We start from the raw sequence: 72,089 nt of genomic DNA, 5'->3' as shown, positions 1-72,089 counted from the left end.
CCACCGCAGTTGGTTCCGGAATTGCTCTTTCCAGCAACAGGTTCGTGGAACGATATTCTTTTGTCCGAACGGTGTTCTTGCCAACTGATGCGGAGGCAATTCTGCGGATTCCGGTATGTACTAGCAATATTGAGGATTTTTGGGCATGGCATCCGGAGAAGAAGGGAATCTTTACGGTGAGCTCGGCCTACAAGTTTATGATCAACACAAAGATCTCCCAGGAAAACTGGCTTGAAGGAAGGAGTGGGTCATCAAGCAATGATAGAGAAGAGCGGGACTGGTCCTCTCTTTGGGCCATGACGGTGCCTTCGAAGGTTAGAATTTTTCTATGGCGACTAGCCCGGCATTCTCTTCCAACAATGGATGTTTTGAACAAGAGGAATATGGCAACACGTGATGCATGCCCGCTTTGTGGGTCTCCTGATTCATGGCGGCACGCCCTTGTGTCATGCACGTTAGCCCGCTACACCTGGGCTTTATCTGAACCGGGCATGGTGTCACACATGGCGGCGATCGAGGAGCCCAGTGCTAAGAACTGGCTGTTTAGGCTCCATGAGGTTCTTGATAAGCAATCTTTCACCAGAATGATTGTGACGTTGTGGGCGATTTGGTACGCCAGAAGGAAGGCAATCCATGAAGGCATTTTTCAATCTCCACTTCAAACTAGTTTGTTTGTCGCCTCGTACATCAATGAGCTGCAGCAGTTGGAGAAGCCAAAGGAGAGGCAAGTACATGCAGCAGTACCGCAAGGAAGAGCTAACTAGCGTCCATCACCGGTGGGTGTTATGAAGATCAATGTGGACGGGGCTGTTGGGCGCCATAGACGTGGCGGGGCTGTTTCAGCGGTGTGTCGAGACCACACGGGAGCATATTTGGGCTCCTCAGCGGCTGTTTATCATGGCATAACGGATCCGACAACCCTGGAGACACTTGCATGTAGGGAGGCTCTTGCACTAGCAGAGGATCTTCAGGTGACAAACATGATGATTGCCTCGGATTGCAAAGGAGTGGTACAGGATATAAATGAAGGATCCGGTGGGGCGCACTCGGCCATTGTACATGAAATATCACTTCGGAGAAGTTTTTTCAATTCGGTTGTTTATGTTTTCGAGCGTAGAAATCATAATTTCGAGGCTCATAATCTTGCCAAATTCGCTTGTAATTTAGGAGTTGGTAGGCATGTTTGGTTGGGAACTCCCCATGACCAACGCCGTGTACCCATGAACATTGTTATTATATAATAAAGTGATGAGATTTCTCAAAAAAAAACTAGGCAGGGTTTTGCGTTTTTTGTTTGATTTTTTGTATTTTTAAAATAGTTTTCCTTTTTCTCCTTTGTCTGTTTTTTCTTTCTTTTCTTCAAATTTGTGGAACTTTCCTAGTTCATGAACTTTTTGAAAATTTAAAATTTGTAAACTTTTTAGAATTCATGATTTATTTTAAAATTTGTTGAACTTATTTAATTTTTTTAACTTCAAATTTTATAAACTTTTTAATTTTTATTAAAAAATCCAAAAATTCATGAACCTTTTGAAGTCAACCAATTGGGTTGCCACTTGTTTTTAATTTATTTATTTATGGTTTGAGTCCTACTTAGGAACGCAAGACGATGACGGCTCTTTAAAGATGGAATAAAGCTCTCCCCGCCTATCCTCTTTGCGGCGGTGCGGCGGGGAAGACCCGACGCATTGATCGATCCATCAGCGGAGTTCTGCTCCTATTATCTCCTTCACCTATTGCAGAATCGGATATTCAAGATCCATCCATGGTTGGACGCTACTTCGTTGGCTATCACGTATGACATATGGAAAGCCAAAAAGAGAAAAGTTTATGCATGGATCGGGACGCAGAAATGGGGCATTTTTTCTAAAAAGGGGGAGCTTCCCGGTCTTTGCATCAGAATGATGCATACGGCCAACTAGATTAATAATCAAATAGGTTCAACACAAGTCTTGATGTCTGAAACAAAAGAACAAAAAATGCTCACAAAGAGCAGACGAAAAAAGTAAAGCCAGAACCGGCTGGCATAAAAAAGATAGGAAAACTAATTGTCTATCCTATTACATGACCGCCATCCAAACCGGTTGAAAATAGCCCGTGCTACCATCTCCCATCAGATAGATCCAGTAACCAAATGCTTCCTGACCTCCGTCGGAGTGAATAGCGACCATATACGGATCAACGCGGTGTCTCGGAAGATAACCTGCAAAAAATGAATATTTACTGTTCTGTTAAAGGCCAAATCATTTCTGCAGTTCCAGACTGCCAAAATAAAGCACATACTCCTATGCGAATGTGTCTCGCTGTTTCCAAATCTATCCCGTCAAGCCACATCCCAAATAACGTGCTGACAGTATTCGGAGGAGTAATGTTAAAGGCTATGTGATCCGTCCGCTATAATTTTTTTGCCAACGGGCAGTCAAGAAAGAGGTGTTTGATGAATTCAACCCGATCACAAAAACTACATCTTGTAGGTCCCGTCCAATTGCGTTTTACCAGGTTGTTCTTAGTTAAAAATGACTTATTTATGTACAAATCACATAAACACTTTAACTTTCAAAGATACTTTGACTTGCCAAACATGTTTCGAACTAGGAATGGAGTTAGAATTGATAACATCCAGATACATGGATTTAACCATCCTCCCCGGTCGTAGTAAGCTTCTAGCACAACTGATCGGGCCGTTGAGAAAGTTGAACATCCATCAGACTACCCACAAGATGGAGCCAAGCTTCCCAATGGTTTTCGGCTAGCGTCCTCCCGAAGTGAATATTGAGAGGGATGAAATGAAGTACTGTCGCAATGTAAGCGTCTCTTCATTGAACAATGCTATAAAGGGAAGGATATTGAAGCGCGAGTGGTGCTTCTCCTAGCCATGTATCCTCCCAGAACCTCGTAGTGGTACCATTTCCGACTATAAACTTTGTCCTATTGAAAAAACTGATTTAATTCTCATCAGTCCTTTCCAGAAAGACGAGTCTGTCGGCCTCACTGTCACCTGGGACAAAGTTTTAAAATGAAGGCAGTGGCAGAGCCAGGATTGGAGCAAGCCCCGGGCCCAAAAAAAATCGCCGCAAGGAAAAACTAAACGCCCATAAGTCACTTAGCTACCACAAAAGATACCCCATACAAAATATGGCTCAATTGCACGATAAATTTAGAATTGAAACCCAATGCCCAACAATACAATGAAAAAATTAAAAACATGTCAAAAACTACAAAAAACCGGTATGTGATAAAAAAAGAGTACCAAATCAAAAGAAGAGCCAACGCCTCCGGTTTGCTTCACCAGTACCTCACATAATCTCATCATCGGAGGAAGAAGAGCCAACACCTTCAAGACATCAAAAGAAAATTTTCATAAAAGAAGGCATAAACGACGTCAAGTGAAACAATTATCATTGATACAAGTATAAAAACTTACCACTTCGACGAGGTAAAAGCCCTTTGCGAGACCTAGATGATACAAATTGATATACAATATCATCATCATCAATACTTGCAAATACATCTCACTCAATATGAAATCTCTTCATCTTGTTTTTCTACAATATATGAAATGAAATTGACAATTACATCAAATTGAGTTCAACAATACCCTTGGTATATGACTGGATACACGCATATACACACATTATTACAAAGTTGGGACTAGTTTATACGCTGACATTGTGGAACACGATAGAAGTGGAAGCATCAGGGGAAATTGGGAAAGCATCAAAAACAATACCAAGGTGCGACAACAAGCAGCCAGGCGCGCCATGCGGAAGATTGGACAAACGACGCACAGGAGGGCGGTCCGGCAGTGGCCGGGACGGCGACGGACGGCGGCGCCGGTGGCCTGCGCTGGTGCTGGAGTCTGGACTCTGGAGATTGATCTTGAGTGCGTCGGTAGGAGTTAGGTCCGCGGCGGCCGCGCGAGCGCTGGCTTCTCCTGACAGAATCGTGTCGTGCGTGCGTCCGTCAGTTTCAGGTGAGACGGCCCATCAGGCTGGCGTCTCCTGTCGTGTGCGAGTTAGACTTTTTTCTTTAGGTTAGTTATTATATTAGATCGTGGCTCGTGGGGGCGAGGTCTCCTACTCTCCTGTTGTGTGCGTGCCCGAGTTGGAGGTTTCCTCATACGTGAGGCAGCCCATGACGCTCTGGGCCTCCTTCAATTTACTGGGCTGCACCCCGGGCCTATAGAAAAACATACATATATAATAGGCTAGTAAGAATTCCACGCCCCGGGCCTGGGCCTTGGGTCCAGCTCCGCCCCTGAATGAAGGTATTTACTATGCAGAATCTGTGCCCATGTGGCCTCCTTCTCAACAGATAATTTATACAATCACTTACTGAGAAGACATCTGTTCTTTACCTCAAGATTTTTAATACCCAAACCCCCTTGGTATTTCGATCTACAAACAATATCCCATTTGGCGAGTCTGTATTTTCGCTTCAGTTCACCACTCTGCCAGAAGAAGCGGGATCGATAGAAGTCCAGCCTTTTCTGAACTCCAACTGGTATCTCGAAAAAGGACAAGAGAAACATGGACATACTCGTGAGAACTGAATTAATAAGAATTAATCGGCCTCCGTATGACATCAGCTTGCCCTTCCAGCATCTCAGTTTCTTCTCAAATCGATCCTCAATGCACTTCCATTCTATATTTGTCAGCTTACGATGGTGAATTGGTATACCCAAATACGTAAAAGGTAAAGCCCCCAATTCGCACCCGAACAATTGCTTGTAAGCGTCTTGTTCCTCATTGGCTCTTCCAAAACAGAACAATTCGCTTTTATGAAAGTTAATCTTTAACCCGGTCAATTGTTCGAATAAGCATAACACCTGCTTCATGTTTCTCGTTTTTGCCAAGTCATGCTCTATAAAGATGATAGTATCATTGGCGTACTGTAGGATAGACACACCTCCATCAACTAGATGAGGAACCAGGCTACCTACCTGATCAACATCCTTAGCCCTTTTTATTAGAATCGCCAATATGTCAACTACTATGTTGAACAGAATAGATGATATCAGATCTCCTTGTCTCAGGCCCTTATGTGTCTGGAAATAGTGACCTATGTCATCATTCACTTTATTCCAACACTCTCTTTTTGCGTGAAAAATTCTACCTGATGTCGCCAGTTCTGATCAAAACTTTTCATACGCAAGGCCTGTTGAAGAAATGGTTATTTGACTTTATCGTACGCTCTCTCGAAATCCACTTTGAAAACAACTTCGTCTAGTTTTTTCGCGTGAATCTCATGGAGCATTTCATGAAGGACCACAATCTCTTTTAGAATGTTTCTGTCCGGTATTTAAGCAGTTTAGGATGGCTGCACCATAGAATGCGCAATCTGCGTGAGTCTATAAAGCCACCTTGTTTACAAACGTCTCCAGCACAGGACAGGATGATTCATATAAAGGACTCACAGGCAACTATAGCAAATGCAAAGCATTGGAGACGCCATAACAGACGAAGATCGCAATGAACTTGGCACTGGTAGGTCGTAATCACGGCAAGAAAAACATTGGTAGTCATGAAAGGTACTCAGCATCGGCACTCATCAGATGGCACGCGCGCAAGCATGGACAAGCGAGTCCTGATCTCCGGCGACTTCAAGAACAAAATCCATCCCCTCGTCGGCCGTTTCACATCTCCCGTTTCATGACGGGACGGAAAATTTCGGAGACCGGGATGGCCTTGGTGAAGATCTCCTTTACCACGATGATATCGCACCTGATAACGAAAGCGTCGTCCTTGAGGTAACCGCATCCTTCAAGCTCGCTCCTCTCGATGAGACCAACCCCCGGCGTCGAAGTGTCTCTGCCCGAAAAGGTATTCTGGCCCGCACGGACGTATTGCGGCCTTGGATTCCCATCATGGTCGAGCAGACTAATCGTGTATTTGGCTTCCACTTTATCGGCATCGACGTCAACAAGCTTCAGAAAGATGCATATCTCACCGGAGTCGTGGCGGTTCACGCTGTCGGGGTAGTAGTGCAAGCACCAGCGGTGCCCTGCGGCGGCGAACGTCTCGGACGCGATGTGTGTGCCGTTGCCGATCCCCTTTGTGCAGGAGTAGCCGTCGATGCGGAGGATGTGCGAGCCGGACCCGACGACCGGGGCAACGATGGCCGACGCGGTCACGCCGCCGCTGGCACCGATGGAGGACGCAAAAGCGTTGGACATGTCGCTAGATCAGTAGATGGTAGCAACTGGGGAGATCGAGAATGAATGGCAGATGAGCGTGAGACGGAGCCCTCGAGGTTGTTGGTAGGTGGCAGGAACTGGAGGTGGAGAATGGCAAACTAGCACGAGACGGAGCCCTCGAGGTACCTATATACGATGATGGTCGTATTTTCAATATAGTCTATCTATACCCATGGGCGTCGGGGGACAAAATTAATATTCTGACCTAAAAGGCTAACAAAATTCCGATTTGACCTTGTTTCAAAAAAATAAATTCAATTTTGACCTCTTTAGGTGACGCCAACATCCATTGCGAACCAGACGCTAGGAACCCTGGCATCTGGCCCCTAGCCCGCACTGCCCGCCTGCCCGTTGACCTGCTGACGTGGCAAAGGGGCCAGACGCCAAGGACCCTGGCGTCTGGCCCTGGTAAGTGGATAACCCCCGCGGGCCGAGCCCACCCACCCATCTCTTTTCCTCCTGGGCGGCGCACGAACAGAGGGCTTCTCTCCTTCGCCCCTCTTCTCCCTCACACCAAATCCTCACCCGATCTACTCCATCCTCCACTCTAGTTCGTGGATCTGGGCCCCCTAAGCATCCTTGAGGTATTCTCCCCCGTCTCCTCCAATTTATTTGGGTTGAGTCCTCTTCTTTTTGATGCATTATTCAACACTAGGTGATGTTAGATGAGTAGACGGTTTCTTTGTTTTAGGAAATTGTTTGTAGTTGATAGATGATTTGGTAGGCAGTAGATGATGTGTAGTTGAACATGTAGGCAAAATCAATTCCGTTTTGTGCATATGTTGTCCATAAGAATTGTTTTTGAACTAAGAGGGGTGATGAATACATGATTTTTGTATGTAAAAGACGTGTTTGATAATTTGGTTTGATAGATGATATGTGTATGTGGTATAACAATACAGTTGAATTTAAATATGATGTCTCTATGTGTAGATAATCCTATTGTTGGCATACTTTATTTGCAAAAGACATGGTAAAATTTGGTACTCTAGATGATATGTATTTGCATATGTGACACCATATTATTTGACAAATTTATTTGATTGAGATGATGTTGGTATGTTTGAGAAGAATTATGTGTGCATATGAAGCAAAAAAAATGATGTGGTTATGTTTGAGAAGAATGGTGTGTTCATATGGCATAACTTGGAGAAGAAAATTGTATTGTTTGATATTGTTCATGTATTCATAGATGTTTGTGATTTGTTTTGTAGGATGGCGGATGGTGATGGAACTTGGTATGACGGATTAATCGATGAGTGGGATAAGGAGCATCGTGCTCGTGCCATTGAGAACGGACATGTAAGAAGCAAGACTTATCAATTTTCGTTGTTTCTCATTTGTGTTCTTGTATTGATTAAAACATCACTTTATTTGCAGCTTGTAGTTGCTATGCGCATTAGGGGTCATTCTACTGATGACTTTACTTACGACCCGCGGTACGAGCCTTACATTCGGAGATTGGGTCTTCTCCCATTCGTGTTGCAGTTTAAGCGACGCGCTCCGCCGGTGAACCACGCGGCGCTGACCGCACTTGTGGATCGTTGGAGGCCGGAGACTCACTCGTTCCACCTTCCATTTGGGGAGATGACGATGACCCTTGAGGACATGGCTATGATAAGCGGCCTTTCTATCAACAGACAAGCTGTTACCGGTCATGTCAGTACCGTTAATTGGCGAGAACGGACTGGCATTTTAATTGGTGTTCAGCCCGACGCCCCTAAGGAAGGCAAGGCCGATACCGCGAGAGTGAGGCATTCTTGGCTAAAAGCGGTTAGAGGAAACACCAATCCGTGTCCTCAGGGTGCTAATGACGTGGTTGTGCAGCAGTACACGCGGGCCTATCTTTGATATGTACTAACCAAGGTAGTCTTCTCAGATGCAACCGGGAACTCGACCCTCTGGATGTTCCTGGAGCTACTCAATAACTGGGATACCTAGTATAGCTGGGGTTCGGCCGCACTAGCATATTTGTATCGTCAGGTAAGAGATATTTGCAAGCATTTAACTCGCATTTGTCATGCGCCTCCATATCTAACATGTTTGTTTGATTGCAGCTTGACTTGGCGTGTCGCAGGAAGGGAGATACATCCTCATTGGCTGGGTTTGTTTGGAGCCTATCCGTGTGGATGTGGGAGCGGATCCCGGTTGGACGGCCCGATATCAAGAACCCCAACATGGCAAACCCACGGGGTAATCCAGACGGGCTGCATGATGATGATCCATATCGGCGCCCTACGCTTGCTTACTATTGGGAACAAGTGACAGTGTACACAGGAAGCTCGCATGTGCGATACAAGTGCTATATGAACGAGCTGGACACCTTGACTGCTGAGCAGGTATAGAGAAGTTCGATGAGACCAAATTTAGTCAAGAATGAAACTTGTATCTAACAATGTATCTCTTTGTTTTGCAGGTACATTGGTTGCCTTATATGGAAAATCGTGACTATGATCTTAATGAGATGTGCACGCGTGATAGCCATCTTTGGCGGGCGAGGTGCCCAATGATATGCTTCTTCGCAGTCGAGTGGCACTTTGTAGACCGTGTGGCAAGACAATTTGGAAGAGGACAAGGTATTCCAATTGAGGAGAGCAACGAGGAAATGCTATCTCTGCATCGGTGAGCAAGCATGCCTTGAGTATGTAGTAGAGCATTGAATAAGTCTATGTTTGCTAATGCTTTGTCCCGTGCATCATTTGTAGGTTCGATCGAAGGAACAATCAGGATATATCGGATTGGGCAAACAAACACCGTGCGTGGATAGAAATTTGGAATCAAAGAGACACGTTAGTGCAATCAGAGAATAGACCTCACAATCAGTCAGCATATCAGAAGTATCAAGAGTGGTATGCGGATCGTTACCGGTTAAAGCTAAAGCCTGGTTGGACTCACGAGGAGTGGTCGGAGTTGGTGTCTGAAGACCTGGAGACTGCAGAAGGTTATCATACCTTCAACACGGCTGTGAGAGACACCAGAGGGGCTCACGTTGACTATGCACCGATGCATGACGAAATGGTAGTCTGTTTGACCTATTCTAACAAACTTGCATCATGTTGTCTTCTTTCAAATACATAAGTTTGGTGTGTTCATGAATTGCAGGGCATAGAGTTGGTTTTGTGCGTCAACGATGTCAATGTTGCATTGAGTCATCCACCTGGTGGTGTATTATCTGAGAGGACTCTTAGTAGCACGATGGAGGTGTGACCAATATATTATAAAAGTTTCTTTTTGCGGATTATTTATTTGCATCTTATATCGTAGCATATTTTGTGTTGTTGCAGAAGTTCAAGAAGCGGTTCCATAAGATGGCAGCAATGCTTTCTTGCCATGGTGCTCAGTCCAGTGACGTGTATGCACCTGGTACCCGCGCCGCCAAAGCTAATAGACGGCGTTATATCTAGAACGATGAGGACATGGAGGAGGAGGTCCATGAAGAGGAGCCAACACATCAAGAGGAGCCAACACATCATGAGGAGCATGAGTATGACGCAACACATCAAGAGGATCATGAGTATGATGTTGATGCTCCACAACCATCACAGGTTACACAACCGACACAAGGCAATGCTCACTCTAGGAAAGGCAAAGCCATAGCTAAGACACCAGGCAAGAAAGGTAGAAAGAAGACATGGAACACACAATTCCATAGTCCGGAGTATCCTCATCAGCTTATCCCAACATGAATGCAAAGATATAAGGCCAACATTGAGGCGGAGGAGGAGGCATACAACGAAGAGGAGGAGGAGGCTAGCGAAGAGGAGGAGCCTACACTTGCAGCACTCGTGAAGAGAGGAAGGAGGAAGTGAGCTTCTTGTTTGGAAGTGTATGAACTAGGTGGCGTTTGTATGCATGAACTTGGTGTTGTGGTAAAAACTTTTAAGGCTGTCTTGAATTTGGTGTCTTATGTATGCACTTGGTGTCTTATGTATGCATGCATTTGTCGTGATGAAAAATCTGTGAACTTGTTGTCGTTTGTATGCAAGAATTTGTCGTGGTGAAAGTTCTGTGAAATGTGCTATCTTCTGTGTTCTATGAACCTGTCATATTATTATATATGTGCTATCTTCTTGTGTGAAATAAGTCCAAAATAATGTACATGTGAAAGGATCGATATGGTTGACTATAGGGGGGGGGGTGAATTAGGCAACTAACAATTTTTAGCTTTTCTTTAACAATTTAAACTTTGCATCAAAGTAGGTTGTCTAGATATGCAACTAGGTGAGCAACCTATACGATGCAACAAGGATAGGAACACAAGCAAGCAAGTGATATGAAACAAATAAGCTTGCACAAGTAAAGGCACGAGATAACCAAGAGTGGAGACGGTGGAGACGAGGATGTGTTGCCGAAGTTCCTTCCCTTTGAGAGGAAGTACATCTCCGTTGGAGCGGTGTGGAGGCACAATGCTCCCCAAGAAGCCACTAGGGCCACCGTATTCTCCTCACGCCCTCACACAATGCGAGATGCCGTGATTCCACTATTGGTGCCCTTGGAGGCGGTGACCGAACCTTTACAAACAAGGTTGGGGCAATCTCCACAACTCAATTGGAGGCTCCCAACGACACCACGAAGCTTCACAACAATGGACTATGGCTTCGCGGTGACCTCAACCGTCTAGGATGCTCAAACACCCAAGAGTAACAAGATCCGCAAGGGATTAGTGGGGGGAATCAAATTTCTCTTGGTGGAAGTGTGGATCGAGGCCTTCTCAACCATTCCCAAACAAATCAACAAGTTTGATTGGCTAGGGAGTGAGATCGGGGCGAAAATGGAGCTTAGAGCAATAATGAAGCTTAGGGTTCGAAGAGATAGGTCAACGGGGAAGAAGGGGATCCCTTATATAGTGTAGGACAAAGATCCAACCGTTACCCACCAACCAGCCCGCGGCCAACGGTACTACCGCGCCAGGCCAGCGGTACTACCGTAGGGTTGCACGATACTACCGCTTGCTACCAAGCGGTACTACCGCACGACCATGCGGTACTACCGTACTGGCCTGCGGTACTGCCGCAACCCCAGCAACAGCAAAGTCAGATATGACGCGCAGGAGCTGAGGGCGGTACTTCCGCAAGCGCGGTACTACGACGCCTCCATGCGGTACTACCGCAAGGCAGAAATCCCCTAGCCAGGGGGAGGAAACATCCGTGCCTACTTCCGCAAAGAAGAGGAAGAAGCAAAAACCCGACACAGTAGTACTGGCGAGGGGCGGTACTACTGCCTGACAGCATAGCGCGGTACTACCGCGGAGCGAAAGCGGTACTACCGCAGTAGGTGCGGATGTAAAAAATTACATCCGCCCCTACTACCGCGAAGGAGCGGTACTAGCCTGGTGGGCAGCGGTAGTTCAGCTCCAGGGGAGCGGTACTACTGTGGGCACCTGCGGTACTACCGCGCCGCAGCATGGTACTACCGCTGGTGCCTATAGTACTACCGCTCTCCTGGAGCAGTAGTACCGCGACCCAACTCAGCAGCCAGAACCAGGGAGGCGAGAAAGCGGAGGAAGCTCCAAGGGAAAAGGAGGGGACAAGAAGGAGACGTGTACGTGATGATTCCACCCAAACCTTTCCAACGCGGACCCCCTCTTAATAGTACGGCTTTCCTACGACTCAAATCCACCAAAAAGAAACGTAGAAAAGACGCCGTCTTCAACAGTTTTCGAGAGGCACCCAACCGTCTTGTGCCTAGCGATGAAATGTCTGGGATACTCAAGGCACACGATTAGTCCGCAAACGCGTTGTCATCAATCACCAAAACACCTTAGGGATAAATATGCCCTTACAATCTCCCCCTTTTTGGTGGATTGATGACAATACTGGATTTGCACAAGGGAAATAATATTAAGTAACCGCAAACCCCTCCTCTCTAGAATATAGACGGGCTCCCCCTAGATGTGTGCCACCTAGATGAGTGCTTTGGACTAGACGACACACATACTAGGATCAAAGCTCCCACTATATTATAAAGACAAGGCATATCTATCACTAGACAAGATAGCACAAACATAAGTTAACTAAGATAGTTAGAGTGCATATGTCTTACACCATATGTAGGATAGGTCTCGAAGGCACAAACCAAACAAAAGCAAACAAGGCAAACGAGGTCCAAACGACAAAGCAAACAAACACACCAAGCATGACACAACGCAAATCCCTACTCTCTCTCCCCCTTTGGCATCGAGACGCCAAAAAGGCAGAGAGGACACCTACACACGGGGTGGCTCAGGCAGAGAAGTCGTCCCACTGCTCCTCATGCTCCTCGTCAGACTCAGCGGCGGGGACGGTCTCCTCGATGTCTTCCTCTAAACTGGTCCACTTGTATCCCTGCTTCGACATTCAGGCAGCCTCAGGTGTGATGACGTCCTCAGACCCGCCAGACACATCCTATCCAAAGAGCCTCATAACCTTATTGTCACGGCGGCGACTCTCCTTGTCTGTCACGTGAGCCCTGTACTGTCCCTTTGCCTGCATGCAGAAGAGAGTCTTCATTTTGTCCTTTAACTTCTTGGCCCATGAAGGCTCAGAGGAAGGTGTGGTGGACCTAGCAGCACGGTCCTCGGCAATATTCTCAGCAGCAGCCTCCTCCTCACCAGCAGCCCTCCTAGCAGAAGAGGCCTCAACACGGGTAGTGGTGTTGGCCCAGTTGGGCTTGATGCGGAGGCTGATGGACTCATGGCGAATCCAGTCTGGAGCAAGGAACTCATCACCAGGGTACATCTTCTCCCAAGTGGTGGAGAGCAGCAGAAACAGGTACGGTCCATAGATAGGTACCTTGCGAGTGAACACCGCAAACCGAAGCTCACACCACATGATGTGTGAGACATCAAGTGGCTGAGTTTGAGATGAACGTGCCTTCTGCACACAGGAGCAACATGTCCACTAGATAGGCATGGACCTTGTCCTTGTCGCCAATGCGCGGGAACAGAGTGTTGCAGAAGATGCGATGCATGATATCCAGAAAGGAGCTCAACACCCAAGTTGACTTGCCATTGGGGAGCACCTTCTCAACAAGGAAAGGCTGAAGCTGGTTCTTATTGGCAGACTCAGAGTTGGCGTGGGGGCGAACACCAACGGGGGTGTGAAGCCTGTCATCAGGAATGTGAAGCAGATCCATGAACTCTTTCCATGTAGCAGATAGTTGACGGCCGTTGGTCATCCAGGTCATCCTCCGCTCATCCCCGGGATGAAAGTACACTGAGGCAAAGAACTGACAGATAAGCTCAGGGTCATAGTCAATGTGAAAGGAGATCACCAGCTCAATAGCAAACTGCTCCACCAAGTCCAGAGCCTCTCTAAAATAGTCATGAAACTTGTCCTTCCGCATGTGATGCATGTCTATCCACTTGACATCCACGAAGGTATTCTGCTTGCTCTTGATCACATCCAGATAGATGAGAGCCTGTTGCTTGGTCCAGAACAACTCGGTGTCTCTGAGGATAGCCCGAGGATTCACATAGGGATTGATCCTCCAGCGTTCGACATACTCAGAGACTGAAATCTCGTCCATGCCCTTAGCAGGTTCCTTTTGCTTGCTGGCAGTGGTCTTGACATTGCGCTTGGGGGCATTGGAGCCCTCTAGGGCTTCATCTTGGGGGTTGCGCAGACGCTTGGAGCCAGTGTCACGACTGGGATTGGAACGGCGAGAGCCACCACCTGAGACACAAAACGCAAAACACCCACAACAAACAAGAGGGATCAATGCAAAGACCACAACAAAGCAAAAGAAACATGCAGAAAGCACACAAGATAATTGCCTAGAGAGATATTTGACCCCTACGGTAGTACTGCCATGTGCTGCGGAACTAAGATAGTAGTACCGCTCTTAGACGCGGTAGTACCGTGTAAGGTCATGGTAGTACCAGGTCTAGGAGCGGTAATACGAGCTTAGTGCCTCAGCTAGCGTGGTAGTACCGCGTCTGACGAGCGGTAGTACCACATGAGCTAGTGCGGTAGTACCGCACCTGACGAGCGGTAGTACCGCACGAGCGGTAGTACCGCACATGAGACACGGTAGTACCGCACCGCGTCAGATCTGAACAAGTTCAAATATGAGAAAATCCCGCGAAACAGCGGCGATACTATGGTTGGACAAATCTACCACAAGACAACATATCAAGTATGATTCCTATGCAACACGACTCTCCTACATCCTACTCTTGCATAGATTTGGCCTAAAATCTCAAGAACAACAAGCATCTCCCCAAAAACCTAGAAGCGAGAGAACAACCAAGAAAAAGAGGGATTTGGGGAAAAACCTTGGTCCATGGCAAGAGGAAGTGGTGGGGAACGATCCCACCGGTCGGAATCCGAGGAGAGTGGCCGGAGACGGAGATCCGGCGAGGGCCTCCGGCGCCGTTCTTGAGCAAGAGAGAGAGACGTGGGGAGAGAGACAAGTGAATGGGTATGGGGAGTTGGAACTCCCCTGCCTGAGTCATAACCCCCACGCTCCCTCGACGGCGCGGTAATACCGTGCCCCATCGCGGTAGTACCGCTCGGCGCGGTACTACCGAAGTACCGCACCTGAGCGGTAGTACCGCGCTATGGCGCGATAGTACCATGCCTCTCAAAGCGGTAGTACCATGGCAAGCCGCGGTAGTATCATGGGCTCTAGAAGATGCACGTTTCAAGCACACGAAAAACGGGGTCTTTGCACAAACACTCCGAGGCAGCACGACACCACAATACCACGCCACACACAAAGGCAGAAAGGCACACGACAAAACGAAACAACCACGAGACACCACCTCTCCAAAGAGAGGGCGGTGACCATAGCCACCTATGTTTGAGTCAATTGGTATGCCACCGCAAAGAATTATCCTTGGGTCCATGACAAAAACTCGTCTTTGAAGCACAAGTACCATCAAACATGGCTAATGTGAAAGACTTGATCAATTTATGCATAATGGGGGGAGAGAGAGTCCATTGAGAGAACAACACTCCCCCTATGTCCATGCCTACATCTAAACAAGACAACACGTTGAGTATGGTGGGGTGTGCAAGGGTTCAAGCAACATTGCTCGAATCAATAATATTTAGCTCATGCCTTAACTCGTGAAATCTTGCTTCATCCAAGGGCTTCGTGAAAATATCTGCAAGGTTATCATGAGTGTTGACATAGTTGAGCTCGATCTCTCCTCGCCTAATGTGATCCCGGATGAAGTGATACCGGATCTCGATATGCTTCGTCTTGAAGTGTTGCACCGGGTTGAGAGAGATCTTGATGGCACTTTCATTGTCACACCAAAGAGGCACTTTGTCACAAATGACACCGTAATCCTTTAAAGTTTGCCTCATCCATAAGAGTTGTGCACAACAACTACCGGCCGCCACATACTCCGCTTCGGTGGACGAGAGAGACACACAACTTTGCTTTTTGGAAGACCAACTTACCAAAGAGCAACCAAGGAATTGGCACCCTCCGGAAGTGGACTTCCTATCCACTTTGTCTCCCGCCCAATCGGAATCCGAATACCCTACAAGCTTGAAGTTTGCTCCTCTTGGGTACCATAAGCCAAAGTTTGGGGTATGAGCCAAATATCGAAAGATTCGTTTGACCGCCACATAGTGACTTTCCTTAGGTGCGGCTTGAAACCGTGCACAAATTCCCACACTCAACTTGATATCCGGTCTAGATGCACAAAGGTAAAGCAAGGAGCCTATCATGGAGCGATATACCTTTTGATCCACCGCTTTACCATTGGGATCTATGTCAAGTTGGCACTTGGTGGGCATTGGAGTGGAAGTCGGCTTGACATCACTTAGCTTGAATCTTTTGAGCATGTCTTGAGTATATTTGGCTTGATTGATGAAGGTTCCTTCTCTTCTTTGCTTCACTTCGAACCCTAGAAAGAACTTCAACTCTCCCATGGAAGACATCTCGAACTTTGAGGTCATGAGAGCGGCAAATTCCTCATTGAAAGCTTTGCCAGGGGAACCAAAGATGATATCATCAACATATAATTGGCACACAAACAACTCCCCTTTCACCTTCTTAGTAAAAAGAGTGGGGTCGATTAGCCCAACTTCAAAACCACAGTCTTGTAACAACTCGGTAAGGTGGTCATACCACGCACGTGGGGCTTGTTTAAGGCCATAGAGTGCCTTGTCGATTTGATACACATGATCGGGAAAGTAGGGATCCTCGAACCCGGGGGGTTGCTTGACATAAACTAATTCATTAATGGGACCATTAAGAAAAGCACTCTTCACATCCATTTGTTGTAACTTAAAGTTATGATGAGAAGCATAAGCAATCAACATGCGAATAGATTCAAGACGAGCAACGGGAGCAAAGGTTTCACCGTAGTCGATACCCTCGACTTGGGAGTAGCCTTGTGCTACCAAACGAGCCTTGTTGCGAATGATAATCCCATGGGCATCTTGCTTGTTCTTAAATATCCACTTGGTTCCAATGACATTGTGGTTCCCCGTCGGTCTTGGCACCAATCTCCACACTTTGTTGCGCTCTAAGTTGTTAAGTTCTTCATGCATGGCATTGAGCCAATCCGGATCTTCTAGCACCTCATAGACCTTGTGGGGTTCGACACAGGAGACAAACGCGTGATGCTCACAATAGTTTGCTAATTGTCTACGAGTGCTTACCCCCTTTCTTAAGCTTCCAAGCACATTCGTCATGAGATGATCCTTGGTGGAGAGCTTGGAAGCAACCTTGGCGGCACAACGCTCCAATTCCTCCTCGGGGGTGAGACGAGGAGTGGTCACTTGATCATCTTGAGCGTTGTCTTGAGCTTGTTCTTGTTCTTGAACTTGCTCGGAGGAGAGAACTTGACCTTGGGCATCACTTGATGTGTCAACACCGTCTTGAGCATGATCTTGCCCTTGGTCATGTTCTTGAGGATGAGGGTCTTCATGTTGTTCTTCGAAAGCATGTGGGCCTTGGGTTGGTGATGGCTCCACTTGAGTGGAGCGTTGTCCTTCTCCTTCGGCCACAAGGGGTTCCTCAATGGGTAGGATAAAGCCAACACCCATTCTTCTTATGGCTTGAGGAGGAATTTCATCACCTACATCACAAGTGCCACTTTGCTCCACTTGGGAGTCGTTATTCTCATCAAACTACAAGTTACATGTCTCCTCAATAAGTCCTGTGGATTTATTAAGGACACGGTAAGCATGAGAGTTTGTAGCATAACCAACAAATATGCCCTCATAAGCTCTAGCCTCAAATTTAGACAACCGAACACCTTTCTTGAGAATGAAACACTTACACCCGAACACCCGAAAGTACTTGAGGTTGGGCTTGTTACCGGTGAGTATCTCATATGGAGTCTTGTTCAAGCCCTTGCGGAGGTAGAGCCGATTGGATGCATGACACGCGGTGTTGATGGCTTCGGCCCAAAAGTTGTACGGAGACTTGAACTCCGCCATCATGGTCCTTGCCGCATCCATCAACGTCCGGTTCTTCCTCTCCGCAGCACCATTTTGTTGAGGGGTGTAAGGTGCAGAATATTGATGCTTGATCCCCGCATCACTAAGAAACTCATCCAAGGTGTAGTTCTTGAACTCGGTGCCATTGTCACTTCTTATTGTCAAGATCTTTGCATTGTGTTGATGTTGTGCTTCATTTGCAAAGTCAATGACGGTTTGTTGGGTCTCGCTCTTCCTCTTGAAGAAATACACCCAAGTGTATCTTGAGTAGTCATCCACAATCACCAAGCAATACTTCCTACCCCCAAGACTATCGAAGGATGGAGGTCCAAAGAGATCCATGTGAAGGAGCTCCAAAGGCCTCTTTGAGTAAATGATAGTCGTGGGAGGGTGAGCCTTCGGTACAAGTATTGCAAGCACGATCTTTAGCAAAACTAACATTCGTTAGTCCACGGACATGGTCCCCCTTGAGGAGACTTTGCAAAGATCTCATGTTGACATGAGCTAGACGGCGATGCCAAAGCCATCCCACATCAACTTTAGCCATTAGGCATGTCGCGGTCTTAGTGGGTCGCTCCGAAAAATTAATCACATATAGACCGTTCTCGACATGCCCAACAAAGGCTACTTTAAGAGTCTTGCTCCACAAGAGGGCCACGGTATCGATATCAAATAAAGTGGCAAAGCCCATGATTCACTAGTGCAGAACCGGGCAATAGCACCGGTTCGTAAGGCCCTTTAGTGCCGGTTCGGTAACCGGCACTAAATTGTAGGCACTAAAGGCCCCCCCTTTAGTACCGGTTCAGCACGAACGGTGCTAAAGGGCAACCACGTGGCACGAGCCAGCTCCATGGGCGCGTAGGACATTAGTACCGGTTGGTAACACCAACCGGTACTAAATGTTTGGGTGTGTTTTGGTTTTATTTTTTATTTTTACTTTAATTTTGTGTTTTCAATTTAATTTAGTGATTGTTTTACATTATAATGAGTTGTTAAATCATTAGGTGATTAGTTTGACTGGATGCGTGGATCCTAGCTAAGTCATCAAGTATATGTCATATCCATATTATATATACTTGATCACCTACTTAAGTGATCGAGGTAATATGGATATGGCATATACTTGATCACTTAGCTAGCTAGAATCCATCCAGTTGAAACTAATATGCAATTTCTTTCATAAATGATATAATAACTCATCATCATCATCATATTAATTAATATAAAAACTTTTGCATCATATATATCATCACCAACGGTTTTCATAGTAAAGATATCATCGAGTTCAACATGGTAATGATATTATAAGCGTTCATAACACCACAAAAGCAAATCACTCTTTGAGATTAAGTTCAGGACGAAGAACACGGACATGAGAGGACAAGTACTAAGAGCATGCACTAGCTAATTAATCACTCCTGCTGCTCTCTCTCAGGTAAAATAGCATAGAACATGTATAGCTTTGCTGATTCATCATACTGGAGCATGCAGATGAACTTGTCTCCTAATCGCGGTTGCGCTTCTGATTGCTGCCCCCTAGTACTTCTCTGTGATCGTTCACAATTTTGCTCCAGTCTTTTACTATTAAGCATTCCTCGCTATTAGAAATCCTGAATGCACTTAAGTGCATTGTAGGATATCTTGGCCGTAAGCTAACAATATTCATGGTACCTTTAGTCTCGATCCAATCAGGCACAACATTCATCGGGAGTCCCTGTTGAAGAACATCGTATAGTAACATAATTAGCAATGAAGTTTAGCTTAAAAAATAATGTATGCAAAAGATGCACTGAGAAGAAATAGTAGAAATCTTACCATCTTTCCTAAATATATGTGACCGTAGTTCAGTACGAACACTATTGGTCGCACGTTTTGAGTACTAACATTTCTAAGTGCAGGAAAGAAATTTGTCTTGACAGCATCAAGATCCTCAAGCCATGAAACATAATGACTTGTCTCCTCGCAGTTTAGTTCAGCCCCGGGACAGTGGACGGTCCTGTCTACCAAGCGCCGGACATGTTTGCTTGATTGGACGTAAGCTGTCAATATAAATTGAGATCTATTAATTATTCAACTGGTTCAAATAATCTCATATCGAAGACATAAATATGGTTGAGAAACTCACATAATGGTAGAACTGGAGGCGTCTGCACATCGACCCAGATGTCTCTATTACCTTCAATATCATCTTCCGGACGAATATCAAAGGTGATAACCATATCAGGCTCAAATGCATAAGCCTTGCATAGTGCTTGCCAAGTTTTGCATTCAAAGTAGGTGTATGTGTCTGCATTGTATAATTTGACGTTGAAGGTATAACCATGCTCGGTCTTCAAGTAAACTCTTTTTACCTCCATAGTTTCATTAGGACTGAAACCTATCTTATCCAAGACAAAAATTCTTGCATGGCAGGGGATACGCTAGTAGAATAGTGAAAAATTAAAATTAAAAGTTGAAGCAAATGAAGCATAAGTCATGCTTAATTACGAAAAAAGACTTGTCGTTGTGACTTACTGTATCCACTTCAAAGTTCTCATCCAGCTTGATGCTGAAGCGTCTATCATCAACTAGAAAATTTCTGCCGCACAGGCCGCGCTGGTCTTCGCAGTATTCGCACATAATGAAATCGTGTTCGTCGTCAGACGACATTTCTATGTTCATAGGTGAAACATTAAACACTTATTAGTTCTATTAATTCAACTAATTCTGTTAATTCAACTAGTTCAACTAATTAATTGAACTAATTCTACTAAACTAGTTCTATTAATTTTCTTACTAAAAATAAGGTAGCTAGTTCTATATAATAAAATGTTAATTAGATAATGAAATCTCATATAACTAAATTAAATATATATCTAACATATAATTTATATCTAATTCATCTAACATTTGACATTAATATCTAACATATGTTCATATATAGGTGAAACATTAAACACTTAATAGTTCTATTAATTCAACTAAATAAACTAGTTCTATTAATTCAACTAAACTAGTCCTATTAATTTCTTACCAAAATAAAGTAGGTAGTTCTATATAGTAATACTTTGATTAGATTATCAAATCTCATATACCTAAATTTTCTTACTAAAAATAAACTTGTTCTATTAATTTTCATACTAAAAATAAACTAGTTATATTAATTCAATTAGTTCAAATCTCATATATATACCTAATTAATATCTAGCTATACTAATTTAACTAGCTCAACTTGTTCTAATTCATGTAAAATATATTTGACATTAATATTTAACATCTTTTCCATATAATTCATCTAACATTAACATTCTAACATTATTATCTACGTAATTTATCTAACATCAATCTAAACACAACATAAAATAGAAAATAAGTAAAAACAATGTGTATGTGTGTGTGTGTGGTGTGTGTGTGTGTGTGTGTGTGTGTACGAGCGGGGGGCGGCGGCGAACGGGCGGCGGCGGGCGACGACGGGGACGGGCGCGGCGGGCGAGAGGCGGCGGCGACGGGGGCGCGGCGCGGGCGACGACGGTGACAGCGACGACGGGTGGCGGGGGCGACAGCGGTGACGACGACGACGGGCGGCGGGGGCGGCGAGGGCGGCGGGCGTGGCGAAGAAGTTGGATCAAGAAGAAGTACTGGTGGTCGATGAAACTGATTTTTTTGTAGGTGCCATATATATAGGAGGGGTCTTTAGTACCGGTTGGAGCCACCAACCGGTACTAAAGGCCAATTTTCGCCAGGCCAAGGGGTGGGAAACGGCCCCTTTAGTACCGGTTCGTGCCACGAACCGGTACTAAAGGCCAATTTTCGCCAGGCCAAGGGGTGGGAAACGGCCCCTTTAGTACCGGTTCGTGCCACGAACCGGTACTAAAGACCCCCCCTTTAGTACCGGTTGGAGCCACCAACCGGTACTAAAGGCTGTGCGCTGCCACCGGCGGGGCACAATGTTTAGTCCCACCTCGCCGAGCGAAGGGCAGCTGCACTGGTTTATAAACCCAGCCGCGGCTGCTCCTTCCAGCTTCTCTATATAGCAAGCTTCTGGGCCTAATTAACTAGGGCGCGCTGCCCTGTGAGTCTGCTGGCCCTTCTGGGCCTGCATTTGCACACCCTAGGTCTGGCAGGCCCACTGGGCAGCGCGCCAACAATTTTTTTATATAGTTTTTTCTTTTCTGCATTATTTATTTTCTTCTATTTATTTTTGAGTAGTTTTTTATATAGTTTTTTTTCTTTTCTGCATTATTTATTTTCTTCCATTTCCAGTTTGTACACGAAGTGCATCCAGTTTTTGCCGTGATCCTCTCTACTCTTTCGCACATGCTATGCGGGTGAAATGATGATACCATGCCAAGTTTCAACATTTTCAGGATTCATTTTGTAGTGATTTTCAATTTCACTGTCATTTAGCTCTCTAAACAATTAGGTAAATGACCGAAAAACAACAAATGATGTCAGAACATGTTGGAAATTGATGATGTCGCTTTGAATGCTGCATACTGAACACAAAAGAAGTCCGGATAAGTTTAAAAAACATTGAAGTGGCCGTGTAATAGATGAGTTCTCGTCCGAAACCCTGATACTCCGAAAGAGTTTGTCCAGTTTGTACACGAAGTGCGTCCAGTTTTTGCCGTGACCCTCTCTACTCTTTCGCACATTCTATGCGGGTGAAATGATGATACCATGCCAAGTTTCAACATTTTCAAGATTCATTTTGTAGTGATTTTCAATTTTATGGTCATTTAGCTCTCTAAACAATTAGGTAAATGACCGAAAAACAACAAATGATGTCAGAACATGTTGGAAATTGATGACGTCACTTTGAGTGCTGCATACTGAACACAAAAGAAGTCCGGAGTTCAAATAAGTTATTAAAAATAAAAAAGAGGTGCAATGCTGGTTAATTTGCTTCAAACCTTTCGGAATAGTGTAGACTGCACTGCACATAGCTCAGTGCAATCTATGCTATTCCGAAAGGCTTGAAGCTAATTAACATGCACGTGAGCATTGCGCCTCTTCGTCATTGTCTGTGCACTCACGGCTTATAAACCGCTCATACTGCCTCTCTCTTGGTGAGGTGGGACTAAAAATTAGCTTACTAAGAAACTCTAGTACTGGTTCATGGCATGAACCGGTACTAAAGGTCTTTGTGGGGGCCCCAGCCTGACCATAGCCTGACACAGCCTCATTAGTACCGGTTCATGGCATGAACCAGTACTAAAGGTTGCCCACGAACCGGTACTAATGATGCCCTCCCGCCTAGCCGTTGGAATCGGCACTAATGGTCACATTAGTGCCGGCTCAAATTCAAACCGGCACTAATGTGCTTCACATTTGACCCTTTTTCTACTAGTGATTGCAAGTTGACGAACGGAAAGTAAATTGTATGCAAGGGACTCAACAAGCATGACCTTCTCGATCTTGAGATCATGAGAGATGACCACCTTGCCAAGTCCCAATACCTTAGAGGATGATGCGTCACCCAACTCGACATTGGTGGGCATAGATGGAATCTTGTGCACATCCACCACCAAGTCCTTGCTTCCAGTCATATGATTTGTAGCTCCGCTATCGAGCAACCATGATCCCCCACCGGAAGCAAACACCTACAAGAGATTAATGCTTGGTTTTAGGTACCCATTTTGTAATGGGTCCTTTGATGTTAGTAATAAGGGTGTTTGGAACCCAAATAGACCATTCAATGTATTCATGAGGAGAACCAACCAATTTGGCATAGACATGCCCATCACTAGCACGACATAACACATAAGAAGGATTAAAGTCGTCGGCTTTGATGCGAGGAGTGACATTGCCCTTTTTGACAATGCCACCCTTTGCATTGTTCTTCTTCTTCTCCTCAGAGGCACTTTATCCCTCCTTCACAAAGGTTTGCATGAGAGGAGGAGGTCGTTTGATCTTGTCATTCTTCTTCTTGTTCTTGGAGTCGGGCACGTACCCAACCCCTTCCTTGGCCACAACTCCCTTTTGGTTGATCAAGAGGTCGTTGAGGTTCTTCTTGCCTTGTATGCAAGTTGCAATACCTCTCTCAAGCTGCCCCTTTAGCTTAGCATTCTCCTCAACGAGATGCACATGCTCACAACATGGGTTAGTAGCATTTGCATTATCAATTAACATCATACGAGGAAAAGTGACTTTTTCCTTGGTTAGCTTTACTTGAAGTTGATCATGAGACTCTTTGAGGCTAGCATGAACACCCTTCAAGACCTTGTGAGCCTTGTCAAGTAGATCAAACTCCTCTTTGAGTCTAGCAAGATCAACCTCAAGTTCGACCTTCTCGGAGTTTAGCACATGAGAAACAATGAGGACATGATCATAATCTTTATTTAACTTAGCATGATCAATGTTATGTGACTCCTCAAGAGCCAAACAAAGACCACGCTCTTCCTCAAGACCATTGGAAAGATCTGAAATCTCATCGGCATAGTCACGACTATGCCCTTCCATCTTAGTGATGGTGTCTTCGTGAGCCTCGATCATGTCATTGGCTTCACCAAGTTGTTCCAAGAGAGCAACAAAGTGCTTCTTGGATTTTTCCCTTAAGTTTGCCCATAAAGGCCTCAAACTCATTTGCCTCCACATTAGCTCCCTCAAGTTCATTAATGCTATCCATCGGAGAAGGATGATTAATGATGGTAGTTTTGATGTTGGGGGTTACCTTGTTGGTGGCTTTAGCCATGAGGCACTTGGCGGTGATGCTCTCATTGGGTGAGTCGAAGAGAGACACCCGTGGAGTTGTCGTAATGGCAACAGAGGCCATGGCAACCGACTCATCACCTTCATCATCGTCATCATCCTCATTGTACTCTTCTTGTACCACTAATGCCTTGGGAGGAGTCTTCTTGGTGAAGTTGCTATTGTTGGGGAACGACTTGGCCTTGTCCTTTCGGATGAGCTTGCCACCATTGTCTTCTCTCTTCTCATATGGGCACTCCGCAACAAAATGACTCATGTTGCCACAATTGTAGCAAGTCCTTACACGTTTCTTGCTCTTCGTGCCACTTTTGTTGTTTTTGCTAAAGTTTGGCCTCGAGTTTTTCTTGCTCCAAAATTACCTTGAAGTGAGTGCCATGTGTTCATGATACGCATACTTTGTATCTTCGGGGTTGCTCTCCTCCTCTTCCTCTTCTTCTTCTTCAACGGTGAGCTTGGCCTTCAATGCAAGGTTGGGCTTCTTTGCCCTTTGAGAACGAAGTATCGCATTGTCGGCGGTCTTGTCCAAAATGTTCATGGCCACAAACTCATCCAACACTTCGCTTGAGGTCAAAGTGTGGAAGTCCGGTCTTTAACGAATGACGGAGGACGTGGCCTTGTGGTAGGGCATCATTGCCTTGAGGAATTTGCGCTTGATCCAATTGTCATCCGTGTCCTTGCTCCCGTGATCTCGTAGTGAGATCGCAAGTTTGCTTACTCTCCGATAAAGCTCATGAGGTTCTTCATCTTCTTTCATTGCAAACTCATCGGCCTCATCTTGCACCACTTCATAGTTGGAGCGTTGAATGCTTGCCCTTCCCCGGTAGAGAGAGACAACACAATGCCATGCGTCTTTGGCCAAGGCGAAGGGCCGAAGATGAGGTAGGTCTTCGGGTGGAATTGCATCTTGAATGATGAAGAGAGCATTCTCATTGAATTGATTATCCGCGGCTTCTCGAGGAGTGAAGTTGCTTGGATCATGCGGATAGAAACCTTCTTCAATGATTCTCCAAAGGTTAGTGTTCACATGATTTAAATGACGTTTAAAGCGGTAAACCCAAGAATCAAAGTCCTCATTTTTCACAATCTTAGGGGGAGGACCGACATGATTCAAATGAGTGGAAGGAACCGGTCCACCATAAACAAGGGGTGGTTCCACATGAGCAAAGATGCTGGTGCCATTTTTACCACTAGAAGAAGGAGCCTTTTCACTACTAGCTTCCCCCTTATCGGAGATAGCATCCGTCACCTTGTCGGTGGGATCACCCACTTTCAATGGTGCGGTGGATAGTTTAAGCCCCTCAAGGTATTTAGTAAGCATGCTTTCAACCTCGGTCGTCATGGAGGTTTACAATGTCTCCAAGGCCACATTGAACTCCTCACGAGAGACCAAGGTTCCCCCATCGCCCGTAGACGAGGTCGGATTCGCTCCGGACTGTTCCTCCACACCGTCTACGGTATCAACCATACTCTTCGGATGGTAAAGTCCTTAATAAAGAGACGAGACTCTGATACCAATTGAAAGGATCGATATGGTTGACTAGAGGGGGGGGGTGAATTGGCAACTAACAATTTTTAGCTTTTCTTTAACAATTTAAACTTTGCATCAAAGTAGGTTGTCTTGATATGCAACTAGGTGAGCAACCTATATGATGCAACAAGGATAGGAACACAAGCAAGCAAGTGATATGAAACAAATAAGCTTGCACAAGTAAAGGCACGAGATAACCAAGAGTGGAGACGATGGAGACGAGGATGTGTTGCCGAAGTTCCTTCCCTTTGAGAGGAAGTACGTCTCCGTTGGAGCGGTGTGGAGGCACAATGCTCCCCAAGAAGCCACTAGGGCCACCGTATTCTCCTCACGCCCTCACACAATGCAAGATGCCGTGATTCCACTATTGATGCCCTTGGAGGCGGCGACCGAACCTTTACAAACAAGGTTGGGGCAATCTCCACAACTCAATTGGAGGCTCCCAACGACACCACGAAGCTTCACCACAATGGACTATGGCTTTGCGGTGACCTCAACCGTCTAGGATGATCAAACACCCAAGAGTAACAAGATCCGCAAGGGATTAGTGGGGGGAATCAAATTTCTCTTGGTGGAAGTGTGGATCGAGGCCTTCTCAACCACTCCCAAACAAATCAACAAGTTTGATTAGCTAGGGAGTGAGATCGGGCAAAAATGGAGCTTAGAGCAATAATGGAGCTTAGGGTTCGAAGAGATAGGTCAACGGGGAAAAGGGGACCCCTTATATAGTGTAGGACAAAGATCCAACAGTTACCCACCAACCAGCCCGCGGCCAGCGGTACTAATGCGCCAGGCCAGCGGTACTACCGCAGGGTTGCGCGGTACTACTGCTTGATACCAAGCGGTACTACCGCACGACCATGCGATACTACCGTACTGGCCCACGGTACTGTCGCAACCCCAGCGACAGCAAGGTCAGATCTGACACGCAGGAGCTGAGGGCGGTACTTCCACAAGCGCGGCACTACCGCGCCTCCATGCGGTACTACCGCAAGGCAGAAATCCCCTAGCCAGGGGGGAGGAAACATCCGTGCCTACTTCCGCAAAAAAACAGAAGAAGCAAAAACCCGACACAGTAGTACTGTCGAGGGGCGGTACTACTGCCTGACAGCATAGCGCGGTACTACCGCGGAGCGAAAGCGGTACTACCGCGGTAGGTGCGGATGTAAAAAATTACATCCGCCCCTACTACCGCGAAGGAGCGGTACTAGCCTGGTGGGTAGTGGTAGTTCAGCTCCAAGGGAGCGGTACTACTATGGGCACCTGCGGTACTACCGCGCCGCAGCACGGTACTACCGCTGGTGCCTATAGTACTACCGCTCTCCTGGAGCAGTACTACCGCGACCCAACTCAGCAGCCAGAACCAGGGAGGCGAGAAAGCGGAGGAAGCTCCAAGGGAAAAGGAGGGGACAAGAAGGAGACGTGTACGTGATGATTCCACCCAAACCTTTACAACGCGGACCCCCTCTTAATAGTACGACTTTCCTACGACTCAAATCCACCAAAAAGAAACGTAGAAAAGACGTCGTCTTCAACAGTGTTCGAGGGGCACCCAACCGTCTTGTGCCTAGCGATGAAATGTCTGGGATACTCAAGGCACACGATTAGTCCGCAAACGCGTTGTCATCAATCACCAAAACACCTTACCACTACTAGGAAAAGGGCTACTAATGGCGCACCAGTTTTGCCTACTAATGGCGCATAACTGGTGCGCCATTAGTATCACGCCACTAGTATTTTTTACTAATGGCGCACCACTGGTGCGCCATTAGTATCTGGTATACTAATGGCGCACCAGTGGTATACTAATGGCGCACCACTGGTGCCTCATTAGTATAGGCCACGGTGCGCCATTAGTATAGGCCACTGGTGCGCCATTAGTATTTTTGAATTTTCAAGGCGGGAAAATAGTAGTGGCGCACCGTCTAACCCCCACCGTGCGCCATTGCTATTTTTGAATTTTGAATTTGGATCTGGATCGTGATTTTTTTGCCCATTTTTTGCTCATTTTTGCTCATTTTTTGGCACAATATTATTTCAAATTTTGTTCCTGTTTTTGGATCTTGAACGTTCTTTTGCCGTGTTCTTTTGCCGGAGAGGAGTTCGCTGGAGAGGAGTTCGCCGGAGAGGAGGAGGAGGTCACCGGAGAGGCGCTCGCCTACATCGCCGGAGAGGAGGAGGAGGAGGAGTTCGCCGGAGAGGAGGAGGAGGAGGTCGCCGGAGAGGAGTTCACCGGAGCATCGGAGAGGAGGAAGGAGAAACCATGAGGGGATGGGAGGAGAGGAGGGAGGAGGAGGTCGTCGGAGAGGAGGAGGAGGAGGTCGCCGGAGAGGAGGAGGGTAGTATGGTGGAGGAGAGAAGGGAAGATGGAGTGGAGGAGAGGAGGAGATGGAGTGGAGGAGAGGTGGAGTGGAGGAGAAGAATGAAGAGGTAAGGAGGAAAGGACCACGCCCAGCCATATATACGGCATAGTAATGGCGCACCGCGGGCAGGTGCGCCATTACTAATTTTTTTTTTTTATTTATTTTGAATTTTGAAGGCGGGAAGATACTAATGGCGCACCATGGGCAGGTGCGCCATTAGTAACTTTTTTTTTACTTTTTTGACTTATTTTGAATTTTGAAGGCGGGAAGATAGTAATGGCGCACCATGGGTAGGTGCGCCATTAGGAAGTTTGAATATTTTTGCCTCTCCAGATCTTAAAAGCCCCATATCTTTTTTTATCTTAGGTTTTTGAGGATTTTGAAAATGTTTAACGGGGTTCCCCCAGTTAAACTCGAATGTAACTTTTCGAGTAGATGATTTTTCATATAAAAAACTTTTTCATCCGAGTTCGTACGCAAAAGTTATGCCCATTTTACAAATTCTCGAGAGATTTTGCAAATAAAGTCGAAATTCATATTTGTAAATTTTCACAACAACTAGACCACATATCACATGGGAAACTTATTTTCTTTTATTTTTTGACATTTCCATCGTTTTTTATTTTTTATTTAAATGAAAAGACGGTCCACGGGGGGGGGGTGCATTCGGTGGAAGTGGTGGCCAAGTTACTAATGGCGCACCGTGGCATGGTGCGCCATCAACTAGTAATGGCGCACCACTCCCACGGTGCGCCATTAGTAGTTTTGAAAAAATTAATTTTTTTTACTAATGGCGCACCGTGGATGTGGTGCGCCATTAGTATTTGGACACTAATGGCGCACCAACACATGGTGCGCCATTAGTATATAGTAATGGCGCACAACATGTCTGGTGCGCCATTAGTGTCAATTCCATCTATAGCCCTTTTCCTAGTGGACCGATTCATGAGAGATTTGAGGGGGGGTTAGGGTACTGGATGAGAGTGAGTGGATGAGAGGGCTAGAGGTGAGAGTGAGTGGAGATGAAAGGAATGAGAGGGGTAGAAGTGGAGATGAATGGATGAGAGGGCTAGAGGTGGGCCCAAAGAATCTTATCCACTCGAAATTTGCTCTCTGGATAGGGAGCCAGACGCCAGGGACCTTGGCGTCTGGGTGTGTTGCAAACTAGCAAAATGCTCAGACAGATCAGACAGGTGTCTGGTCTCCTGCGTGACCAAAACGAGCCAGACGCCCGAGACTTTGGCGTCTGGGTCTGGAGACCCAGACGAAGACCCAAACGCCAGGGTGCCTGGTGTCTGGCTCTCTGGATCGGGCATCAGACAGATCAGACAAGTGTCTGGTCTCCTGCGCGACCAAAACGAGCCAGACGCCAGGGACCTTAGCGTCTGGTCTGGATATGGACCCAGACGCCAGGGTGCTTGGCGTCTGGCTCTCTGGATGATCAGACAGGTGTCCGGTCTCCTGCCTGACCAAAACGAACCAGACGCCAGGGACCTTGGCGTCTGGTCTTGTCTTGTCTGGTCTGGATATGGACCCAGACGCCAGGGTTCCTGGCGTCTGGCTCTCTGGATAGGTGCACATAATTTCCTCTCTGGATGGGAAAAATGCTCTCTGGATAGCTTGCACATAATTTCAAATAGGTTGCACACACTTTTAAACATTGGAAATCAAACAAAAATATGAACAAAGCATAGTTTGCACATAATTTCAAATATGTTGCACATAAGTAGTTCATGATCACAGAAGGTCTCGAATAACAAGTTCACACATGATGTCTCAAATGACATAAGTAGTTCATGACCACACACGATCTCGAATGACAAGTTCATACATTAAACAAAGTCTCGACATTCCATCATCGACGCCGGTGCCTTTCCATTTGTGTACTGAGTAGTACGGGGCCACTTTCCCTTCTTGTCACGTGCCTCGTCCTCCTCTCGTGCATCGTGAGCCCTTGCAAGTTTTCTTGCCCTCTCTTCTTGACGAGCCTCCTTCCCTTTGTGTGCCCTCTCTTGCTCACGCTTCTTGCGCTCGTTCTTCTCCTTCTCACGACGCTCATGCTCCAATCCCCGTGCAAAGGACTCCTCGAATAGGCGCTGCCTTTGTAAGTAATCTCGATGTTGGTCCTCTTGGACATCTTTTTGTACCTCATGATCTATCCAAGTGAAGTACTTGCAAAGTGGAAGAGGTGACTACATAAAAATCATGTTTTTGTTAGTAATATGAGTTCAAACTTGATGAGGTTTTTTGTATGTACACCCAACATACCGGTGGTATGTCATATGCGTTAGTTGGCCTTCGACGATCATGTGCATAGTTGGAACACACGAAAAACCTTCTACCTTCTGTCCATGACTTCTTACGGTCCGTGGACACCTTCAGCTTGCAAACATCACCACACCAACATGGTGGTGTGGGCACATCCTTCTCCTTCTCCTTGTCCAACGTGGCCTCCATCCACATCTTCGGCATGTCCTCTTGGTCCGCGCACGCCGGCCTCGTCCTGAAACCGGATGAAGCCATGCCTACAAAAAGAACAATTGTTAGCACAAGACACAAAGAGATACATGTGTAAATACAGTAAATCAATAAATGCTAGGAATTGTATGAACAAATAATATACCATTATTATTAGATCAACCATCTGGATTAAGCAAATAACCGAAGGCCGATCCATTATCAACCATTCCTCTCCGACCACCACCACCTCTAGCACTTGTGCTTCCTCTCCGACCACTTCCACCTCTAGCATTTGTGCTTCCTCTCCGACCACCACCACCTCTAGCACTTGTGCTTCCTCTCCGACCACCACCACCTCTAGCACTTGTGCTTGCTCGACCACCACCTCTAGCACTTGTGCTTGCTTGACCACCACCTCTAGCACTTGTGCCTGCTCGACCACCACCTCTAGCACTTGTGCTTCCTCGACCACCACCACCGTCACCTCTTCCACCTCATTCACCATCGGTGCCACCTCCACGACTTGTTTTTCTTTTTTTGGTTTTCCTATTCTTGCATGTCCGCTCATTGTGTCCCCCTTTACCGCACATCCCACAGTTGATAGTGTCAGGAGCCTCCATGAAATGACCGCTACCAAATTGTTTCATGCCAGTGTATCCAGCTAGGTCATCCATATCACCCCTGAACCTCTTAGTTCTCCTTCTACCCTTGGTCTCCACCTTCAGAAGAGGGTCTGGCCTAATATGAGGGCCATGGTACTCAGGCCACTGTGATTGGTCCAAAAAAAGGTGAAATCTTGGCGCCCATGTCAACCTAGTAGCTTCCACATGGAACTCTTGCATCCGCACGGTTTTTCCATCACAAACATGTATGTTTCTCGCCTTCGCCGCCGTTATCAAATGTGAGCATGGACAATGATACTTACTAGGCCTCTCGCACTGGCACCACCGAGTCTTAAGACGCACCTCAAATGCAGCACCACCATATTGTCTACCGTCTCGTGTTGTGCCACCTGGCTCATCAATTTGATAGATCATTTCAGTTCTGTCGAATATGATAACTTGTTGCCGTGAAGACTTGCTTGCTTGTAACTGCAACCATTCATCAACCTTTTTCGGATAATCCTTTTTTTCACCTATCCATTTTGCAGTCTCTTCAGAATGCCTCTGAAAGTACTCATTCAGCTTGAAGAATGTGTACTCCACTATTGCAGTCACTAGCAATGCACGGGCACCCTTCAGCACATTGTTGAAACATTCTACTAGATTGCTCGTCATGTCGCCATATCGCCTACCACCATCGTCATGAGCGCGTGCCCACTTGTGCTTCTCGCTTAAATTCCTAGTTAAGAACTCTTTTCCCCCTTCGTTCACCGCTGCAAAGAGTTTGTTGTACCGAGCATCGAAACCTTGGGTGGTGAGGGCCACACATACATGGGTAAGGTCTTTGCTGAGCTCCTTACTCTTACATGCCCGGTAAAAGTTGGCCACGAAATGCCTTGAGTGTGCCATGGTGCCGGTCCGATATGATGCATACCTCCCTAGCCCCAACCACGTTGTGCCTAACATGACCCATGAACCACTCCCAGTTGTCTTGGTGCTCGGAAGGCACCAAAGCAAATGCACACGGCAACACGTTGTCGTTTGATGAGTGCGCCATTGCTACCATTAGTGTGCCCTTGTATCTATCGGTCAAGAACGTGCCATCTATAGACAAGACCGGACGACAATGCTGAAACGCACCCACGCATTGTCCATAACTCCAGAAGGCACGGTGGAACACTCCCTCGTGATCCTCGACCACATGAAACATGCATGGGTTCTTATGTGCAATCGCGGCCAACAACCTTGGGAGCTGGTTGTATGCTTCTTCATAACCACCATACAACATCCTAATAGCATTTGCCTTTGCCTTCCATGACCAAATTGTTTTTTCACCATCCGCATTAGAAACCTCACTTTCATAGTGGGATCAAAGCCTATGTCTTTCATCCATTTGTATCTGAGATACTCAGATGTGAGTTGACGGTGTGTCGTTCGAAGTTGTTTAGATGGCGGTTTGCACCTATGAGTGGCAACACAACTTGTTAACACCCATTCTTCGGTTTCTTTAAGCTTTCTTGCACGAACCTTCCATGGGCATCCTTCATGCTCACACTTCACGGTGTAACGCAACTTCATGTCGGAGTGCTCAACATAAATTGGCCTATGGTTCCGAATGACATAGTCACCCAACCAAAACTTCAGCATAGGCAAGCTCAGAAATTTCACTCCTTTCTCCAAATAAGCATTCTCGTCCTCATTCTCCACCCTTCGTTCTCCTGGATCAGGGCATGGTGTTGGCTCAATCGCCGTCATTCTCATTCCACCGTCAACGACAGCTTTATGGGCAAGGCTGAGATCTTTAAACAAGTGAGTTCTTTTTTCTAAGCCCGTCAGCTCAAAGTGGATTTGGTTTTCCTCCTTTGTGAATCCATCCTCGTCCAACTGTTCAACTGGACCCTCGTCATCCGAGTCATACGCATATTGACGCCTAAAAGGCAAGTCACGATCCATGTCCTTTTGCGCTATGTACGCATCCAAGTCACCAACATCATTACCATGAAACCCTTCCTCTTGCTCTTCGTCGTCATCATAAGCATCTTCATCCTCTTGAATTACTTCATCACTAGCAATCATCACCTCAACTTCATTTGCTTGGCTAGTTGGTGGTTGGCTAGAAGCATTGGGGGCATACAACTCAATCTCATTTGCTTTAATAGATGGTACACGGGGACGTGGTTGGCGATAAGCATTGGGGCATCAACCACAACCCTATGCTCAACAAGTGGCACCATTGTCCTCTCGCTCATGTCATCCATTGGGGAAGAGACATGCTGGTTCAAATCAAAGGTAAACCGAGGAGATTCAACCTTGGTGGCAAACAATTCAAGTGACTTGTCTTCCGATTGGGAAACTTTTTTCTTGTATGCATCCCAATGCATATCCGAGGTGATAGGCATACTTTTCAAGCGAGATTTGGCTCCAACTCCAACATCATACCTTCCTATTAACTTAACATCAACATTGGTGTCCATCCACTTTAAGACTTGTCTCACTTTTGCAACAACATCCTCATAGCTAGGGCTTGTATCAAAAACTAATGGTTCCTCACCCGTGTCGGCATTGTTACTCAAGAATGCCTCCTTGTCCATGTAATGAACATTAACAAGTCTCTCCATCTAAAAATAACATGAATGCATTTAAGACTTCAATGAGAATTGGTGTTTATCCAAATACATCTCATTATATCCAAATCATATCAACACTAAATTATTGGTGATGTCCACAAAAGTATCACTAATTAACACACACTAAGCAAAGTTAACCCTAATCACTAACTAACCCTAACCCCCAATCTTTCTACTCAACAAGCATATATTCCTACTACACACCATGCATATCACTATATTATCAAAGTTAACCAAGCCATTCACACTAACATAAGGGAGAAAACAAAAACTAGGGTTCCACCAACATGTATAAAATGCAACCAAAATAACAAGATTTAACAAAAAATAATTGGATGATTTGGGGGAGATTACCAAGAGCAACAAAGTGATGGAAATATCCACCTAAGGGATGCACCTTTTGGAGAGGATTTGAGGGGGAGCTTGAGGGGTGGGAGAGAGTGTGGGAGCTCCAAGTGTTCTTCAAGCTCGGGTTGTCGATTGGGGAAAGTGTGTGGGGTGGGTCCCACACACTCTCCTGTGGGTTATCCACTTACCAGGGCCAGACGCCAGGGTCCTTGGCGTCTGGCCCCTTTGCCACGTCAGCAAGTCAACGGGCAGGCGGGCAGTGCGGGCCAGGGGCCAGACGCCCTGGCGTCTGGTTCGCAACCCAGACGCCAGGGATGTTGGCGTCACCCAAAGAGGTCAAAATCAATTTTTTTTGAAACGAGGTCAAATCGGGATTTTGTTAGCCTTTTAGGTTATAACAGTAATTTTTTCCGGCGTCGGGCGACTGGCGTTGGTCCGTCGGTCGAGACACCGCATGCACGCCTAGAGCAATTTTAATGGGGTGACTCATTTTGTCCGCCGCCGTCCGTTTAGGTCGGCACGGACAAAAGATGAGGCCCAATGCAGCGATCAAACTCAAATGTAGTCCGTGTCGTGTTCGCACCGATGCATTTGCGGTTCAAATTTACGCCCCAAATGCGTCGGCGCGGACACGGAATGGACGTCACACACGTCTTCTCGGTGTCCGCCGTGGCCCCATCTAGCAGTCGTCCAATCGCCCACCACCTATCTGGTCAACTTAATTTATGACCTGAGGCTCACACGTCAGCGACAGCGGTCGTCCATTTTTAAGACGATCGTGCGATGGGGCTGTCCTCATCCAGCCAGCCCCCGCTCCCATCTAGCCACACTCGCTCTCCTGTCGCCGGCAAATCCTAGCCAAGTTACGGTCATCATTACACTTTGTGGTGGATATGACTATCACTATGAAACTTCTATACATATGATAAGCAGATAACTTTCATAGTTACAGAGCGTGTCCATCATTAAGCGCATTGCTAACTGGTCTAGTCTTTTTCGAATCATTTTATTAAGCTCTGTCTGTTCATACTGCCTGTTTTGACAAATATTTTTTGAATTATTTCATTAATCTCCATCGGTACTGCCTATTTCGACAAACATGTTATATCTTTTAGTTTGCACTCACTACTTCATTCTTCGACCTGTCCATACCACCTGTTTTGAGAAATGTTTTTTAATCATTTCATTAAGCTTCGGTCCATACTGCCTATTTCGGGAAATATGTTATATATTTTAATTTGCACTCACTACTTCATTTTCCGAAGGATTCGACAACGGCTAGCTACTAGCTCGTAGCATTTCATCTAATTAAAGTACTCGTAAAACCACAATAGCTCCTCGTCCTCCTCCTTGGTCGCCGCCATCATGCTCCTCGTCCTCCGCCTCCTCGTTGTTGACATCCTCGTTAGCCGGTAGGGGCGGCGTCCCTTCCTGGAACCTCGTGTACTTGGAGTCCTCGAAAGTGTAGTGGTCAGAGGGTGTCCTCGGCCTGCCCTCGTAAGTAAAGACAAGCTCGTGCGGCCTCTTCTCGCTGGAAATATGATTTAAGTTAAAAAAAATCTCTCTCAATGTGATTACATTCATCAATCCGCACTTTGTGAAGGTGTTGAACTATCATGTTACACCAAAAAAGTGTTCATCTGCTTCACAAAGAGAGCATTGATGGTTCAGAAAGAAGCTTAGCGCTTTTGGAGTACGCGGCTATTTAAAACTCGGTGAACAGTTGTGCCACGTGGCACTTCCATTAATGGCGCATTCAGTCTGACGGTGTGATTTTCCGAGTTGTTTCAGACTAAAACTCAGCAAACATTGTTTATATATTCACTGAGTTCTCGATAGAATGAACTCGGCAGTATGAATGATTGACGAGCCCCGTCCAGCCGAATGCGCTGCGCCGAGTTTGACACTTGGTGAAAATTTCGCCGAGTTTAGTATGTGGAAACTCGGGAGAACAATGATTCTAGTAGTGCTCTCTCCGTTTTTATTTAATCCGTGTATTAGCTTTAGTCAAAGTCAAGTTTGCAAATTTATAAAAAATATTAATATATACAATAACAAATCAGTATCGTCAGATTTATTATTAAATGTACTTTCACATTATGTATATTTGTTATAGTAAATGTTTGTATTTTTTTATAAACTTAATCAAACTTTAAGTTTAATTTCAGTCAACTCTAATATGCAGAGTAAATAAAAACGGAGGGAGTATTCCATAAAGTAGTGCCTCGTAAGCAAAGCAGCCCATATACAGAGAGCGGCTCGTGGGTAAGTTTCAATATGAACGTATAAGCGCACACACACACATAAGAAGCGAGTTTAGAAATAATAAACTCTCTGTTTTAATTTGTGTGTGTGTCAAAAATATATTTAAGTGACACAACTTGTCTTATCTTGTATTTGTTGTTCTTCATTAAATTTTGGGTTGTTGAAAAGTAATTTTTAGCACGTCACTGAAGGCAGAGGTAGACCTACAGCAGTGATAGATGCAACCACGCGGGCGCTGCTCCCATTATCTCCTTAACCTATTGCGGAATAAGATCAATCCATGTTTGGTCGACGCTCCTTCGTGTGGCTACCACGCACTGACGCATGGACAGCTTTGATAAACATCTGACTGGGTATATGTATGTCAATGTTCAAATCAAGCCACCTTGTTTGCAAACATACGGAACGCAGGTTGATTCATACAAGGAAATAGTAGAAGGTAGGAGTATACTTAATAGATGAAGATCACAACTGGTAAAGGAGTACTAACTTTCACATACTATGGCATTACAATATACCGACTGCTTTTCTCCGCTGAAACACGAAAATATAATTATTTAAGATAAAAGGAGGACTGGCACTCAAAAGAACGGCACGAACGCAGGCATCTGAACAAGCGAGCAAATGGTCTTGATCTCCAGCGGGTGAGCGACTTCAACAGCGAAATCCATCCCCTCATTCAGTTCTCGTGCTTCACGACACCCGGAAGAGCTTCTGAAAACGGGATGGCCTTGCTGAAGATCTTCTCTTTAAACACGGTGACATCACACCTGACGCTGAAAGCATCGTCTTTCAGGTAGACCGATTTTCCAGGTCGCTCCTCTTGATGAGTTGAACGCCCGTCGAACCTTTGCCGCCACGAAAAATTTCTAAGGGGTCTTCGTTGAAGGTGTTCGGGTAGGTTTGGCTGTACGACGGCACCGGGTTCCCATCTTGGTCGAGCAAGCTGATACTGTATTTGGCTTCGACTTTCTCGAAAGCAATATGAACGAGATAGAGAAAGATCCAATCGTCCTTCTTGTCGTATGGACTGTCGGGGTAGTAATGCAGACGCCAATTGTGCCCTACGGCCGCAAACGTCTCGGAGGAGATGAAATTGCCGTTGTCGATCCCCTTGGTGCCGGAGTAGCCGTCGATGCGGAGGATGTGCGACGCGATCCCCTCACACGGGCGACGATGGCCGACGCGGACAGCGACGACCCGCCGTCGGTGGCACCGACGGAAGAGGCAGAAGCGTTGGACGTGGTGCTGGAGTAGTACTAGTAGGTTGCAGCAACAGGATGTTGGCAATAAGCCATGTCCGTGAGCTGGCGACCGGCGTCGGGTGTGCGCGTGTGCCACGATGGTGTGTGTGCACCCGAGTCCACCGTGTAAGGCTGTGGACATTGACGATCTATTGCGAGTCTAGGGACGCATGAGCGAGTCGTGCGAGCCGGCCATGGCGTGCTGATCGGGCGGGCAAGCAAGAGTGGAGGCGCGGCGTTGCGTGCATGTGGCTTAGTGGTTAGCGCATGCTAGGTTGATCAGTTAGTGCGTGCGTGCGTGGATAGTGGCCAGATGCATGTGACGGCTGGGCGTGCGTCTGTGTGTTGGGCTATATAAACCAATGTAATGGACTTGTTCGGTTTGAGCCGAGTATAAGCCATCTAGACATTGTAAAGAAGAAAAGATTGAGGCGTTTGAGCGCCCGTGGCGGCGTTCATCGCCGGCCAGAAAATCTTGTGTCCGCTGTTTTTCTTTTTCCACCTCCGTTCGAGTGAGAGGAGAGGTAGCTAGAGGGCTGTTTCAACAATTGGTATCATGAGCTGCTTCATCTTGGGTGTCTTTCTCCTTGCCGGAGGCGTGCTGGCGATGGCGGAGTTCGCCGACGGCTGCGCGATGCTTCGGGCCGTGTGTCGGTGTATGGAGGTGCGCGGCATGGCGAGGAGGCCGTGGTGGCTGTGGCGGCACGGTGAGGAGGCCGCGGAGGACCTGCGTGGTGGCGGCTTCAATGACACACAGCGGCATGGCGGCATGGAGGTGCTGCGCTGCGGTTGAGACCGCAGCGGTGCAGGGCAATAAGCCGTGGCGGTGAGCCGGGCGTGACCGGTGCGTGTTATGGGTGCGCACTGGACGCGTCGAGCACGTCGGGACCGCGGGCGCGCGTACGAGCGTGCGTTTGATGTTGGGAGGAGGCGTATGTTGCCGTTCTGCTCGAGTCCACGCTCGTGTTCGGCTACATCCTTCCAGGATTTGTCGCTGGCGGCTGCCATGGCAGACGCGGAGGCGGCGCGCGATGAGCGTCTGGTGCGGTTGGGCGCGTCGAGTACGTGCGGGATGTGCAGGACGCACTGATGCGGTCGGGCGCGTCGGGTGCACGCGGGACGTGCGGGGCGCAGAGAGATGCCAGACGTGTGTCGCCAGCGGAGAAGGAGCTCGACCTGTGTCGCCGAAGTCGTGACGGAGCACGATACGACCGGCGTCGGTGCGCCAGGTCGGGTCTGCGGGCTGGGTCACGGCCGTAACGACGACAACGACGCGAGCTACATCAACTCCGGCGATGACTAGCACACGGCACATCGCAGCGGGCGCGGAGGTGCGCGGTGTCATCGAGCGGACAACAAGTCGACGGCGGCGAGTCAGTGCTCCTGTCGGCAGGCCGCGTGGCGATGTCATGGCTTAGGGGATGAGTGTTGGTAATAAGCCATGTCCGTGCGCTGGCGACCGGCGTCAGGTGATGTCCGTTGAGGGCGTATGTGCGCTGTGCCACGATGGTGTGTGTGCACCTGAGTCCACCGTGTAAGGCTGTGGTCGTTGACGATCTGTTGCGAGTCTAGAGGCACATGAGCCGATGAGCGAGTCGTGCGAGCCGGCCATGGCGTGCTGATCGGGCGGGCTAGTAAGAGTGGAGGCGCGGTGTTGCGTGCATGTGGCTTAGAGCATCAACAACGCGGGGCGCTAAGGGTAGGCGCCAGGATTCCTATCCTCCCCGATTGAAAGTTGGGCTGACTAATCCTGGCGTCAAGCCTGGCATCGACGCAAACTCTGGCCGTGAGCGCTTAACCATTTTTTTCCCCTTCCGATGAGTTAAAACACGCGTCCAACGACCAGTTTTACAGCTGAGTCAGTGGTTAGCTAGCGCCTATAGTTAGCGGCCAACGTTGTGTTAGCGGGCGCCTCGATGATTTTTCAATTTTATAAAAGTTATTTTATTTTCCTAAGCGCCTATCTAAGTGCTTTGCATTGAAGATGCCCTTAGTAGTTAGTGCATGCTAGGTTTGATCAGTTAGTGCGTACGTGCGTGGATAGTGGCCAGATGCATGCGACGGTTGTGCGTGCGTGCATGGATAGTGGCCAGATGCATGCGACGGCTGGGCGTGCGTCTGTGTGCTGGGCTATATAAGCCAATGTAATGGACTTGTTCGGTTTGAGCCAAGTGTAAGCCATGTAACTATTGTAAAGAAGAAAAAATTGGGGCGTTTGAGCCCCTGTGGCGGCGGCGTTCGTCGCCGGCCAGAAAATTTTGTGTTCATTGTTCTTTTTCTTCCACCTCTGTTCGAGTGAGAGGAGAGGTAGTTAGAGGGCTGCGATTCCAACAATTGATATCATGAGCTGATTCATCTTGAACGTCGTTCTCCTTGCCACGATGCTCCGGGCCGTGTATCGGTCTATAGAGGTGCGCGGCGCGGCGAGGAGGCCGCGGTGGCTACGGCGGCACGGTGAGGAGGCCGCGGAGAACCTGCGTGGTGGCGGCTTCAACGACACACAACGGCATGGCGGCATGAAGGTGTTGCGCTGCGGTTGAGGTCGCAGCGGTGCAGAATAATAAGCCGTGACAGCGAGCCGGGCGCGCCCGGTGCGTGTTATGGGTGTGCACTGGACGCGTCGGGACCGCGGGCACGTGTACAAGCGTGCGGCTGATATTGGGAGGAGGCGTATTTCACCATTGTGCTCGAGTCCGTGCTCGAGTTCGGCTACATCCTTCCGGCGTTTGTTGCTGGCGGCTGTCATGGCGGACGTGAAGGCGGCGCGCGGTGAGCGTCTGGTGCGGTCGGGCTCGTCGGGCGTGTCGGGTGCGCGCGGGACGCACTGGTACGATCGAGCTCATCGGGCACGCCGGGTGCGCGCGGGACGTGCAGGATGCAGAGGGACGTCAGGCGTGTGTCGCCGGCGGAGAAGGAGCTCGGCATGTGTCGCTAGAGTCGTGACGGAGGATGGCACGACCGACGTCAGTGCGTCAGGTCGGGTCTGCGGGCAGGGTCATGGCCGTAACGACGACAACGACGCGAGCTGCATCAACTCCGGCGACGGCAATCACACGGCACGTCACAGTGGGCGCGGAGGTGTGCGGTGTCATCGAGTGGACGAGACAACGAGTCGACGACAGCGAGTCAAGGCTCCTGTCACCAGCCCGCGCGGCGATGTCATGGCTTAGGGGTGAGTGTTGGCCATCAATAAAAAAGATGATGTGGCAAGCAATAAAGAAAGAAAGAGAGACATATGATAACATAGCTAGTTACTACTAGTGTGAGTAACATCACACATATCAAGGCATTATGAGTCTATAGCTTAATAAATGAAGTGTTGCCTGCCCATGTTACTACTCTATGTTACTACCCATTGTGGCTAAGGCTGGTCATAGTGGGGAGTAACTTAGACTAGTAACATACATATGTTACTAGTCTATGTTACTACCTTCATAGTGGGTAGTGTCATAGGTGTGGTAACATAGTTGCCTTCATTTATTACTTTGTAGACTCATTATGCATTGGAAACCGCTATGTGATGGTAACATATTATGTTACTCTATTTGCCTCTCTCCTCATTAACTACTTGCCACATCACCATTTTTGCTTATGTGGCATCTATGTTACTACCTATGTTACTCCCACTATGACCAGCCTAATCTAACAATCAGGCGGCTCGAATGCGGCGATCGAGGAGACGCGAGGGCGCACGTAACTGCATATCAATTGTGTGTGCGTGGGCGTGGGCGGCGCGCATGCATGCGTAGCATACGAATAGCCGGTGTTTAGTTAATTACCTTGAACCCTCAAACAAGGAGTACGTGGATCGAAGAAAGCACTCACGACATCTCTACTAGCAGAATCGAACCAAGTTAGTACTAGCAATACTAGCAAAGGAAGACATTACAATTTGCAATTATACAAGGTCACAATCAAAATTACAATTTGCAATTATACAAAGCTACAAACGGTAATCGAGACAAAATTGACGGTATTTGCCTCGTACTAGCAAAGAAGGACATAATTATCCCTTGCATGCATGTGGGTGTGAGAAGCTTGGCTTGCGCCTCATTAATCAAACAAAAGGAGTGAGAGCATTGGCTTGTTGTTGGTCGGACAGAAAAATATGCATTAATTAACATGACAAACAAAGAGCCAAGGTAGCTTGCAATATTGGCTTAAGCACACATTATTTTTGCCTTGATACCTGTAATATGGGTTTGTGGCCTTATATACAAAAGTGGAGGGAGGACTACTAGCAGAGTGACTTGTGCTGCAGTGTGTTCTTATGCAGTTCTTGATTGACACTCGCAATGTAGTACGATCTTATACAAATTGCAATATACTCTCTTCGTCCGATGAAAAATGTATGTTTGACATTAAAATTTGTTCATAAAAAGTGTAATTCTATCTTCTTAATACACTTTAAAGTGAAAAAAAATACTTCTCTCTCATTACACGGTAATCAAGACCAGAGGCGGACCACAATTTTTTTTAAGGTGGGGCGAAGTCTCACTAGATTTTTTTATCCAAATCAAATGAGTCAATACACACTAACAATGCTCACTACAAACCAATAACCAAATACAATGAAAATGTAGACATATTTCAATAGGAAAACATCCTAAAACCTATCAATAATGAAGCTTTTAATGGCGTCTAGAAGACCCAGACAATGGCAGTTCCCTACCCTTCTTCTGAAAATCTTTCTTAATTTTATCAAGATCAATACTTTTGAAGACCTCTCGCTCAATGTAACACACCATCAAATCATTAAGCTAGCCATCAGACATCTTGCAGCACAACTCAATCTTGATGATTTTCATTGATGAGAAGACTCTTTCAACTGTTGTTATTGTTATCGGTAGTAGCAATGCCAACTCAATGAGACGATAAACAGCGGAAAACATAACATGCCTTTCAAGTTCAACCATCTTTTTAGCTAGGCTTGTAATATCATGACAAGCTCTAAAGTCTTCAATTCTTCTCATATGGATAATGAATAGCTCTAGGTTATTAACTATATGGTCACGTCCATAATATGAGAAATCCTCATGATAAATCGCTGTGAGTCTAGCAAGCTTATTCACATTGAATTTAAGGCTTCAAGCTGTTGTTAAATTTTGCCATAAATCTGCTTTAAGCTACTATTAAAATATCATCCATTCGGTCACTACAAATCTACAATCTGCTTCAAGCTATAACTACTGTTAAATTTGCTATAAAAATTCAGAAAAGTTCAGAAATAACCTCCTCCCCTTTCCTTTATTCCCTTTCCTCTTTTTTCCATCTTCTTGCAATCTGGCCGGAACTGCGCCAGAGTCAGAAGTGGCCAGACTACCGGACCGTTGCCGCCGCCGTCGCTAGGCGCCTAGGCCCCGGCTTGCGCCGCCGTCGCTTGCTACCGCAGTGCCACCGCCGCTCCTGCCTCCTGGGCTCCTGGCGACCGGGCCAGCCGCTGCTTCCGCTCGCTAGGGTTGCCGCATAGCGTCGTGTCGAGAGGTCGAGTAGTGGTCGAGACGAGAAAAAAGCCTACGCTCGAACCTGGCCAGGCCAGCCGTGACTCGTCATTTAGTGGGTGGCTGGCTGTCTCGGCCCATCAGGCCATTGGCCGCGTTGGCCCATAAGAACGAGTGAACGACGACGCAGCCTTTTCTATTAGCTATCGATGGACAGCGCAGCCTCTGTATCGATGCATACGTATAAATTTTTTTTTGCTCAAAATTAAGATATGGCAGGCGCCATACCCTGCCCACCGGGGAGGTCCACCAGTGATCAAGACCAATAACAATCTACACATGGTCTTCTTAATTTTTTACATGCACCTAGCTCATTAGGGGTTGGGTAATTAAAGAGGAGAGAGATGGTGGCTTGCATCTTTCCAATGCATTTTTTACTTCACTCCATATTTTGTCCTAAAATTCTTAGATGTACACTCTTCACCGGACGGAGGGAGTAGGTAGTCAAGGCCAAGGAAAATCAGAATCAGAGAAGAATTGATTTGGTTTTAGAAGGAAGGTGCACATGGCATATCGCGGGTTGAGGAAGATCATGTATTATCATTGCTTTAATTGGAGAAACAACATCCATGAAGATGTCATTATAGATTTTAGATGCATGCATGGAAAATCGACAAGCTGATTTCCATGTCTAGTATCTCAATTTTTTTGTTTTAGCTAACTTATTAATTAATAGTCTGATGGTTCATGGTTGACAGTGGAATACCTTGACAGGATGTGCACACTCCATCTTGTAACCTTGTTTGATATACAGTGCCTATGATTCAGAATATATAAAAAATGTGCTCAGAATTCAAAAAAAGAAGTGCTCTCCTCCAAGCTCCGGCACTGGTGTCCACCTCACCCCGTAATTTCTCTTTGAGAAAAATCCGTAGCTGTAGCATTTCTCGGAATTAACTTGGCAACTCAGTTAAAAGCAGAGATGATTTAAAACGTCGCGTGCTTTGAGAGGAGCCAAAGGTGTAAACACACTAACCTCGAGGCGGCAAGCAAGCAACGCCCAGAACACAGCGAAAATATGAAGAGAAACAAATGAAGAAGTCTAGGCGTCAGCAAGAGCACCTATATATACCCTCACTGCAACCTCGGCCAAGCTCGCATGACACACTGCGCCAAATTCAAAATACTCAGAACGTAAGCATGTGCTTCTCTCGGCTGACGCCTCCTCTACTTTCTCGAGCGCGCGCTGCTGTCCAACGCTCCCATGGGCTGCCCCGCGCCGTTGCCGCCCCTGCGTGGCTGCGTCAACGACAACGTGTTCGCCCGTCGCTGCCGGCTGCGTGCGCGTCTACTCTGTCACCAACTGGAGGAGGCCTAAGGTGGGGTGGCTGAAACTGAACTTTGATGGCTCATCCAAGCACGACGAGTCCAGGAGTGCCAGCATCGGGGGAGTCTACCGTGATCACAAGGGTAAGTTTGTCTTGGGCTACGCGGGGCGGATTGGCGAGGCGACGAGCTCTGTCGCCGTCTCGCTGAGCACGTCGCGCTCAAGCGCGGCCTCGAGCTGGTTCTGGAGAACCGTTGGCGTGATATCTCCATCGAGGGTGACTTCAAGACGGCCGTCGACGCCGTTGTCAGTCGGGCACGCGTCCGGGCAGAGAAGGACGCAGAGCAGTGCAAGGCGATCACCGCGATGTTCACGCGGCTTGTCAACGTGACCGTGACGCGCGTTGCCCGGAAAGGCAACAAGGTGGCCGACCGCTTTGCTAAGCTCGACCACGAGGAGACGGCGCAGCGGGTGTGGCACGACGCGCCGCCAGCCGAGGTGCTCCTGCACCTTCAGCGAGATGCCGAGGGTCCCCAGCAAGAAGAAGAAGAAGAAGAAGAAGAAGAAGAAGCAGCAGCAGCGAGATACCGCGGGAAACTAGCTTTGCCGGCTCAAAAAAAATAAAAAATCTCGTGCGTACGTCAATCTGAATGTGATGTGCAATGCTCCTTTAATCTGTGAGGGTGACCGTTGAAATTTGGTCAGTTCTTATGCACATCACAAACTTTTCTTAACCGGTCGGACATTGGTAAGGTTCATTTGATTAGAACAATGCCGTTTTTTATTTTTTTGCATTCGCATTATCACTATTCAGCTCTTTCCTCAAATGTGGGAACCGAGTACATGCCAAATTTTGCAAATATATTATCTCAATTTACACACCCATTCCCAAGAGAGGACAAAGAAAATTGGAGAAGCTAGAACCGGATTCAGCTGAACAAAAATGGATCCTCTAGTACTAATCGGTTTGGGCCCCAGCAGACCGACTTGATACGCCTTAGAGCAACTCTACCAGACCCCGCAAAACGCGTTTGCAGTTCGCGCAAAACAGCTTTTGCGGGCCGGCGCGGGCTGGCACAGATGCAGACCCCGCAAACGGATTCGTAAAAAAATATAATCACGGAATATGCATTTTTACGGGTCGGCTATGCAAGTTCTTCTAGGACACCACCGTGACGACCCGCAAACAGATAAACTGCAAATCTCGCATTTGACATAGGATTTCACAAACAAGTTCAAATTCAAACGACACAAACAGTTTTACGCGTAAATAGAAGCCAAGTTCATTACGGCTAACGCAAAAGAGGGCCCTGCAAAAGGTTTGCGCCCATGTCCGGCATCATCTTGATCGATCTTCACTCCGCGCCATCGAGTCCACCTTGGAGTTCATCGGGGCCACCGAATCCACCTCCGACGCTTGTTCCAACTCCCGCACTGAAATCATCCACATTGCCACCATATGGATCGGAGCAAACATTACCGGAACTGTAGCATGAACCGGCCGACGCCACCATTCTTCTCTTCAAGATTTCCCTCATTGCCATACCATGCCATGTTTTGGTGAGTTCGTCCATGTCATTGCGGTTCATTGACATGATCTTGTTCTTTTCGGCGAGCAACATGGACATTGATTTGTTTTCGGCGGCTCGTGCTCTTCTCTCCTCGATGGCAGCTTTGCGCAGCCCCTCTTCCTTGAGCAACTGCCACTTTTCTTGCTTCTCCTTCGCCTTCTTCTCGGCCAACTCTTTCTTGATCTCCACCAATTTCAACAACATCGACTCGTTGGATTGCAACATGGCATCAATCTTCTCCCTCAAGCTTGATGCTTCTTGCTCTCTCTTCATCTTCTCCTTGGTCTTCTTATCACCATCGGGCTTGTGAAAATTTCTTGGGCCATCATCATCCTCATCTTCATCCATGTTTTTAAGTGAGCCTCTCTTTGGTGGGGATTCTTTGTCGATCAACTTCCACTTGTCGCACTTTTGGAGCAACTCCCAACAATGCTCTAGTTTGAAAATTTTGCCTTCCGAAGCTTCTATGTCCTTATATCTATGTTGAGCAATCTTTTCCTACACAATGTGAACAAAGTGATCCAATCACTTCTCATGATGCAATATGATGATGCAAAATTTGAACAAAGGCAAAACAAACTCACATGGTCGGACTCCACGGTGCCACTTGGAGGTGCATTGTGTACTTGCTCCAAGCAAGCTGCCCAACGGCTGCACATAGGCTTGATGTTCTCCCAACGCCCTTGAAGCGACCGAAATGTGCGTGGAGTCCTATTGGGATACTTTGCCATAATGCGGAAGTATTGATCTTCGATCCTTTGCCAATATCTCTTGGAATTTTGAGATGTACCCGTGCATGCATCAAGAGACACCGCACTCCATGCTTGAATCAAAGCTTGATCTTCCAAGATCATGTAGTTCTTCGATCTTATACTTTTCCCAGTTTTTGCATGCGATTGCTCAAATGCTTGCGCTTCGATCTCCTCCAATTCGTCCGCACAACCATGATCATCCACGCCGACCTCTGTTTCATTGTACTCGAATGGTTCGAAAGGGGCTTGATCAATGTCAACCGCGTTCGTGTCCAACAAGTTCATGAACTCGGTTGTTCCATTGTTCGAACCACCGCTGTAGCGAACGATAACAAGTCATGCGCTATCGAGAATAATGGTGAAAAATGAAAGGGAATCGCCAAGATCAAAGGCGCATACCTTCCGGCCATTTCGTCGAACACCTCGCTCGCAGGGGGAGCGGCGCCGTTGAACGACATCGTCGGAGCACCTTCTTGCGGCAGGATGGAGCGAGAGGTTGAAGAAGTTGGCTTCTTTGAAGCCGGAACCTTCCTCCGCTTTACGCCCGCGCGACCTTGCCGACTTTCCCCGCCGGCTGGGATTGCGCTGCCGCGTTGGCGCCTGGAGCATGGGCCATTGCGGCGGGGGCGGCCGGATTCCTGCCCTACACGACAAAGTTGCCCTGCCGCTTGCGTGCAGGCGCGCTTGGGCTTTGGTTGACGGCGGCGGGGCCAACTTGGCCGGTGACGAGATCCGCCCGAGCGGAAGGGGAGTGGTCGACCTCGACGGTTACGGGGGACAGCAGGGGGTCCATGGCGGCGACAGGCGGCCGGGGAAGAGCAGCCGGAGCTTGCTGAGTGGGGGCAATGGTGGCGGAGGGTGCGGGGAGCGGGAAGGGCCACGCGGAAATGTCCCTCTCGCCAAATCTCACGTGGGATAGGGGTTGAGCTCGGGTCGGCCTCCCAGCCCGTGAAGATAGAGGTTGGGGAAGAAGATTTGCCGCGCCACGCAAAAAAATTTGTGGGCCGGGGCGGGATGCGGGGTCTGCTCGTGCAGATTTTCTGGCCGCGACCCGCAATTTGGTGGTTATTTTGCGGGCCGGGGTGTTTTGCGGGGTCTGCTAGAGTTGCTCTTATGCAGCTTCTCCTCCTCCTCCTTCGACGGCAGCCAAGCTGCCGCTGGCGGCCTGGGAGGAGGAGGAGAGGGACGCGGGGGCGGCCCGTCGGGCCGGTCACCATGGCGCGCTGGTAGAGTGAGTGAAGCGCATAGTCCCAGTGGAACCGTCCTGCTTGGTCCGTGAGCGCCTCCACCGTGCGGGGGATGTGGGGAGCGGAGGGCTTAGGGCTGCTCCGAGAAAACCCGATCTGTTGTGCGGGTTAGGGATCACGATGTCAACTACAATGGTGTCAGGGGCCGGTGGTGAGAGTTCTGCAGATGATGTGGCAAAGCTGACGGAGGAGTTGGGTCTGAGGGAAGAGGATCTGGACAATGTGGTTTTCGATGAGAAGGAAGCACCTGCAGAAGTGGCGCGGTGGATTGCTGTGGCTCGAGTGCACTTTGGGAAACCCTATAGCCAATACTGGTTGTACAAAAATATGCGTGCGGCGTGGGATCTCACACAGGAGGTGAAGTTCAGTCCTTTGGAGGACAATTTGTACACAATTCAGTTCTCTTGTTTGGGGGACTGGGAATGTGTGATGCAAGATGGGCCTTGGCACTTTCGAGGTGATGCTGTGATCATAAAACCATATGACGGGGTGGCGAAGCTTCTATAATAAAGCTCGACACTATAGAGATTTGGGCCCAGATACACGATGTTCCTGATCTGTATGAGCACCTGGTGCCGTCCCTTGCAGCTAAAGTGGGAGAAGTATTGTTCACAGAGAAGCAATTGCAGGACTTCACGGGAAACTTTTACCGTGTTTGGGTCTGAATCAACGTGGAGAAGCCTTTGAAGAATGTGGTATCGATGATCCGTGATGCAAAGAGACAGATCTATAAGGTAAAATACAAGAAGCTTCCGGACTAGTGTGTAGTCTGTGGCATGTTGGGACATTTGTATAAGGAACACGTCTCTGTGATTCACCCTCCGTGTGCCCTTGTGTTTAAGGGGCTTCGTGTTGAATGGTTTATGAGGACTGGAAGGGGTCCGGGTGCTGGAAGAGGTCGGCGTGGAGGCCGGCGGGGCGGCTGGATTGGCGGCAGAGGACAGGAATATCCTGATGGTGATTATGGTCACGGGAAGAAGGTGGACCCGGAAAACAATCCGGATGCTCAGATGGAAGACGTAGAGAACAATAGGAAGCGGGAGTCTAAACTTGCAGCTAGGCAGAACCTGGTAATGAATGTCCAAAAGCCAGGTCTTGCAGGTCACAACCTACTAGCATTACCGCCCCCTACAACACCAGCAAGTCCTAGCACAAAGCAAGACCCCAAGAGAGCTAAAGTTGGGAGTGAGGGGGACAAGAACGTGACAAAGAATGGTACTTGAGGCAAGGCTAACTTAAAATTGGCGGGCCCGGTGGCGCTGGGAGTGAGGGGGACAAGAACGTGACAAAGAATAGTACCCGAGGCAAGGCTGACTTAAAATTGGCGGGCTCCGGCAAGGAGCACCGCCGGGCCCAATGAGTGCTATATGTTGGAACTGTCGTGGTGCGGGTAATGCCGCGACGGTTCGAGAACTTCGCGAGTTCGCGAGGAAGTTTACGCCTACCTTGTTGTGCATTGTTAAAACACAGATTAAAGGTGGTAGCGTAGAAGCTTTAGCTAGTTCCATTGGTTTTCATAATTCTTATGCAATACATAGTCAAGGTAGAAGTGGTGGTATTGGTCTTTTCTGGAACAATTCAATAAAAGTTGAGATTCTTGGTTATTCTGTGTATCATCTTGATGTATCAGTGGAGGAGAGGGGGCAAGAGAAGTGGAGGATGATGTGTGTGTACGGTGAAGCCCAAATACATCCGCGGCATCAAACTTGGATGGTGCTAAAAATATAAGTTCTCTAAGCTCGTTGCCTTGGCTTCGTATAGGAGATTTTAATGAAGTTCTACGTCCAGATGAGCACGAGGGAGTCGGGCAGCGCAGTAATGCTCAGATCTAGGCTTTTCGAGATGCAATAGATGTTTGCATGCTATTAGATATCGACTCTAAGGGTAGATTTTGGACTTTTGAAAAGAAGGTTGCTGGAGGTAGTTTTACGAGGTGCATGTTAGACAGAGCTTTGGTGAATGCTGACTGGATGGGCGAGATTTCCTGCTGTGTCACTGTCACACTTGACGGCTGCTACGTCCGATCATGCTCCGTTACTGTTGGAATATGGCAACCTCCAAGAGAGTCAGTTAAAGCGCACGTTCAAGTACGAGATGATGTGGGAGAATCATCAGGTCTGCGGGAGAAAATTATGGAGGATTCGGATCCGGGGTCCCCTTGTACGACGGTGGATGAAATGCGCACCAAGCTATAGAACTTGCCCAAGGGTCTGGGTGAAGGAAATATGCCCTAGAGGCAATAATAAAGTTATTATTTATATTTCCTTATATCATGATAAATGTTTATTATTCATGCTACAATTGTATTAACCAGAAACTTAGTACATGTGTGAATACATAGACAAACAGAGTGTCACTAGTTTGCCTCTAGTTAACTAGCTCGTTGAATCAATGATGGTTATGTTTCCTAACCATAGACATGTCTCGTTCATGTCTACCATGTGAGGAATCAATATTACGAGTTTATGTGTTTTGATGTACCGAAGATAGTTTGGAGCTCCAGATGTGATCACAGACATGACGAGGAGTATCGAAATGGTCGAGACATAAAGATTGATATATTGGATGACTTTATTCGGACACCGAATGAGTTCCGAGGGTCACCAGATATTTATCGGAGTGCCGGGGAGGGTGGGGTTATCGGAACCCCCGGGGGAACTAATGGGCCAACATGGGCCTTGTGGGAGAGAGAGGAGAGGGCCTAGGGCTGGCCGCACCCCCCCTTGGGAGTCCGAATGACAAGGAGGGGGGGGGGGCGCCCCCTCTTTCCTCCCTCTCCCCCTCTCCTTCGTTCCCCCTTCCCCCTTCTAAGTTGGAATAGGAAAAGGGGAGTCCTACTCCTACTAGAAGGAGGACTCCCCCTCTCCTTGGCGCGCCCAAAGGCCGGCCGGCCTCCGCCCTTGGCAGTCTGAATTGGACAAAGAGGGGGGGCGTCCCCTCTTTCCTCCCTCTCTCCCTCTCCTTCCTTCCCCCTTCCCCCTTCCTAGTTGGAATAGGAAAAGGGGAGTCCTACTCCTACTAGGAGGAGGACTCCCCCTCTCCTTGGCGCGCCCCAAGGCCGGCCGGCCTCCCCCTTGCTCCTTTATATACGGGGGCAGGGGCCACCCTAGAACACAGAAGTTGATTGTTTCCAGCCGTGTGCGGTGCCCCCTCCACCATAATCCACCTCGGTCCTATCGTAGCAGTGCTTAGGCGAAGCCCTGTTCCAGTAACATCATCATCACCGTCATCATGCCGTCATGCTGACGAAGCTCTCCCTCGAAGCTCTACTGGATCATGAGTTCGTGGGACGTCACCGAGCCGAACCTGTGCAGATCGTGGAGGTGCCGTACCTTCGGTGCTAGGATTGGTCGATTGTGAAGACGTACCACTACATCAACCGTGTTGTCATAACGCTTCCACTTACGGTCTACGAGGGTACGTAGATAACACTCTCCCCTCTTGTTGCTATGCATCACCATGATCTTGCGTGTGCATATGATTGTTTTTGAAATTACTGCGTTCCCCAACACTGGGGAAGTGGAGCAACGAGACTTTCGGTTATGTCGGAAAGGAAATAAAAAAACTGAAACAATTGCTTGAAGAGCTACAGGGTGATCCACTTTGAATAGATCCGTGCCATGTGGAATTAAAGATTAATCAACAACTCATTGAATTGTATCACAGGGTGGAAATTATGTGGCGCCAGCGAGCTCGGTTAGAATGGCTTTCAGCAGGGGATAAGAACACAATTTTTTCCATCTTAGGGCAAGCATCAAAAGGAAGAAGATTATGATCAAAGCTCTTCAAAATTCTCTAGGAGTGCAAATTACTGACCAGGTAGAGTTGCAGCTAATGGCAACCACCTTTTATGAGAATTTGTATACCTCAAAGGGAGTTGATAATATGGAAAATGTTCTTCAGCACGTCCCAAGGAAAGTGACACAGGAGATGAACACACCACTTTGTGCCCCATACACTAACGAGGAAGTAAAGACTGCTTTATTCCAGATGTTCCCCGCTAAAGCACCAGGACCTAATGGTTTTCCTGCTCATTTTTATCAGCGACATTGGGATATTTGGGGAGAGGAGGTAACACAGATTGTTCTAAAGATTGTGAGGGGAGAAGAAAGCCCTGAGAGCATAAATGACACAATCTTAGTACTTATTCCCAAGGTAACGACTCCCAATGTCTTATCTCAGTATAGACCCATCAGCTTGTGTAACATTCTTTATAAAATTGCCTCCAAAGTGCTTGCTAATAGAGTAAAGGTAATACTACCTGAGATCATTTCAAAGGAGCAGTCAGCTTTCGTTCCTGGTAGGCTGATTACGGATAACATCATGAAGCGGACAAAGTCAAAAAATAACAGTTATTGTGCTCTCAATCTAGACATGATGAAGGCCTATGACAGAGTAGAGTGGTCTTAATTGGAGGCTATCATGGCCAAATTGGGCTTTGCAAGGCAGTGGATAGATGTTGTCATGGGCATGGTTTGACCGGTTTCTTTCTCGGTTTTGTTCAATGGTGAGAACTTGACAATTTTAAACCTTGTAGAGGCATCAGACAGGGAGATCCAATATCCCCTTATTTATTCTTGATAGTAGCAGAGGGCCTTTCGTGCCTCCTGAAATCTAGTTCTCAGTCATCGAATTTAGCAGGTATTAAGGTGGCCCAATGGCTCCCACCATTAACCACCTTTTATTTGCAGACGCCAGCCTGTTGCTTTTCAAGGCTAATGTTGAGGGGGAAGTCGCAGTGTCAAACCTACTGGATACATATTCTAGTGCATCAGGCCAAAGAATAAACCATGAGAAGTCCTCTATTTTCTTCAGCAAAGGGTGTCCCTGTGTGATTAGAGAGGCTATCAAGAACTCTTTACAAGTCCACAATGAATCATTAAGTGATCGGTATTTGGTGATGCCCACTGATGTTGGTCACTCCAAGAACGGACCTTTAAATATTTGCGGGACAGAGTTTGGGAGAAGATAAAGGGATGGATGGAGAAACTTTTATCCACAACGGGAAAAGAGGTATTAATTAAATCAGTGGCTCAAGCTATCCCTGTTTTTTCCATGTCATGTTTCAGATTACCACGTGGGTTGCGTGAGAATGTCATGTCTATCATAAGAGAGTTCTGGTGGGTAGCTAAGAATGGCAAGAGAAAGCCGAGCTAGGTGGCGTGGGACATAATGACGAGGCCAAAACACTTGGGGGCTTAGGGTTCCGAGACTTGGAAATTTTCAACTTGGCACTTCTAGCAAGGCAAGCAAGGCGGGTCATGGTAGATCATACATCGATGAGTGCTCGGTTGTTGAAGGCGGTCTATTTCCCAGGCTGTGAGTTATTGGATGCTGAGTTAGGATCTCACCCTTCTCAGATATGGCGTGCGATGCTAGATGGTCGTGATATTCTAGCGCAAGGAATCATTCGTCGAGTGGGTGACAGCGAGAGCACATGCATCTGGACCCATAATTGGATACCTAGAGACAACTTCAAACGACCCATTACGTCTCTGGTTCCTAATCCACCAGTGTTGGTTTCTAAACTTATTGATAAAATGACAGCGGTTTGGAAGGAGGAGCTGGTACGAGGGGTGTTTACTCATTTTGATGCGGCTGAGATACTTAAGATCCCATTTTGCACAAGGAGAGTAACTGATTTTTGGGCATGGCATGAGGAGAGTCGGCGGGACTTTACTGTGCGCTTTGCATATCGGATGATTATGCGCACAAAAATCAGCAGGGAGAGCTGGATCGCTGGGAAGGCAGATACATCGACTGCACAAAATGAGAGTAATAAGTGGACATCAATCTGGCATATACAGGTACCTTCAAATTTGCGTGTGTTCGTGTGGAGGTTAGCAAGGCAATCAATACCCTGTGGGGTTCTTCTGAATCATCAGAACATGGCAACGACAGAAACCTGCATGTTGTGTGGGGCGAGAGATACTTGGCATCATGCTCTACTTACGTGCCCGATGGCAAGGAGCGTTTGGGCCCTCACGCCAGACAACACGGTGGAGTGCATATGCGAACACAACGAGGACAGTGCAAAAGAGTGGATTTTTGCTCTTCACGAGATATTGTCCACTGACGATTTTGTCCATGCGGTGGTCACCCTCTGGGCCATTTGGGGAGCCAGAAGGAAAGAAATCCATGAGGATATCTTCTAGTCGCCGCATTCAGTCCATTGCTTCATCACATCTTACCTTTCTGAGCTGCAGGTGATGAAATTGAAGGGTCCGGGGGCTTCGTCGAGACCACTACAGCCGGCAGTATCGGCATGGATCCCTCCGGTTGTTCATTCGGTGAAAACAAACGTAGATGCGGCCATGTCCCAACGGGGTTATGGTGCCATTGGAGTTATATGCAGGAACCAAGCAGGATTATACTTGGGAGCATCGGCTATTGTGTACAGATTCATTATTGATCCAACGACACTAGAAGCTCTAGCAGTTCGAGAAGCGCTGGTCCTGGCGGAAGATCTTTATGTACGAAGGATTCACATAGTGTCGGACTGCAAGATGGTGGTTGATGACATAGAGGAACGAAATATATCAAGATATGGTGCAATAGTTCAGGAGAGCATAGACCATTCTATTTGTTTTGAATTTTGTAAGATAGCCCATGAACGTAGGAGCTCCAATGTTGAAGCTCACAATTTAGTGAAGTTTGCTCTTACTCTAGGTGGTGGCCGCCATGTTTGGTTAGGCCACCCCAGAAACCTTCCTTCCGTCCCTATAAGATTATGACGGCTTAATAAAACTTAGTTGAATTGCCTAAGAAAATCTTTTGCTTCCGACGGACGGGTCGATCTCCCGCGCGCGCTGAGTCGCTGAGGTTGTTTCCGTGGTTTTTTTTAAAAGGAGGTCTGTCCCTGGCCTCTGCACCGGAACGATCACTAGTGCAGAACCGGGCAATAGCACCGGTTCTTAAGGCCCTTTAGTGCCGGTTCCATAACCGGCACTAGTGTGGGCACTAAAGCCCCCCCCCCTTCTTTAGTACCGGTTCAGCACGAACCGGTGCTAAAGGGCAATCACGTGGCACAAGCCAGCTCCGGGGGCCGGGAGCCCTTTAGTACCGGTTGGTAACACCAACCGGTACTAAAATGTTTGGGGGTTTTTTGGTTTTATGATTTCTTTTTCATTTAATTTTGTGTTTTCTATTTTAATTCTTTTTTGTTTGCTGGTATTTTACGATACTACACATTGTACATGTTATGCATATATATATATATATATATATATATATATATATATATATATAAATAGAATTTCTAGTAGAACCAATCATATATATATCATCAATGTCTCACAAACCACCATATTAATTCACACATACACACATGTATAGCTATATACAATTTCTCCTACATATGCATGTTGCCTTCGGAGCCAGTGGCATTAGCCTAATTGGTGCCTTCGGAGCATGATGACAATTGGAAGTGGTTCATGACCTGGTCGGTGGGGGCGGTAGCGGGTAATAGTATTCTCCCTTCGGATTTATGACCTGGTCGAGCAAAAATCCCGCTATTTCCTTTTGAAGTACTTCTACGCGCTCCGTTTCTAGGAGCTTGTCCCGCACCTCTGTGAACTTTTAAGAAGGAGATCAATATGCATGTGTATTAGTTGTGTGACTAGATATCGATAATGGTGTAAAAATTGTGAATAGTGTTCTGACAAGCGTACCCATTCCTGTCTTTGAGATCTGCTCCTTTCGGACGCCATCATGCGAATGTTCTCGCAAACGCAGAATGCACACAGATCAGTCCCCTGCGCCTGCTTCAGGGCCTTTATTACGAGAATGGAATTTAATTTGATCAGATAATAATTAATCAAGCATGATAATTAAAGAGATGGCAGCTAGCTAGCTAGCTAGTACTACTTAATTACTTACCTTGGGTCGAAACCATTTCAGCTGTCGTTTCCATTCGCCTTCCGTGACGCTGATGAACCTTGCCCAAGCCCTGCTCGCCGACAAAGAAAATGAATAAAGGGGTTATTAAATAGTTCATATCATGAAATTACGAACTAAATAGGCCGAGATATATAGTTAATAACGATTGAAATTACCTGTTGACTATCCCAAACAAGATGTTATAGTCACTATTTGCTTTGAGTAGTGAGTCCAGTATTTCAACTGTTCTGGCGTCAACTTTAATGATACACAAGATCCAGTGAAATTTGCATGCACACACGTTTGCATGTCTTAATTAAGCGGGCATATGTAAGCAAAAACATGTAGCTAGCTAGTAGGCAAAAACAGAGAATTTGTAGTACAAGAAAGTGTGACTCACTGGAAGTTGTAAGGAAGTAGTATATCTTCATTGTATTTGAGGCGCTTCAAGAACTCTAGCATGCTGTCCTCTACCTGCTTTTCATGATGCTTGTTTATTTTCCATGTGTATTCATTAACGGTGTTTGGGTCAATGAACCCAATGCCATAGCGTCCACCTTTTCTCATTTCATACATCTTCATCCTGCATAATACCACAAAAAAGAATATAGTGAGGATAATTACAGGTAATGATTGATCAAAAGGATCACTACAGCTAGCTTGAGACTTAAATTACAAAAAGAAATCACTTACAGACAATAGCAACTGACAATAGATTTGTCGAGTGCGTCTTGATTGTATAACTGAAACAGTTCAGAATACTCAACGGTCACAGGTTTCTGATGGTAGTAATGATCCTTCTTGACTTGCACCATGAGGGACTCTTGATCGGATCTCTTGGTAATGTCCATGTACCGTTGATGCAATTCATACATTCTTGTTGGGAGCTTCTTGACCTCTTCTGGCTTGACCAAAGGTTGGCCCCGGGCATATTTCCGTTTTATTTCCTCCTCTGTAAGCACAGGCATGTCCTCGATCTCGAGGAGTTGTCCAACAGTGATGTTGAGAGTTTCAGCCTGCATTATATGCTCCTGGGTTATTACCACATCGCCCACCTCGGGAACGTAAACTGTTTGCCCACAATAATATTGGGTGCACGTACTATCACGTGTTGTTGGCGGCACAACAAGCGGGGGGATCGGTTGCGCCGCCTATTCTCCCAGCTGGGCAACGGTTTTCCCGCATTTTTTGACAGCTGCTTGTTGTTTTCTCGAGCTCGAGCTCGCCTCCTTCTGTAGATGTTGTCAATGTAACTTCCTGATGTGGCACTCATAGTCTGTGTCAACAGGCTTAGGAGCTGGTGGTTGAGCCATACGAATGAAGTGGTCAACTACTTCCACAGGCACTTTCTCCCTTGGCGGCGGTGGCGGTTTCGGTCCAAAATGGGCGTCGACTTCTGCCCGCACTATGGCATTGGTTTGCTCCTCGGTCCTGTCGTAAGCCCTCACAGGAAGAGGAGTAATGAGGTTTGGACCATATTTATATCGCTTGCCTCTGCCTGTACTTCCTGTACTATGACCTCGACTCGTACCGCTACACACCATAGCTGCAGGGTGTCTCTTACGCGATTGCTGAGGCGGCGGAGACGGCTGACGGGGCTGAGTTGGACGAGGAGGAGTGGCCTGAAGCTGTGCCGGACTTGGAGGAGGAGTGGCCTGAGGTTGTGCCGGACTTGGAGGAGGAGTGGACGTCTGACGCTGTGTCGGACTTGGAGGAGGAGTGGCCTGACACTTTACCGGACTTGGAGGAGGAGGAGTGGCCTCACGCGTTGGTGGACTTGGAGGAGCGGGAGTCTGCTGACTCGGTGGCGGACTTCGACGAGGAGTCGGCTGACGCAGTGTCGGTGGCCTTCGAAAGATGATGCAATCCTTTTTCCATAGGATGATACGATGTTTGGCATCTCCGAGTGTGTGCTCCTCGTCACCTTCAGGAATGTCAAGCTCTAGCCCCGAATATTGGTCCACTGCCTCATCAACCACGACACGAGCATAGCCTGCTGGAATCGGGTTGCAATGGAAGGTTGCATCGGGGGAATTTGTATAAGCAACGCCGTCCGCCACCTTCAAGGATATGTTCTTAATTTTGAAGTGTAGCTCGCAGTTAGTGTTCTCCGCGATGTCATCCACGGGGTATCTATCCAGCATTGCGTCAAATGGGGCGGAAACCACGCTGCTTCTCGGCATGGATGGGGCGGTGGTATCCAATGCTGGATCATCCGCTAGCTGCTGCAGCTGCTGAGACCCCCTTTGCTGGCTAAGTGAGTCGATCTGCTCCTACTGCCACTGGAATTTGACTACCAAGTCCGCGTGCGCTGATTCTAGGCCTTGAAGGCGTTCATAGTCTAGCTTCCTCTTCTCCTCCTCCATCTTCCTCTGCTTCTCCTCCGCAATCTTCCTTCTCGCACAGGTTCTGTAGTCGGCATTCCAGTCCGAAAACCCCTCATACCACGGAATAGCGTCCTTGCCTCGTGTTCTTCCCGGGTGTTCAGGATTTCTCAAGGCACGCGTAAGCTCGTCGTTCTCTCTGTTGGGCTGGAACACCCCCGTTCGAGCCTCTTCTATTGCAACAAGTATATTATCGCCGGCTCCGTTCAGACATGCCTTCGTCGAAACTTTGCCTGTCTTCGGGTCCAACTCCCCCCCATGCGCATAGAACCAAGTCCTGCACCTCGGGGGCCAGCTCTTAGTAACCGGAGTGACACCTGCATCCTCCCTCTCTTTCTTAGACTTATCCCACTTAGGCATTGCCACCGCGTAGCCACCTGGCCCCAGCTTATGGAACATATCCTTTTTTTCAGCATTCTTCTTGTTTATTCTCGACCGTTCCTTAGCTAATTCTGAATCCTTGAATTTCACGAAATCGTCCCAATGAGCACTTTGATTCTCTAGTGTTCCCTCGAATACTGGAGTCTTCCTTCCTTCCTTGACGTACTTGTCCCATTCACGATTCTTGTGGTTCTTGAATGCAACCGCCATCTTCCTAAGAGCAGCGTCCTTGACTTTCTGCACATCTGCTTCTGTGAAATGATCTGGTAGGGTGAAATGTTCCATGAGAGTATCCCAAAGCAGACTTTTTTGTCTGTCGTCGACAAAAGTAAGATCTGGATGTGGCTTTGCTGGCTCTCTCCATTCTTGAAGGGAGATCGGGAGTTTGTCCTTCACAAGAACTCCGCACTGACAAACGAACTTGTCCGCAATCTTCTTAGGCACTAATGGTTCGCCATTAGGTCTGATTGCCTCGATATTATACTTTACGCCCTCCTTCAACTTTTTGTTCGGGCCTCGTTTCGTCCTGTTGCCTAAAGATTTGCTCGATCCGGATGGCTGAAAGAAGAAAGATCGATTCGTTAATATATCTTCAACTCATTTAAAACATGTGATGATCACCAGATGCCTGCTTATATAAATATATATACCTCGCCGGTCTTTGTTGTTTGAGGATCAACATGTTCTTCGTCATTGTCATAATCGTAGTTCATGACTTCATCAATTCGGTCGTCGCGATCGAATATCATATCACCCTCTTCGGTGTTGTTTAGAAATTCGGAGCCGTCATAATCTTTTTCATTCTGATCATCATCTGGCCCACGTATTATATCGAACATGGTCTGTTCTCCCTCTCTGTCGGTATTGTCCGCCATAGCTTTTATTTAACTATGCCAAAAGAAATATAAAACAATTTAGTATTCAAATTACATCGTCTCGAATAATAGATATAATCTCGAATACATCGTCTCGAATAATAGATATAATCTCGAATACATCGTCTTGAATAATATATAATATTGAATAGTACATCACTGGCTAGGTAGCTAATTAAAGATCGAATACTACAGAAGAATCTAGGACACTCGCGGTTCCTGCGGTGCGGGCGGTGGACACCCAAAGAGAAGGAACCCTCATAGGATCATAGCTGAAGTGAGATCCCTGAAGAAACTGCCAGGTATTGGAGAACCTGCCGCCCTCTAACGCAACCATGTAGCGATGGACGTGCTCGTCCTCCTCCCTAACACGGCGACGTACCACCTCTGGCGGGACCGGCTCCCTCCGCACCGAAACTGGCCCACGCGAACGCCACCAAACGAGATCAGGGTCGACGACGGGACCCGGGGTCGGGTTCCTCATCAAGCGGCGCGCCCCTCCAGGCAGCACCTCCCAGTGCCAGCCCGGCGGAGCCCAGTGCCGGACATGGGTCAGTCGGACGTTGTCGCGGATGGGTCGACGGCGAGGATGCGGGCCGGGCATCGTCGAGAACAAATACTAGCTATATGCCCGCAAAAATAACATTTTTTTAATGATTGGATTTTGATAACTAAAATTTCTATCATTTCTATATAACACTAATTATGCTATCATTGCATATGTCAAAATTCTATATGCTATTTCATACTAATTAAGCATCTAACACTAAAAACAGAAAATACAACTTTTATACATCCATTAAAAAACTGAAAAACAACATTATATAAAAAATTTCCATACTAATTAAACACTAATTATATCCATCTAACATGCATTCATACATATATACTAGTGAAAAAATAATAATCTAAAAAATCTAAACTAATTAAACATACAAAATACGTATATACTAATATATACATGCATTAATTCATACATATGTATGTGTGTGTGTGTGTGTGTGTGTGTGTTCATCATGCTTGTGTGTGTGTGTATGGGCTCGGGGAGGGGCGGCGCCCATGGTGGCCGCCGGGGGCGAGGGAGAGGGGTTAGAGGGGGAGAGCTCACAGCGGGGCGACGGCGACGGCGAGGCGACGGCCGGGGGCGGCGACGGGCCGGGGCGTGACGCGGGGGCGGCGACGGGGACGGGGGCGGCGACGGGGACGGGGGCGGCGACGGCGACGGCGTCGATCGATCGGGGCGCGCGGGCGGTGCTTCAATGGAGAAACAGAGAAAGAAACAGAGGGAGAATGAAATTTTCGTAAGTGTTGTATATATAGAAGGCACCCTTAGTACGGGTTGGAGCCACCAACCGGTACTAAAGGCCTGTTTTGGCCAGGCCAAGCGGCGGGAACCGCACCCCCTTTAGTACCGGTTGGTGGCTCCAACCGGTACTAAAGGCCCCCTTTTAGTATCGGTTGGTGGGTCCAACCGGTACTAAAGGCCCCCTTTAGTACCGGTTGGTGCCACGAACCGGTACTAAAGGGGGTGCGCTGGCGCAGGTGCGGTGCACAAGTTTAGTCCCACCTCGCTAGCCGAGGGGCGACCGCACTGGTTTATAAACCCCCATACGGTAGCTCTCTCGAGCTCCTCTCCAAAGCAGGCCTACTGGGCCTACATGTTCTGTGCTGCCCTATTGGCCTACTGGGCCTTTGCGGGCCTGCATCCTGGCCCAACAACAGGTTGGGTTTCTAGTCGTATGCAAGCCGCTCTGGCCTAGTAGGCGGGCTTTTTTTATTTTTTTGTTTTATTTATTTTTGAGTTGTTTTTTTGTGTATTTAGAGTTTCTTTGTGAATATTTTTGCTTTAGGTACAAAAAATTACAAACTTTCTGTTAGTGCCTGTAGTTTTCAAATTTGAATAGTTTAAATTTTGAATTATTTGAAATTAGTGTGAATCACTAGTTTGTGAATAACTTAACTTTAAAAATCAGTAAAGGCATGAAAGAATTTGTTTGCACATAAAATTTCTTCGCGTTTCAAATGCCAAAACACATAATTAACTACCCTAACTATTACACAGATTCCCTTCTGGGTGTGAAACACAGAAGAAAGTGATGATAGTGAAGCCGATCACATCCCAAATCTTTGGGTGTGAAACTTTTTCTTCGCGCGTGTCCCTTTGCGCCGTAACCATGGAAAATCTTCATCATTTAACGGGATGCTTGGGTCAATATTCACTGTGAATGGAGCAATTTCATCAAACTTTTCATAATCTTCTGACTTGTCTGTCTTGTCATCCACTCCCACGATGTTTCTCTTCCCAGAAAGAACTATGTGCCGCTTTGGCTCATCGTACGATGCATTCGCTTCCTTATCTTTTTCTTTTTCTTGGCTTGGTAGACATGTCCTTCACATAGAAAACCTGTGTCACATCATTGGCTAGGATGAATGGTTTGTCTACATACGCAAGATTGTTGAGATCCACTGTTGTCATTCCGTACTGCGGGTCTTCCGTTACCCCGCCTCGTGTCATATTGACCCATTTGCACCGAAACAAAGGGACCTTCAAACCACGTCGATAGTCAAGTTCCAATATGTCCTGTATATAACCATAATATGTTTCCTTTCCCGTCTTGGTTTCTGCATCAAAGCGGACACCACTGTTTTGGTTGGTGCTGTTCTTATCTTGGGCGATCGTGTAAAATGTATTACCATGTATCTCGTACCCTTTGAAGGTCATTATATTCGAAGATGGTAACTGGGACAGCAAGTACAGGTCATCTTCAATAGAGGTGTCATGCATGGTACGTGTCTGCAACCAGCTGGCGAAACTCCTGGTTTGTTCACGTGTAATCCAGTCATCAGACCGCTCCGGGTGTTTGGAGCGTAGAAAATTCTTGTGTTCATCCATATACGGAGCCACCAAGGCGGAATTCTGTAGAACTGTGTAGTGTGCTTTAGTGAGAGAATGTCCGTCCATACATATTATTTGTTCCCCTCCTAGCGTGCCTTTTCCATCCAGTCTGCCCTTATGCCGCGATTCAGGAACACCAATCGGCTTAAGGTCAGGAATAAAGTCAATACAAAACTCAATGACCTCCTCATTTTGACGGCCCTTGGAGATGCTTCCTTCTGGCCTAGCACGGTTATGAACATATTTCTTTAAGACTCCCATGAACCTCTCAAAGGGGAAAATATTGTGTAGAAATACATGACCCAAAACGTTAATCTCTTCGCATAGGTGAACTAGGACGTACGTCATGATGTTGAATAAGGATGGTGGGAACACCAACTCGAAACTGACAAGACATTGCACCAAATCATTCTCTAACCTTGGTATAATTTCTGGATCGATTACCTTCTGAGAGATTGCATTGAGAAATGCACATAGCTTCACAATGGCTAATCGAACGTTTTCCGGTAGAAGCCCCCTCAATGCAACCGGAAGCAGTTGCGTCATAATCACATGGCAGTCATGAGACTTTAGGTTCTGGAACTTTTTCTCTGCCATGTTTATTATTCCCTTTATATTCGACGAGAAGCCAGACGGTACCTTAATACTGAGCAGGCATTCAAAGAAGATTTCCTTCTCTTCTTTGGTAAGAGCATAGCTTGCATGACCCTGATGTATGCCGTCTTTTCCGTGCATACGTTGCTGGTCCTCTCGTGCCTCAGGTGTATCTTTTTTCTTCCCATACACGCCCAAGAAGCCAAGTAGGGTCACACAAAGATTCTTCGTCACGTGCATCACGTCGATTGGGGAGCGGACCTCTAGGTCTTTCCAATAGGGCAGGTCCCAAAATATAGATTTCTTCTTCCACATGGGTGCGCGTCCATCAGTGTCATTCGGAACAGGTTGTCCACCAGGACCCTTTCCGAAGACCACCTTCAAATCCTTGACCATATCATGTACATCAGCACCAGTACGGTGGCGAGGCTTCGTCCGGTGATCCGCCTCACCTTTGAAATGCTTGCCTTTCTTTCTTACGGGATGCCTGCTCGGAAGAAATCGACAATGTCCCGGGTACACATTCTTCTTACAATTAGCCAAATATATAATGTCGGTATCGTCCAAACAGTGCATGCATGCGCGGTATCCCTTGTTTGTCTGTCCTGAAAGGTTACTGAGAGCAGGCCAATCATTGATGGTCACGAACAACAACGCCTTTAGGTCAAATTCTTCCCCCATGTGCTCATCCCACGCACGTACACCTGTTCCATTCCACAGTTGTAAGAGTTCTTCAACTAATGGCCTTAGGTACACATCAATGTTGTTGCCGGGTTGCTTAGGGCCTTGGATGAGCACTAGCATCATAATGAACTTCCGCTTCATGCACAACCAAGAAGGAAGGTTATACAAACATAAAGTCACAGGCCAGGTGCTATGGTTGCTGCTCTGCTCCCCAAAAGGATTAATGCCATCTGCGCTTAGACCAAACCATACGCTCCTTGCGTCATCTGCAAACTCCTTCCCGTACTTTCTTTCGATTTTTCTCCACTGCGACCCGTCAGCGGGTACTCTCAATTTTCCGTCTTTCTTACGGTCTTCTCCGTGCCATCGCATCGCCTTGGCATGCTCTTTGTTTTGGAACAAACGTTTCAACCGTGGTATTATAGGAGCATACCACATCACCTTGGCAGGAATCTTCTTCCTGGGGCGCTCGCCCTCGACATCACCAGGGTCATCGCGGCTGATCTTATAGCGCAATGCACCACATACCGGGCAAGCGTTCAAATCCTCGTACTCACCGCGGTAGAGGATGCAATCATTATGGCATGCATGTATCTTCTGCACCTCTAACCCTAGAGGGCAGACAACCTTCTTTGCTTCGTCTGTACTCTCGGGCAATTCGTTGTCCTTTGGAAGCATATCCTTTATCATTACCAGCAACTTTCCAAATCCCTTGTCAGATACACCATTCTCTGCCTTCCATTGCAGCAATTTCAGTGTGGTGCCCAGCTTTTTCTTGTCACCTACGCAATTCGGGTACAACAATTTTTTGTGATCCTCTAACATGCGCTGCAACTTCTTCTTCTCCAAATCACTTGCGCAGTTTCTCTTTGCATCAGCAATGGACCGACCTAGATCATCAACGGGCTCATCTGATGCCTCTTCTTCAGCTTCTTCCCGCATTGCCGGCTCAGCTTCTTCCCGCATTACCGGCTTAGCTACTTCCCCCATTGTTGTATCATCGTATTCAGGGAACCCATGGCCAGGATAGCTGTCGTCGTCCTCTTCTTCTTCATTGTCTTCTATCATAACGCCTCTTTCTCCGTGCTTGGTCCAAACATTATAGTGGGGCATGAAACCGGACTTAAACAGGTGGACGTGAATGGTTCTTGACGTAGAGTAATTGTGACCACTCTTACAGCCAGCACATGGACAAGGCATAAAACCATCTGCCTGCTTGTTTGCCTCAGCCGCAAGCAGAAAAGTATGCACGCCCTCAACGAACTAGGGAGAGCATCGGTCATCGTACATGCATTGCCGACTCATCTTCATTACACAACACCGAATAGACCAAATTAATACAAGTTCGTACATAAAGTTCATACAACACTTAAATGCAACAAACAAATAACTCTCTAGCTAAAGCATTTAAATGCAACAACAAATGCGATCAAGATCGCAACTAAGGTAACAATGGATCCAACAGCATAATGATACCAAGCCTCACTATCGATGGCATATTTTCTAATCTTTCTAATCTTCAAGCGCATTTTCTCCATCTTGATCTTGTGATCATCGACGACATCGGCAACATGCAACTCCAATTCCATCTTCTCCCCCTCAATTCTTTTCAATTTTTCTTTCAAGTACTCGTTTTCTCTTTCAACTAAATTTAACCTCTTGACAATAGGGTCGGTTGGAATTTCCGGTTCACATACCTCCTAGAAAAAATTTCTATGTCAACTTGATGGGCATAATTTTTCATAAACACGAAATGCAACTAGTTTTAAAAGAGAATATATATACCACATCCGAGTCATAACAAGGACGAGGGCCGACGGGGACGGATATCAAAACCATGGCACTATATGTACGGGTAAGATAATTATACGAGTAACTATATATCCAAATCACACAAACATCAATTTTTATATAAAATTTCATGAACAAGAGGCTCACCACAAGGTGGTGCCGGCGACGGGACGGTGCAGGCGATCGACGGTGGTTACGACGGAGATTTAGAAGGCACTAAGTAAAGCACACCTACATATGCAAACTAAGTGTTATTTTTGACCTCAAATTGCATATAAATCAAATACTAGCACATATATATCCTCCCAAATTACTAAACTCACAAATTAATCACTATATAAAGCATTGCAAGAGCTAATCTAGCAATGAGAGATGAAAGGACAAAGTTGCTAACCTTTGTGATCATTTGAATGGATGGTGGCCTTCAGATCTTGACAAATTTTGGGCAAAATGTGTGATGAGCTCGAGAGGAAGAGGGGAAGAACAGAGAGAGGAGAGGGGAAAGGGGAAGAACAGACCGAGCTCGGGTGGACGAAGGGTTTATGTAGGACGACCTTTAGTACCGGTTCGTGCCAAGAACCGGTACTAAAGGGGCTGGAGGGGCCCCAGTCTGACAACATCCTGCCACCACTCTCATTAGTACCGGTTCGTGGCACGAACCGGTGCTAAAGGTTCGCCACGAACCGGTACTAATGAAAGCGGCCTGGCTAGCCGTTGGAACCGGCACTAATGTATACATTAGTGCCGGCTCAAATACAAACCGGCACTAATGTGGTTCACGTTTGACCCTTTTTCTACTAGTGGATGCATGCAGTCATATTATTAAAAGTCTCAAAGTATCACAAAATCTTCAAACTATTACAGCTCGCAAACAGAGCAACGAAAACAAGATGAACATAAAGCCACAACCGGAAGTAGACAGATGACTAGGGCCCTAGATTTCTATTCTGTTATGCGACCACCATCCAAACCGGTTGAAGATAGCCCATGCTACCATCTCCCATTGGTTGCACCTAGTAACCAAAGGCTACCTGGAATCCGTAGGAGTGAGTAAGGACCATGTACGGAACCACGCCGTAGCTCTGAAAATGACATGCAAGAAGTTTTAAATGTGTTGTGTGTTAAAAATCATATCATTCCTGCAGTTCCGTATTTCCCACAAAAATGCGCATATTCCAATCCGAATACGAGCTGCATCATTATGTTTCACTCCAGTTAACCACGTCCCAAATAACGATTCAATGCTACCTGGAGGGACCATATTGAAAGCTATATGAATCGTTCGCCAAAGTAATTTGGCGATAGGGCACTCTATGAATAGATGTTGAATTGTTTCATCATGATCACAAAAACAACATCGAGAGCTATCTACCCATCGTCTCTTTAATAAATTATCTTTGATAAGGATCACTTGCTTGTGGACAAACCACATAAATATTTTTAATGCGCAAGGAAACCTTAACCTTCCAGATATGAATAGACCTCGAGATTGGGCCAGAATTAATAAGATTAAATAAAATGATTTTACCGTGAACACTCCGTTTCTAGCCAATTTCCATTGTAATGAATCAGGTTGGTCGGATAATTGAACATCCATCAATCTACCAACCAAATGGATCCAGGAGTTCCAACGTTTCCCCAACTAAAAATCTTCTAAATTGAATATTCAGTGGGGCTAATTATAATATTGTCCCTACATATATAGTCTTCCTTACGTTGCACAATACTATAAAAGCTTGGATATTGTATGGCTAGTGGCATCTCCCTGAGCCATGTATCCTCTCAAAATCTTGTTGTGATCCCATTACCAACAAGAAATTTGGTCCTATGAAAGAAACATTCTTTCGTTTTCATAAGCCCCTTCCAGAAAGGTGAATCAGTTGGCCTGGCGGTGACTTGAGAAAGAGTTTTCGAATGTAATTATTTATTGCGTAAAATCTGTGCCCACATACCGTCCTCCTCTATTGATAGCCTATAGAGCCATTTTCTCATAAGACATTTATTTTTTATCTCCAGGTTCTCAATACCTAGCCCTCCCTGATCTTTGGGTCGGCATAATATATCCCATCATGCTAGGAGATATTTCTTCTTGGCGGTATCTCGAAGAAAGATAGTAGGAACATGGGCATACTAGTAAGTACTGAGTTAATAAGTACTAGCCGGCCGGCGTACGACATAACTTGCCTTTCCAGCAACTAAGCTTCTTTTTGATTCGATCTTCAATGCATTTCCACTCTTTATTTGAGAGTTTACGATGTTGAATCGGTATTCCCAAATAACTAAATGGCAAAGACCCCAATTCACAACCGGACAATTATTTATATGTGTCTTGCTCCTCTCTGGCCATACCAAAGCAGAAAAATTCGCTCTTGTTAAAATTGATTTTGAGCCCCGACAATTGTTCGAGTAAACATAGGACTAACTTCATGTTTCTTGCTTTTTCAATATCATGTTCCATGAAAAGAATAGTGTCATCTGCATATTGTAAAATGGAAACCCCCCATCAACTAGATGAGGAACTAGTACATCAACCAGGCCATTCTCCTTGGCCCTGCCAATAAGAACGGTCAACATATCCGCCACTATATTAAAAAGGAGGGGTAACATTGAGTCCCCTTGTCTCAATCCTTTATGAGTTTGGAAATAATGGCCGATACCATCGTTAACCTTAATTTCGACACTACCTTTCTGGACAAGAGAGCCCACTTGGCTCCGCCATGTCTCATTAAAACCTTTCATACGCATTGCCTGCTGAAGAAAAGGCCACTAAACTTTATTGTATGCCTTATCGAAATCCACTTTGAAAATAGCCCCATCTAGTTTTTTCGAATGAAATCATGGAGCATTTTAGACAACTACCCCTTCTGGGATGTGCCTCCCAGGCATGAAGGCCGTCTGACTAGGTTGCACCACCGAATGGGCGATCCGTGTCAGTCTATTAGTTCCTACTTTCGTGAATATTTTGAAACTCGCGTTTAGAAGGCAAATCGGCCTAAATTGCTCAATACGAACCGCTCCCTCTTTCTTTGGCAATAGCGTAATCAAACCAAAGTTAAGATGAAATAGTTCTAGATACCCATTAAAGAAATCATGAAACATAGGCATAAGGTCATCCTTAATAATATGCGAACATTTCCGATAGAACTCCACCGGGAACCCATCCGATCCCGCTGCTTTGTTCGGTTTCATTTGTGAAATTTCTTCTAGAACCTCCTTTTTCGTAAAAGGTGCAGTTAGGATCTCATTTTCGTCTAACCTTAGCTGGGGAAGGTCCCCAACAAGAGACTCATTCAGGGATACCGTGCTCTCTATCGGAGGCCCGAAAAGTTGTTTATGATAGTTGCAGATATACGATTTTAAATTTTCATGCCCCACTATGGTCCCTTCGTCCTGCTCAAGATGGATTATTTTCTTCTTTCTATGTTTTCCATTCACAATCATGTGAAATAATTGCGTATTGTCATCCCCTTGGACAACTTTGAGAACCTTAGCTCGCAACACCCATTTGAGTTCTTCTTCTCTAAGAAGAGCCCGTAGTCGTTGCTCTGCCTCGGATTTCGTGGCCTGCTCGACCTCATCCAGCAGAACCACTTCTACTTTGAGGTCCATAGCATCTATTAATTGGATAAGCCTTTCCTTTTCTTGTTTGTAAATCCCGCTCTCGTTTCTGGCCCAACCCCGTAAAAATTGTCTTAAGTGTCGAATCTTACTCTGCCATCACTCTACGCTCTTGTTCGCCCCGTCACAGGTTTTGCCCATTCACGATCTATAATGCTCAAAAAATTCTCTTTCTCGAACCAACTTAGTTCGAAAGACAAAAGTGTTTCTGTTACCAATATGCGTTGCTTCACCCGAGTCTACAAGTAATGGTGTGTAGTCCGAGATTGCCCTCTGCATCGCATGGACCGACACCAATGGGTACTTTCATTCCCATTCCACACTAGGAAGCACCCTATCCAACTTCTCAAAATTCATAGTAGGTAGCAAATTAGCCCATGTAAATTGTCTACCTGTGAGTTCAATCTCCCTAAGACTGAGACTCTCGATAATCATGTTAAACATGAGTGCCTAACGCCCATCGAAATTGCCATTGTTCTTTTCCTCAGGTCGCCTTATATTAATGAAATCCCCTCCAACTAAAATTGGAAGTATTTCATCTCCACATATCCGCACTAGGTCTGCTAGGAAATCGGGTTTGAGTTCGAGTTGGGCTACACCATAGACAGCCACTAGAGACCAACGAAAACCATCTAACTTTGATCTCACTCCAAACTTGACCGCAAAGTCACCCTCACAACATTAAGGACCTCTAGCGTTTCACATCCAACCCCTAGCAATATCCCACCGGATCTTCCTCTAGGGGGTAGACAGTGCCAATCAAAATCAATCCCACCGATGAACTTCCGAGGAATTGTGGAGTGAAATTATCTCTGCCTATTTCTAGGAGTGCGATAAAATCTAGCTTTTGTTCTACCAATGTAACAGAGTGGAGTTGGATGATCCGGCGGAGCTTGAATTGCCTCCATTAGTGCCTCTTGATTGTGGATCTCCATCGCATCATCACTACTAGGAAAAGGCCTACTAATTGCGCACCTAATTTGGCCATTAATGGCGCATTAGTGGTGCACCATTAGTGCCACGCCATTAGTATATTTTACTAATGGCGCACCACAGGTGCGCCATTAGTATCTGGTATACTAATGGCGCACCTCAGATGCGCCATTAGTATATACAACAGTGCGCCATTAGTATGCCTCCCAGGGGGCCATGTATATCCAGGTGCTTTGGCATACTAATGACGCACAACAACAAGATGCGCCATTAGTAACTTCGGCATACTAATGGCGCACTGTTTAATGATGCGCCATTAGTAACTTCGGCATACTAATGGCGCACTGTGATGTGATGCGTCATTAGTATAAATATTAGGTTTTTTTAATTTTTTTTATTTTTTGTTTTTTTCACAGGTTACAAAATGTATAATTAGACAAAATATAGACAGCACACATCAACAACAGATTCATCGAATACAATAGAAGATTAGTCTCTGAATACAATTCATCATAGTAGTCTCCGAATACAATTCATCATATTAGTCTCCGAATTGAAAAGACCGAACAAAGATAGAACATTATATTACAAGTCTCGAGACCGCGAGTAGCGAGTTTGTCTTCACATTACAAGTCGATATCGATCATCTAAACTACCATCACATAGAAGAGAGCTGCGGTCATCACGATGAGCATCATCACGGTGAAACTCGTCTTCATCCGGTTCCTCTAACGCTCCCTCCCCTCTCCCGCTAGATAGCGGGCGTATCTAGAAAAAGTCCTAAACTAAACCTATACTAAACTATCTAGTTCTTCATCTTCTGCTTCTTTCTTCCAGTTCATCAACCTGCAAAACAAGAAACAACAAACATGAAAAACTTGATCAAGGTTTAAATGTAGCATTCCCCTTAGCAAAATGCCTTTGCTGTAGGAGCTAGCACTTACGAGTTTGGAAACATTAGTCAAACCCCAATCAGATTAAGTTGATCAAAGAAACAGTAGAAGAGAGCCAACACTGCATAAATGGAGCCAATAACCCAAAAGACAGAAGTAGAGCCAGCAAAGTATAGATCAAAGCCAAACCCAAAGATCAACTCAAACTAGAACTAACTCCATGATTAGGGGATCCCTCAATTAAGCTTGGGTTAGTTTTCAGATGAAATCCAACAAACCCACTACTAATCAACTAGCCGAGAGGTAGGGTTTGAAGTAGGGATTGTCCTCAGGCAGCCTAGTAGTGCTAGGACTATTGCATCATTGGATCAAGTAGTGCAACATCTTTAAGTAACGATGAGAGCCTCAGGACACCATCATTGGCATGGCAAGATTAAGGAGCACCTGTTCTTATCAGTGAGAGTAGGAGAGAAAGAAAGAAAGTGAAGAGACCAGTGCAGCATCTGTTCAAATCAGATTTAAGAGAGAGGGAATTGGCAAGGAAAGATATAGTCCATAACCTGCAAGAAGAAATAGGCCATTGATAGCACATTTACTAAGCATCTGCTATAAGCAGAACACATACACCCACTTACACATGGGTACTATTCTGTATATAGGTACACAAGCACAACACATGCACCTGGTATAGATAGGAGTATAAGCATGCATCTAAATTATCTGAAACATATGAAATAGCTAATGCAAAGAAAGAATTATCACTACATGCAACCGTCAGGACTATGTCCTGTACAATATACAACTAAACCACCAGTAGATGATGCACTAAACCATACAAGAAATACCAATACATGGTATTTAGATAAAGACTAGTATATATCAAACACAGATACCAGCTTGAAAGAGAAACTATAATTTTATACCACTACAGGAGCAAATCATGAAGTACACAGAGTAATTGCAGTAAAGAGATGAATCAGTATATGTTGATCAATAAGAACATTACATCTATATAAAAATGAAGGACTATATCATTTATAAGATAACAAAGAAATAGTAGCACTTGTACATATGAATAAATAGAACTAGCAGCCAACTAATAAAGAAACTAGCATGT

General features: G+C 46.6%; 1 long non-coding RNA gene and 1 pseudogene across 1 annotated transcript; one reads left to right on the top strand and one right to left on the bottom strand.

Moving 5' to 3' along the window:
- Positions 1-1,921: 1,921 nt before the first annotated feature.
- On the bottom strand, positions 1,922-3,996 carry LOC123147485 (uncharacterized). The gene is made up of 4 exons (XR_006473211.1): positions 3,731-3,996; positions 3,425-3,545; positions 3,251-3,334; positions 1,922-2,203 (listed from the first exon to the last, which is right to left on the bottom strand). It is a non-coding gene; the product is annotated as an uncharacterized lncRNA (long non-coding RNA).
- A 34,318-nt stretch (positions 3,997-38,314) lies between these two features.
- LOC123153642 (uncharacterized) lies at positions 38,315-48,033 on the top strand (annotated as a pseudogene).
- Positions 48,034-72,089: the final 24,056 nt, after the last annotated feature.

The sequence above is a fragment of the Triticum aestivum genome, chromosome 7A, assembly GCF_018294505.1.
Source record: "Triticum aestivum cultivar Chinese Spring chromosome 7A, IWGSC CS RefSeq v2.1, whole genome shotgun sequence".
Classification (NCBI taxonomy): domain Eukaryota; kingdom Viridiplantae; phylum Streptophyta; class Magnoliopsida; order Poales; family Poaceae; genus Triticum; species Triticum aestivum.
Note: the sequence above shows the minus strand (reverse complement) of the source record. Positions and strands in the feature narration are given on the sequence as shown.